The sequence below is a fragment of the Clarias gariepinus genome, chromosome 1, assembly GCF_024256425.1.
Source record: "Clarias gariepinus isolate MV-2021 ecotype Netherlands chromosome 1, CGAR_prim_01v2, whole genome shotgun sequence".
Classification (NCBI taxonomy): Eukaryota; Metazoa; Chordata; class Actinopteri; order Siluriformes; family Clariidae; genus Clarias; species Clarias gariepinus.
The window spans coordinates 5,948,585-6,020,673 of NC_071100.1; the positions used below are offsets into that span (position 1 = coordinate 5,948,585).

The window sequence follows — 72,089 nt, forward strand, 5'->3', positions numbered from 1 at the left end:
GGGGCACAAAGCTCCCATTCCACCACATCCCAAAGATGTTCTATTAGGTTGAGATCTGGTGACTGTGGGGGCCATTTTAGTACAGTGAACTCATTGTCATGTTCAAGAAACCAATTTGAAATGATTCGAGCTTTGTGACATGGTGCATTATCCTGCTGGAAGTAGCCATTAGAGGATGGGTACATGGTGGTCATAAAGGGATGGACATGGTCAGAAACAATGCTCAGGTAGCCCGTGGCATTTAAACGATGCCCAATTGGCACTAAGGGGCCTGAAGTGTGCCAAGAAAACATCCCCCACACCATTACACCACCACCACCAGCCTGCACAGTGGTAACAAGGCATGTTGAATCCATGTTCTCATTCTGTTTACGCCAAATTCTGACTCTACCATTTGAATGTCTCAGACCAGGCAACATTTTTCCAGTCTTCAACTGTCCAATTTTGGTGAGCTCGTGCAAATTGTAGCCTCTTTTTTCCTTATTGTAGTGGAGATGAGTGGTACCTGGTGGGGTCTTCTGCTGTTGTAGCCCATCCGCCTCAAGGTTGTGCGTGTTGTGGCTTCACAAATGCTTTGCTGCATACCTCGGTTGTAACGAGTGGTTATTCAGTCAAAGTTGCTCTTCTATCAGCTTGAATCAGTCGGCCCATTCTCCTTTGACCTCGGGCATCAACAAGGCATTTTCGCCCACAGGACTGCCGCATACTGGATGTTTTTCCCTTTTCACACCATTCTTTGTAAACCCTAGAAATGGTTGTTTGTGAACATCCCAGTAACTGAGCAGATTGTGAAATACTCAGACCGGCCCGTCTGGCACCAACAACCATGCCACGTTTTTGCTTAAATTGCTTAAATCACCTTTCTTTCCCATTCTGACATTCAGTTTGGAGTTCAAAAGATTGTCTTGACCAGGACCACAACCCTAGATGCATTGAAGCAACTGCCATGTGATTGGTTGATTAGATAATTGCATTAATGAGAAATTGAACAGGTGTTCCTAATAATCCTTTAGGTGAGCGTATATACAGTGTGTGTTGTAAGGATTAAAATGTGTACAGTTTTCTAAAATCCACTCTCATCATGTCTCCTGTGTCAGTCATGGCTTCCTCCAACAGTGTCCTGTGTGAAGATCAGCTCCAGTGCTCCATCTGTCTGAATGTTTTCACTGATCCAGTCTCTACTCCATGTGGACACAACTTCTGTATGATCTGTCTCAAAGAGTTCTGGGACAGCAGTTCACACTGTCAGTGTCCAGTGTGTAAAACATATTTTGCTAAAAGACCAGAGTTCTGTGTCAATACGTTTATCTCTGGACCGGCTGCTCCACTTAAGAAATCAGTTCAGGTGAAATCCAGCAGTACTTCAGAAAAACCCACCCAATGTTTGGTGCTCTGTGAGATCTGCTGTGAAAAGAAATGTGCAGCTGTGAAGTCCTGCCTGACCTGTATGACCTCTTACTGCAAGACTCACCTGGAACCTCATAAGAGAGTGTCTTCATTAAAGAAGCACAAACTAATGGAGCCGATGGAGAGCCTGGAGAACTACATCTGCCAGAAACATGAGAGACCCCTGGAGCTGTTCTGTAGAGACGACCAGACGTGTGTGTGTCAGTTCTGTACTGAGGGAGATCACAGAACTCACAACACTGTTCCTGTAGAGGAGGAGAGTGCAGAGATAAAGGTGAGAGACTGAAACTTAATAATGTATAGTAAAGGTTTGCAAACTAATGAAATGCCATGACCAAGGGTTGAACATCATCTATATTTTTCTCAGACTGAGATGGAAAAGACACAAGCAGAAGTTCAGCAGATGATCCAGGAGCGACTGAATAAGATTGAGGAAATCAAACACTCTGTAGAACTCAATAATGTGAATCTACCTACAAAATTAACCTACAAAATAACTCCTTCATAACAACCACATTAGTGTAGTCCTGATATAATCATATGAAATTAAAGTATTTAGCTTAATTTCTCTCCTGTTAGAAAACCACAGAAAAGGAGAAAGCAGATGTTGTGGAGATCTTCAGTGCTCTGATGAGCTGCATTGAGAAAAGCCAGGCTGAGCTGCTTAAGGTGATGGAGGAGAAGCAGAAAGCAGCAGAGAGGCAGGCTGAAGAATTCATTAAAGATCTGGAGCAGGAAATCACTGAGCTAAAGAGGAGAAACACTGAGCTGGAGCAGCTCTCACACACTGAGGATCACCTCCACCTCCTACAGGTCAGAGTCCCTCTGTTTCTCAATAGCAATGCAGCACATGACAGGACAGCAGTCCCCATGCTGAGGGATTTCTCCTCTCTCCTGCTGTACTGTAGATTTACCCGTCACTGTGCAGCCCTCCACACACCCAGGACTGGACTGATGTCACTATTAACTCTCGTCTGAGTGTGGAGACTGTGAGGAGAGCTCTGTCTCAGATCCAGGAGACTCTCAGTGAGGAAATGGAGAAGCTTGGTGAGACTAATCAGTACTACATTTGCTAAAATTTATAAAGATCCCGTTAACAAAAGTACCGTGCCTGTTTTCCTGAGAATTCTCTCATGTTATTATTATGGAACTCCAAAGTGTTCAAAATTAAATAAATAAACAGGACATGATGAATTAAATGACTCTATGAATAAATAAGACACAGATATGTAATATGAGAATGATATTGTGAAATAATGGAACACATTTTGAAAAAAAGCTTATTATTGTGAAATATATTGCTCTCTGCTATATAAATCTACTTATTATTATGAAATAATATTTCATGGTCATTATTTTTCCCAATAACAGAGATTATTGCAGAGGCATTTTATTTATTTAATTCCATTTTTTTTTATTTTAAAATGTAATTTATTTCAAAGTCAGTCTTTATGTCAAAATCCCGTTTTCCCTGATGGCCTATTTATTTTCATAATGAGACTTTTCAGCAGAATGACTTTGAAGAGCAATTATCATCCCAAGCATTTCAGAAACATTATCACGACTCAGTACAGTGCCTACTGGTAAATTATCTATTTAGCTAAAATGTGCAGAACTGACTGAAGTTCACACCAGTCTGCCATATTCCGTGACTTTTGACCTAGGACGTTGTTGCTACAGTAGCTGTAGCGGCGGTCCGCGGAGCAGATATCTAGGGAAACTAATCGATGTTAAAGGATCAGCCAATAGGCGCGCAGGTCCAACCCACTGGCGCTGATTGACAGAACGACTTATTCTGCTGAAAATTTATGAAATATATAGGCCATCGGGAAAAACAGGATTTTAAAATGAAGACTGACTTTGAAAAAAAGAACATTTTGGAATAAAAACAGCTGGAATAAATAAAATGCCTCTGCAATAATATTTCACAATAATAAGCTTTTTTTTCAAAATGTGTTTCATTATTTCACAATATCATTCACATAAAACATATCTGTGTCTTATGTATTCATAGAGTTATTTATTTCATCATGTCCTATTTATTTATTTAATTTTGAACACTTTGGAGTTCCATAAAAATAACTGCCGTGTACATTCCTCCATCCGCGAACTCCGCCGCAGTGTGTGACGTCATCCACTCGGTCACCGCCAAACTCCAGACCCGGCACCCAGATGCCTTTTTTCTGATCTCCAGTGATTTCAACCACGCATCCCTGACGAAGACTCTCCCCTTAAAAGTGCTTACAGTGCTGCAGCCTTGTTCCCTCTGCGGAAGTCAGATTACAACCTACTGTAGTTCATCTCCAGCCAATATACAAACCCCTGGTCCAGAGGCAGCCTGCTACAGTGAGAAATGTAAGAAGGTGGTCAGAAGGAGCCACTAATACCCAGCAGGATTGTATTGGAAAGAGGGCATTGATGGTATGACTGACTGCATTATAGAGTACATAAACTTCTGTGTGGACACCTGTATACCTATGAGAAAGATTTGATGTTTTCCCAACAATAAACACTGGTTTACCAAGGACATTAAAGCTTCTTTAAATGAGAAAGGGCTTTTAGGTCTGGTGATAAGGAAGCGGCGAAGAAGGCTCAAAGAATGTCGACTGTCAAAATCAGGAGGGGAAAGAGTCTTACCACAAAAAAACTGGAACAAAGGCTAAAGAAGAACAACATGAGAGAGGTGTGGAGAGGCATGAGGAGGATTACTGGCTACAAGACGAGTGGCCAAGCTATTTAGGGTGATGTGCAACGTGCTAACGATCTTATCACCTTCTTTAACAGATGTGATGTCCCTCTGTCTTACATCACCTCCAACCATAGCTTTAATATAGGTTCCCCTGCTCCCCCATTCACCCCCACACAGAAAATGGCCACTACTTCTTCTGCACTCCCATCAATCAACATCTCAGATGACCAGGTAAAACGCGGTCTGAGCAGGCTCTGCCCTACAAAAGCTGCATGTTGAGACAAAATCACCCCCAGAGTCCTGAAATCCTGTGCTCCTCAACTATGTGGAGTCCTACGGCACCTCTTTGGCCTGAGTTTGTCTCTACAGAAAGTGCCTGCCCTGTGGAAAACATTCTGCATTGATCCTGTCCCCAAGATACCACAACCATCTGCCCAGAACGTCTACTGGCCCGTCGCTCTAACATCACATATTACGAAGGTGTTTAAGAGACTTATCCTGAATACACTTCGTCCCAAGGTGAAGTCCTCTCTTGCCCCTTTTCCGTTTGCCATCATCAGCCATTCCTGGGAGTAGATGACGCCATTATACACCTGCTCCACTGAACCTAATCCAACCTCGACAAACTTGGGACCAGTGTTAGGATTATGTTCTTTGACTTCTTCAGTGCCTTTAACACCATACGACTGGCAGTAGTGGGGGAGAAACTAAGGATAATGCAAAAAAATCACACTGCCTTGGTCTCCTGGATTATGGACTATCTGACCTGCCTTCCCCTGTATGTCCGATTTCAAAACTGTGTGTTTGACACAGTGATTTGCAGCACTGGTGCTCCTCAGGGGACTGTTCTGTCTCCATTTCGATTCACCCTCTATACATCTGACTTTAAATATAATTCAGAATCATGCCATCTCCAGAAGTTATCTGGTGACTCTGTGGTTGTGGGATGTATTAAGGATGGTAACATCCCTGAGTACCAGTCTGTGGTGAATGACTTTGTTTTCTGGTGTGAGCGTAACCACCTACAACTCAACATCAAGAAAACAAAGGAGCTGTTGGTCGACTTTAGGCAAAGTAGAACCACTGTGACTCCTATATCCGTCCAGGGAGAGACAGTGGACATGGTCTTTGAGTATAAATACTTGGGAGTCCATCTGGATAACAAACTGAACTGGTCAGTTAACACAATGGCGCTCTACAAGAAAGGACAGAGCAGGTTGTACTTTCTGAGAAGACTCGGGTCTTTAAACATCTGTAATACCATTCTTCGGATGTTTTATGAATCTGTTGTGGCGAGTGTCGTTTTCTATACTGTGGTCTGTTGGGGCTGCAACATGAAAGCGGCAGACAAAAACAAACTGGACAAGGTCATTAAAAGGGCCGGATCTGTCCTGGGCTTGGACCTGACCTCTGTTGACATAGTGGCAAGGAGGATGATTCTGTCTAAAATACACACAATCTTAAACAATTCTTCTCACCCGCTATACATTCTTCTCACCCGTTCTCTCCGACCAGAGGAGCAATTTCAGAGACTGATCATTACAGAGCGCCACAGGAGATCTTTTCCCCCCTTGTTTTATATAGTTTTAAAACTATATAACTCATCTCTGTAACATTTTCACTACGGGATAGGGACTGTCAGTAGTTACTATTCCTGTTCCCCCATTGCGATCCGTTTCCTTTAGCCCCACCAAGCGAAAGGAGCGCGCATTCATAGCAACACACGCGAGTGAGAGGTTCGCGCACACCCCTGAGCTAAAACGTGTTCTAACATTGTTACAATTATTATTATTATTATTATTATTAATATTATTATATTTTTTGTATGTCCATTATCACTTTCTACCACGGCCAGTGTTTTTGCCGATTTTCACGGCATCTGTTTTTCTGTTTCTTGTATAAGCAAAACGCCTCTTGTTGAGGAAACCAACGTCAACACGACACCAGAAATGTTATTGAAGAAATTATAAAAAGAAGTGCCGTAATATGCATTTCAGAGAGAGCAGTGGGACTATTTCCTATTTCTGTAACTACTGTTTGGTTTATCATTTACTAACTGCTCAAAGTCCACTGGGTTTGTCACAGTTCAAGTGCTTTTACTTATGTGTTTACTCACACTGAGAGTGCACTTGCCTTAAACAACAGATTTTAGCACACATTACAATGTGTTTTTCTATGTTTTTATGTATGTATTTTTTATATTTGGGTTAAACTATAGTTTACTGTAAGACTTCCTGTTAATATATTTATCATTCATAATTAACTGAATAAATTTTGAATTATGATGATTAGTTACTTCTGTAACAGAAGCTTTTGATTTTCACCCACGAGTAAATGTGACAATAAACAGTAAAATCAGTGTCATTTTTAATTAACAAAATCTGTAAACTTTGACAAATCACTGTAGTATTTAGGTACATAAAAACATTAAAGCATGCTTGTATAGAAAGAAAACAACAACTAGGAACTATACTTTTTTTAATCACATACATCATCCTTAGTCAGTGTTGTGCTGTTATGGAAAAATGATTGTTTTATTCCCTGCTTGGATAATTAAAAATATATACAGTTTTTATCATAAGGATTGCAATGGGTAAAGTTCAGTAACATAAACTCTCATCATGTCTCCTGTGTCAGTCATGGCTTCCTCCAGCAGTGTCCTGTGTGAAGATCAGCTCCAGTGCTCCATCTGTCTGGATGTGTTCACTGATCCAGTCTCTACTCCATGTGGACACAACTACTGTATGATCTGTCTCAAAGAGTTCTGGGACAGCAGTTCACACTGTCAGTGTCCAGTGTGTAAGGAGGAATTCCCTAAACGCCCTAAACTACGTGTGAATACGTTCATCTCTGGACTGGCTGCTTCATTTAAGAAGTCAATTCAGGTGAAATCCAACAGTGCTGCAGAAAAACCCACCCAATCTCTGGTGCTCTGTGAGGCCTGCTGTGAAAAGAAATGTGCAGCTGTGAAGTCCTGCCTGACCTGTATGACCTCTTACTGTGAGACTCACCTGGAACTTCACAGAAAAGTTTTGTCATTAAAGAAGCACAAACTGATGGAGCCTGTGGAGAACCTGGGAGACTACATCTGCCAGAAACATGAAAGACCCCTGGAGCTGTTCTGTAGAGACGACCAGACGTGTGTGTGTCAGTTCTGTACGGAAACAGACCACAGAACTCACAATACTGTTCCTATAGAGGAGGAAAGTGCAGAGAAGAAGGTGAGAGACTGAAAATTATTAATGTATAGTAAAACCTTAAAAATTGTTTACATAAACGGTGTCCAAGGTTTATACAGGATCTTTATTTTTCTCAGACTGAGATGGAAAAGACACGAGCAGAAGTTCAGCAGATGATTCAGGAGCGTCTAAAGAAGATTGAGGAAATCAAACACTCTGTCGAACTCAATAATGTGAGTCTCTCCTTAATGTCCTGATACAATCATTTAAGATAAAATCTTTTAGCTAAATTTGTCTCCTGTTAGAAAAACACAGAGAAGGAGAAAGCAGATGTTGTGGAGATCTTCAGTGCTCTGATGCGCTGCATTGAGAGAAGCCAGGCTGAGCTGCTTAAGGTGATGGAGGAGAAGCATAAAGCAGCAGAGAGGCAGGCTGAAGAGTTCATTAAAGATCTGGAGCAGGAAATCACTGAGCTAAAGAGGAGAAACACTGAGCTGGAGCAGCTCTCACACACTGAGGATCACCTCCATCTCCTACAGGTCAGAGTCCCTCTGTTTCTCAATAGCAATGCAGCACATGACAGGACAGCAGTCCCCATGCTGAGGGATTTCTCCTCTCTCCTGCTGTACTGTAGATTTACCCGTCACTGTGCAGCCCTCCACACACCCAGGACTGGACCGATGTCACTATTAACTCTCGTCTGAGTGTGGAGACTGTGAGGAGAGCTCTGTCTCAGATTCAGGAGACTCTCAGTGAGGAAATGGAGAAGCTTGATGAGACTGGTCAGTATTTACTGATCTAAATGCTAAAATTCATAAAGATTCTGATAACAGAAATACCTGTTTTTATCACTGCTCGTGTGTGTTTTATTGTTAGGGCATTTTGTTGTAATTTACAATAATCATATATTTTATTTCACTTCATAAAAATATGACATCAATAATATTCTTATTTTCCGAACAGAACTCAAGAGAATTAAACAATATGCAGGTTTGTGAGCTCTTATTGATCACATGACTAAATATATATTTCTTTACTGTTACACACTGTACAATGATAAACCTGATGTTCGCTGTGTTTCTGTCTCTCAGTGGATGTGACTCTGGATCCTGATACAGCAAATCCTTATCTTATTCTGTCTTATGATGGGAAACAAGTTACATGTGGAGAGACAGAACAGAATCTCCCAGATAACCCAAAGAGGTTTAATTATTGTGCTGATGTCCTGGGAAAGGAGGGATTCTCCTCAGGGAGATTTTACTATGAGGTTCAGGTCAAAGGGAAGACTAAGTGGGAGTTAGGAGTGGCCAGAGAGTCCATTAACAGGAAAGGGGTGATTAAACTCAGTCCTGAAGATGGAGTCTGGTGTGTGTGGCTGAGAAATAAGACTGAATATGTGGCCCTGGACTCTCCTCGTGTCTCCCTCTCTTTAAAACAGGCTCCTCAGAAGGTGGGGGTGTTTGTGGATTATGAGGAGGGTCTGGTCTCCTTCTATGATGTTGATGCAAAGTCTCATATCTACTCTTTCACTGGTCAGACTTTCACTGAGAAACTTTATCCACACTTCAGCCCCTGTCTTAATGATGGAGGTAAAAATTCCTCACCACTGATTATCTGTCCTGTTAGTCAAATATAATATTAATTTATGTTAATGTAATTAATATTAAGTTTGTTTATTTGTATTGCATTTAGAATTTTGTGATCATCTACATTATCTAGTCCTGTTCATACTGTAGTGAAACAATCACAGAAACAGCACAGATAAACCTTAATTGACTTTTAAACAAGTAAGTCATAATTATATACACAGCTGCACAGGACAGTTAGATTAGATTGATGCACAACTTACAGCATGTATCATCTGTGAGAGAAATCTTAATACTTACATCTTATTTATTGAGATTATCAACAAGCATGTGGACATTAGTTTTGTTTTGTTTAAATTTAGATTTGTGTTGAGCTGGCTCTGAAGGCTTGTTTTCTATGTCAAATGTAGTTAAGTGTATCTTTAGTTTACATGTGTTTATGTGAGTAATGTGGAATGTTATTATAGTCTTCTTGTTCCCAGTCACTCCTGGTTTGTTTCAACCTTATGTCTAGTGTCTTTTTAAGTCGCGAGTTTCTTCCCTGTCTCTAGTGTCTCTCCCTGTGTCTTGTGTCTCTCCTTGTCTCTAGTGTCTCTCTTTGCCTTTCATCTAAGCTCAAAGCCTGTGTATGCTCTACGCGTGTGAGTGCGCGTCACTCGTACAGTAGGAGCGCGCGTGCGTCTCACTATTGCTTTGAATGGGAATCTGTCGCTGACAGACAATGATCACTAGATGGCGCTTCGATGGAAAGTGTACACAGTGTACTAAGTTGTTCATAAAATAGACACAGTTTTATTTTTTTCATTTTGTAATCTTTTTCGTGTTTACCTTGTACTGTACAATATATATTCATTTTTTATAAATTACTGTAAAAACCTACATATGCAGTTGATTTACCAGAAAGGACTTTTCAGTTTTTTGTGTGCTAAACTAAACTTCAGGGTCAAGTAATAGCGATGATCAATGGTTTAGGTTAGTGTTAATTAGTTTCAGCTATGACTATGGCACTCTCTTGAGAGGGGATTGGAATGTGTTATTCCTTTATTTATTTTCTACAAGGGCACTAACCAGGGGCGGACTGGGAGCAAAATGGGTTAAATATTCAACCCAAATGCTGGGTCATATTTAACTATAATGCTGGGTTAATTTTACCACATAAATTGGTCAAATGTTCTGTCCAGATGTTGGTTCATTTTAACTGGAATGTTGGGTTAATTATACCACACAAATAGGTTATTATTATTTTTATGTTTAACAGTGAATCTGTAAAAAAAAAAAAAACTACTTATGTCTATTAAACAGTTAAATTACTTTGATATACTGGTTTATTACAAAAAAAACTTAAAAGTTTTGCAAACCATACATATATGCAATAAACAACATCCTATTAAATGTTCATAAAAAACGTTTATTTTTCAAAAGCACAAGAACAGATAATCAACAGCGACATCATTACTATACTATTACTCACAAGGGCAGAATGGAGTAATAACACAAATAGGCTGAGGCAGCTTCTACAGAGCAGGATCTCTCTGTGACATTAGATATCTTTTCTGCAGAACAAAACTATTCAGCCCTGGTTCCGTTTTAACATACAAACACTGTCTATGACTTTTCAAGTAGGCCTCGCTATTTCATAACAACATTACAAAAAGTGCTATACAGGTGCACACTACTTTAAATAGTTAATGTCAAAAATATAAAATGCCTTGAAGCACACATCAACCGCCCCAAGTAGTGTGCATTGCTCCAGAGCCTGTCCCACCAAAATGACGAATGCCTGAGAGCAGCGCTGGTCATCATCTCCCAACGTCAGGATGTACAGTAGGGGTACGGCCTTGACACTTCAGCCTGCTGGAGGTATTCCACCATGTTGGTGCCAACCTTAGAAAGAAATGAAAGAAAGTTAAACATTTGTTGCATAACAAAGATTAAACTGAATAAGACTATCAATTTAATGTGTAATAGGATTTATACTAAATAAAAAAATGACAAAGCTAGGGTATAGGTAACATGAAACAAAAACATGGAGACAGCTACTACCAAAAATAAAATAAGCAAAATAAGCATAGCTTTTGGGATAAAGCTCATATATATATATATATATATATATATATATATATATATATATATATATATTAGTCAGACTAGTTGATCTTGTGGTCTGTGTTGATTTTAAGCTAATTACCGAGGAGATGCATTGTCATAGCTGGGGTCATACTGGCACATTACAATCACCCAAATATTAATGGATGGATGGGTGGGTCCATCCAGTAGTTATCTGTACAGCTGACTTAATTTAGTCACAAGCAACTTTGGTTAAAGAGGGCTACCTGGTTAGCTTTCATGCAGCAGTCATATTTGCATACTACTTGCCAAAGGGGGAAAGGTGTAAAATATTGTTATAACTCGGGAGAAACGCGGACGAATTTGGACCCCGGAGTAAATTACTAGCTAGTGAAAAACCTCAGACCAGCCTGAAAGTTTAAGTTTAAGTTTTTTTTTTCCCTTAAATGTGTTTGTTTATTTATTTATTTATTTTTTATTTATAAAAAATATTATATTATTTTTTACTCTCTCTTCTCTTTTTTTGGTCCCCGGTCTTGTCTGTTATAATATGGGAAACAAACAAAATAAATAAATAAATAAATAAATAAATATTTAAAAAAATAAATAAATAAATAAAATGGCTGTGAATGATGATAGAACAGCTACACATACTCTCTGCTATGTGTTATCTGTGATACTGACAGGCCGGGGGAAAAAAAAAAAAAAGAAATGCGAAAATTTCAGCGTATGTTTTTCAACAATTTATTTTATTTTATTTTGCCTTTTTCCGCATTTCCCTATAGCATGTAGGATCGTGGAATATATCCGGTCCTCCGAAGCATTAAATGAACATGAAGAAAATGCACTAGAAGCGGTTTCCTTGTGTTTGTCTAAGGCTGCAAGGGAAGGTCCGCTTCCTCTACTATGTCAGAAAATAAATGCTCATCTATGTCGTAATGTCGTATGTCGTATTCATATTGGTTTTAATAAAAGTGCGCTAGAACGCGTTCAACTTCATGACTAGCTCGTTCAGATTTAGGTATTTATTGTAGATTGTTTGACGCGATTTTCTTGTCATACATTTCCGTGCAGCACAGCGCATTAAACCCTCCTGTAGCCCAGCTTCACTGGAGCTCTATGGGCACAGAGCTGGACGGTAATTGGATAAATGCACCAAAATCGTCATTTCCAGGGAATTTCAGCTTCTCTGGGAGTGAATGGAGCAGTGGGCGGGCCAGGACGCTGGACTGCTGAATGATGATTAAAGGAGCTGTTTAATGGACGAAACCCCTTTTTTAATTGACAGCATGTCTTAAGTATACATCAGCGCTACAGAGATTCGAGTTTAGTCCCATGCGTATTTGCAGGTGAGGTGGTGTGATGAGCTGCTGCAGTCTGTATTGTTTGCTGGTGATATAAACCATTTTTTGTTTGTACAAATTATTCTTTAAATAATAATTAAAAAAAACATACAATAGCGTTCTTGACTGTGCTTCTTGTTTCAGCATTGTAAGGTTAGTTTGTTCATATAATTAAAGTAGCTTGTGGAAACTAAAAAGGAACGGAGGGCAGAATTTACGTACAAATAAGATAATTAATTTTATGATAAAGGTCTAATATGAGCTTCCCCTGTTTCAAAAGCTAGCAGCCACCACTGCTACTTATATACTTGTTGCCATAAAATAATGTAAATATACGCAGTGGACCGACCTGTGACACGCGGCTAAATCCGTTAGCTAACTTCAGTCTAAAACACTCGGACTCTCTAAAACTAGAGAAGCAGGCCAAAATTAAATACCATTTATATTATCACATATAAAAATATGTACTGGCGAAAAAAAACTAATATCTGGGGATAAATCTGCCCTTTTTCGGGTGTTGATCTCCCTCTGTCTAAACAAACAGAACTGCAGAGGGGTAACACGCACGCGCGCGGGTGGAGAGTCATTAACTTTCCGCAGATGCAATTTGATTCGTCTCGCTCTTCGGTTTCATTAGCGGTTCATGACGGCTGGGGTCTCGCTACTGCCCCCTGCTGTACTGTATGAAATGTTGACAACATGAATGGTTTGCGTTTAGACAAAGTATTACATTTACATTTAGGCATTTCGCAGACAGAGCGACTTACAAAAATGCTTTAAAGTTTACATCACTGGATAGATACTTACACTGGGTTAACTAGGTTAATAACTAGGTTAATAACCCCCCGGGGGCCAGGGGTAGCTCAGTGGTTAAGGCATTGGACTACGGTTCGAAAGATCCCAAGTTCAAACCCCACAACCACCAAATTGCCACTGTTGGGCCCTTGAGCAAGACCCTTAACCCTCAACTGTTCAGATGTGTAATGAGATAAAAATGTAAGTCGCTCTGGATAAGAGTGTCTGCCAAATGCCTAAATGTATGTAAATGTAAGTACCATTAGTCAAACACAACTGGAAAGATTTTTTTGAATTCTGTCTGTTTTAAACCATTATATTCTTTATAAGGAAAGGAGGATGATGGAGGATGATGAGATTATTATTATTATTATTATTATTATTGTTATTATTATTTATATTATTATTTATGTTGGTGTTTTTATTCCTGATTATGTTCCTGTTGGTCTCAGTCTGTACTTATGCCGTACCTGTGCTTCACATTAGTGGAGATTTTGTTTCCTCAGCCCATGAATACATGGACATTTTAATAAAGCCCATATACCTTTTTATACCATGCTATTTTTTTTTATTTAATAATGATAGCTGAACATAGCAAACATGAACACTTGGACTTGTTTTACATCCACAAGACCCTGCAGTCATTAAGTCATACTGGAGTACTCTAGAGGGTAATGTGAGGTTATCTGTCTGACAGCTGAAGCTTGGTCGAAAGTCAGTCATGCAACAGGACTATGATCCAAATCACACAAGTAAATCTACATCAGTATGGCCCAAAATAAAAGAATTAAGGATTTAGAATGCCCTAAACAAACTACAGTGAAGTAGTGACTGTTGTGTTAGAATTAAGATTAGATGATCAGAAGGCATTTAATACTGTAGTTGTTTATGTGTATAAATCAGTACTTGGTTAGAATTTGACAAAACAATCAATAGCATAAGACAAGGAGATATTTAATCATGTATATTTTAGAAAATAGAAAATGTTTAAAATTCTAGACAGACAGCAACATAGTCCAGCCCACATCTGGCCCACATCTATTCTACAATAGACGGAATCTGGACCAGATCCAGATATAGTGAAATATTAAAGTGTTTTGTTTATGATAAAAACAGAGAAATTACTCAGTAAGTGTTTTAGTGAACATTTAAAAAGGCTTATTGTATTAATGTGGACATACAAAATGTGTAATGTTTATCTGTAGTCTCTTTGGAGAATGGCTAAAATGTGTAACTGCACATTTCTTTATTAATTTATTTTTGTTGTAACATTTCTTTATCTATTTTAGATATTCCACATTTTTATATATATTTGTTTATATAAAAATTCATTTCCACATTTCTACATTTATTTGTCACTCAGGGAGATTTTACGTCTCCTTTCTCTTTCTGAGTGAGGATATGAAGTTGGCGGACAACTTCTTGGAAGACCGTCAAACACAGTTTGGTTAAGGTCAACATCCAGCTCAGCATCAAGCTGAACTAAATCGTCCATTAATCTTTCAACACGATATAAAACGTAGTCATTAGCTGCGAGGTTCCCAATTTCACCGGCTAATGATTTTAACTCAGAGAGCTTGTAAAAAAAAAAAATACGCCATATTTGCCAGACACAGGTGATTACAAGCTAAGGCATTACTAGTTGAGTCGAAACAATCTTACTTCATTTAACCAATCATGGTTTCCTACTTTATCAGCATACAGCGACAGATAAATACATGTAGAAATGTGGAAATGTAGAAATAAATATATGTAAAAATGTGGAAAATCTAAAATAGATAAATAAAGAAAAGAAGGAATACAAAAGAAGGAATACATTTAGCATTTTTCCAAGGTATATTGTATTTATGTATCAATTTATTTATATATTTACTTATTTATATATTTACTTATTTATTCACACATTTTTTATAATTGTCATGTTTTGTCCCCCATACAAAATGAGACAAAATTACGTTAACCTTAATTAAAGAAAAATAAATATTTAAATCAACAAACACGATTATTATGAGTATGCTGTAAGTAATTATACTATGTAAAGTGCACAAACTGCCATTTTTTTTTTTAGTGTAGTACTGCCTTTCAGTGTAGTACTGATTTTTTTTTAATCAAAAATACAGCAACATTTTTTTTGTTTTTGCAACATCAGCATGCAAATTGGAATCAATAATGATGTATATTTACATATATTTAAAACTATAGGTATTTAACACTCAAAATAAGTTAATTGTGCAGTTGAGTCTACACTCAAAAAAAATAACTCGTTGAATTAATATAATTAAATTATAGAAAGAATTTCCACCTGATTTAATGGCTTTCTTTCAGCGTTAAGCAATTTTGTTGGCCCAACTTAATGTTCTTAGGTTCAGTCAAATAAATTTTATTAGGTTCAATTAACTTATTTACTACAGCTGCATCCAACATAATTTAATACTGTTAACATTAATGAATAGCGTCGGTACAACATATTTTTCAGTTGTAAATTAAGTTGATCCAACTCAAGTAAATTTAAATTTCAAGCCCTGGTCAACAGAATTCTGTGAAGGAAGGAAGCATAAGACAAACGGGATAAAATGGAGATTTTTATTTTACACCAGCAGCAACTTACAAATGAAGTCTCAATTTAAAAAGATGTACAAAACATAAAACACCACAAATAAGTATTAATCATAGAAAAAAAAAATTATTTACCAACAGAAAGTTTTGTACTTTATAACTGTACGTTATGACTTTTAAATATGACGGTTAGAGACGGTTGGTCAGGAAACTCCTGAAGTCAGATGCAGACAGGACACTTTCACTCACAAACTCCTGTGAAAAAATACAGAGATAGATTCAATTAAAATTCATGATACTTAATTTATCAAATAAACAATATTTATACTTTCTTCCTCTCGCTTCACAACTCATGAGAACAGACCGAAACCAGAACCGAACCGCAGATTAAGCACGCGCATATAACCGTCGGTATTTTAAGTGTGATTAAAAATACAAGAAATAGCTTAAACCAAAAGAACGTGACTAAACATCGCTAAACAGCAAGTGACATTTATGTTCAGTATTTCGTTTCTATTTAGAAAGATGGGAATTACTTCCTGCTTACCTTTTCCACACGCGCGCCAAACGTTTAGGTGCGTTCGACTTCATGCGGCGCTGCACAGACCGATCGCCGGCTGACTTGAAGTAGTGCATGCCGGTTAGAAATTTTGTCCGACTTGAACCGGCGCCGACGCCACGTGACGTTCACGTGTGGCATTAAAGTAACGCGAGAGCGTTTCGAGAACAGCCGGCTTGCTCAGCCAGCGCAGCATTTCAGGAGCGACTGATAATCTCAATATTTGGAATACCTTAGATAAATGTAAGTCATATTTAAACTTGTGGTCTCAAAGAGACATTTCTATTATTGGCAGAATTTTACTTACAAAAATGGAATGCATCTCTAGACTCATTTACCCAGCCTACTCAATCTCTCTTCCTAAAAATGCAATAAAAGCTATAAACCAAGCTAACTTTAGTTTTATTTGGAAAAGAAAAACGCATTACATTAGAAAAGGAACGATGGTCAAAGAATATGAAGAAGGAGGTCTAAAAGCCCTTGACATTGAATGCATTAATGGTACAATAAAAATAAATTGGCTTAAATCCTTTATAAAAAATGAAAATAGTTTTTGGTTTCATATCCCCACCCAAATATTTATGAAATTAGGAGGTATACATTTTTTCCTTAGGTGTGATTATGACCTTAAAAAACTCCCTGTTAAGTTATCAGTGTTTCATCAACAGGTTTTACTTTATTGGAAAATGATCTTTAAGCATAATTTTAGTCCCCATAATGTTCCTTTATGGAACTGTAGATATGTTGTAATCAGGAACAAATCCTTATTTTATAAAAACTGGTGGGAGAAAGGATTATGGTCTGTCATGCAAATAATAGATAATACTGGAATAATGTCTTTTGAAAATTTTAGCGCTAAATTTAATTTATTTGACAGAAAGCAATATGATAAAATCATCAAAGCTATCCCACAATCTATATTTCAGATGTCTTGGAATTTATTGCAAAATAATATTACACCTTGTCTTCCTCAGCTTTTGGTGAATGGAGTTTCGATTACTAGTATAAGTTTATCCAATACTGTAATCCGGAATGTTTTTGTTAAAGAACTATATCTCTTTGTTTCAAATAAAAATTTTATATTTCAATATTTCTCAAAGGACAAAGTTAAATTATTAAGAACAAAATATTTGAAATTTCCAGTGGCACCAAAAGTAAAGGAAGTCCATTTTAAAATTCTCAATGGAGTGTATCCTTCCAGAGAATTTTTGAGATCCCGCTTTGGGTTTGATGCTAACAATTGTTCCTTTTGTGATGATCAAATTGAAACTACAGAGCATCTTTTTTATGATTGTAAATTTGCTTCTGCCTTTTGGGAAGATTTGCACTATTGGTTATTTTCTAAAATTGAAGATTTACATGCTTTAACAAAGGAAAATGTACTATTTGGCTTATTTTTGAAAGATGAAACATATGATTTAGCAGTTAACACAATTATTATTCTTGGGAAGTTCTTTTTGCACAAGAACAGATTTCTGAAAATGCTTCCAAATTTTTATATATTTCACAAGGAACTATGTCTTTATTTTCACTCACTTAAACGAATGAAGAAAAAGAATGCCTTAAGCCTCTGTAAATTAATAGAACATCTTGAACTTACTGAAAACCCCTAGTTATTTTTATTTTTATTTTATTTATCCATTCTGTTTTATTTATTTATTTTTCCTTTTTCATTCTTTTCTATGTTATGCTTGTCTGCTGTCTGATCAAGGAATTTTACATTTTGGTACCAGGCCATGTATGGTTGTAATGTTTATTTCAATAAAAAAAAAAAAAAAAAAAAAAAAAATTTCAGGAGCGACTGCGCCAGGCTGTGATGACGTCACAGCTTCTCATGATTGGCCACATTCACCACATGACGATGATCACGAGTCTTTCGTGCCTTAATCCATATAATTGCATAAGAAATCAATGTGCATGCCATTTCGTGATTTTTTTTCTTTAAATTCTTTATGTTGGATTTGTGCATAAGTTTATTGTACTTTTTTCATACAGACCACTTATAGTATTCAGCTGCATATTTAAGTAATATTTTTAATGGAATAACTAAAATGTCACAGAGATTTTAATGTAATGTGGTCAACATTGAATGATGCTGAAATCTGTAGTTGCTGCTTCACTTGCATGTGTTGCATTGTGCTAGTGTGCATTGTCCAGTGAAAAATACAACATTTAGATCCCTTTTATACACTGGTATAAATTATAATAAAGACAAATACATTGTGCTTGTGCATCTATGATTTTTCTCGGTAGCTTCACACACCTTGAGTATAGTCCCATGGTCTCTCACTTCGCATATATAAAGACCATGCATTACCAAGTGCAAGAAAAAACAAAATGAATAATATAACAATGAATGTGAAGGACAGCAAAGGAAGAACCTTTACGCTTAAGGTTTCCAAGGAAATTGCAGAAAGAATGAAAACTGGTAAGTAAATGGAAGAACTGGAATAAATACAAGTTAACAATGATTTGTGTGATTTTTATTAAATTTTTCAACAAAACAACAGCAGTGGTACAGGTATCTTAACAACAGGCAAAATTTTGTAACACATTCTAATGGCTATAAATTCTTAAACGCAAAGACAAAAACAAATCACAAAACAAGTTTAGAAAGACACAGTCAATGGAGACCTTCAAGAAAGTTCCAGAGAAAGGACTGTGTGATAGTTTTGAGTATTTCCCCAGATGTTCCTCTCTGATGTCATGGCAAAAGTTACAGCCGTTGACACAAAACAAGGTAAACACTTGTGATGAACAAACACATACTGGACACATAAGTGACAACTAAATTTTCAGCTTTCTCTCTAAATAGCTCCTACAGTATCAGCGATCTAGCTTGTGCTGCAGTGTTTCCCCACCTCCTTCTCTATGTCCCTCTACCTCCACTGAGTCACCTGTACCCCTAAATCTCAGTTTTGTGAAATCACCAACCAGCCAGTGCCCTGTGCAACAGACACCTATTAGCCAGGACCTACCGACCTTTTAGGTGTGTTCGAGCTCATGCTGCGCTGCACAGACCGATCGGCGAGATTAGCCGGAAGCAGTCGAGGAGGAGCTGAAAACGGAGCCGTCAAGTCGGACACGTTGGGAATCTCGTTGCTTCCTTAAACATGGCAGATCACGTGGCGTTTGCCTACTTTATTGCAGATGAACTGGAAGCTATAGAAATACCTTTTTTGTTGGAAGAAATGCAGCAGGATGAACAACGACGGTAAGTTTATAAACAATATATGTGCATGTGTAAATCATTTCATTTTAAAGTTACTGAACAAATACTGTTTTACAAATCAAGCTCATATATAATCAAATTATGTTTTGTTTAGTGGTGTTATGTTAGGTCTTATGTTGCAGTACCAACATGCAATAATTTCAGTGAAAGTTAAAAATTGTAGACAGTAAATATAATTTAGTCTGTAAGACTTACTAGTAAAATTGTATGAAAGTGCAACAAATGCAAGGCAAGAGCTCTGAAGTGTCACCTCAAAGTGCATTTTGAAATTGTAACTGAAAATAAGAGGCAATGTATAACATTGGAAAGATGACAATAAAAGTACATACATTGCTTGGAACAGAATAAGCTTTATTTGCCATGTTTTCAAGAAGGTTTTAGTAACTGTATAATTTGCTCTTGTTGTTTTCCGATTTTCTTTGGCTCCTCCACAACAGTTCCCAAACTGGTCAACATCTTTTTTTTTTTTTTTTCAAAAAATCATCTGCGCCTCTCTTTCAGTTGACGCCATCTCTCCAGGTCCAGCCTTACAAGAGACTCAAGCACAGCTGTTCTTCATTCTGCATGCGCTTCATATGTCTCAAAAAATTGTGAGGGTTGTGAGGATCTCTTCCTCCTGGACATGCTTGTACTGGCAGAGGTCCCCGGCTGCTCGTCTACAGAAGCACCTGCTGCCTGAGCTTGAGGAAGAGAGATTGATGGAGGCCTGTTTTGAGAAGGTGGATCTTCCACACATAGAGGAGTAGAGCAGATAGTTCCAGGTGGCGCAGTTCCTATCCCAGAGGACCCAAATAGCTCATCCATTTGCTGCAGAAAAAGCACAATGTAATACGAAAGTGACTTTGTAATAAGATGCAAAATTATCTTATACAGTGCAGTCTTAGACTTACTGTGTAGTACTCCCAGGTTTGCTTTCCCTCCCCAGTTGCATGGCGGCGATCCTTAACTCTTTTGTGAGAAGTTAACATGTTGGTTAACTTTTTTCTAATTTTTTCACTTGACAAGGTGTATCCTTTTTGTGAAAAAGTAGTTTGTAGCTTTTTATAAAAAGCAGTTTTTGATAAGTTTTTGTAAGGTCCAAAAGTAGCAATGACATTTTTTGTGTGATTTCTGAAAAAAAGTTTTTTACCACTGCAAACATATGCATCTTTTTTCCAGTCTTAGGTGCCATACCTTGTGATTCAGGGGGGTCTATCTGGACAGAGGATGGGTTTCTGGCTCCTGAAGGGTTACCACCCACTACATCGGTTTTTAGGGTGGTAGTCGGTAGGTCCTGGCTAATGGGTGTCTGTTGCACAGAGCACTGGCTGGTTGGTGGTTTCACAAAACTGAGATTAGGGGGACAGGTGACTCAGTGGAGGTAGAGGGACATAGAGAAGAAGGTGGGGGAAACACTGCAGCACAAGCTAGATTGCTGATACTGTAGGAGCTGTTTAGAGAGAAAGCTGAAAATTTAGTTATCACTTATGTGTCCAGTATGTGTTTGTTCATCACAAGTGTTTACCTTGTTTTGTGTCAACGGCTGTAACTTTTGCCATGACATCAGAGAGGAACATCTGGGGAAATACTCAAAACTATCACACAGTCCTTTCTCTGGAACTTTCTTGAAGGTCTCCATTGACTGTGTCTTTCTAAACTTGTTTTGTGATTTGTTTTTGTCTTTGCGTTTAAGAATTTATAGCCATTAGAATGTGTTACAAAATTTTGCCTGTTGTTAAGATACCTGTACCACTGCTGTTGTTTTGTTGAAAAATTTAATAAAAGAACTATCACACAAATCATTGTTAACTTGTATTTATTCCAGTTCTTCCATTTACTTACCAGTTTTCATTCTTTCTGCAATTTCCTTGATACCTTAAGCGTAAAGGTTCTTCCTTAGCTGTTCTTCATATTTATTGTTATATTATTCATTTTGTTTTTTCTTGCACTTGGTAATGCATGGTCTTTATATATGCGAAGTGAGAGACCATGGGACTATACTCAAGGTGTGTGAAGCTACCGAGAAAAATCATAGATGCACAAGCACAATGTATTTGTCTTTATTATAATTTATACCAGTGTATAAAAGGGATCTAAATGTTGTATTTTTCACTGGACAATGCACACTAGCACAATGCAACACATGCAAGTGAAGCAGCAACTACAGATTTCAGCATCATTCAATGTTGACCACATTACATTAAAATCTCTGTGACATTTTAGTTATTCCATAAAAAATATTACTTAAATATGCAGCTGAATACTATAAGTGGTCTGTATGAAAAAAGTACAATAAACTTATGCACAAATCCAATATAAAGAATTTAAAGGAAAACATTTACGAAATGGCATGCACATTGATTTATTGTGCAATTATATGGATTAAGGCACGAAAGACTCGTGATCATCGTCATGTGGTGAATGTGGCCAATCATGAGAAGCTGTGACGTCATCACAGCCTGGTGCAGTCGCTCCTGAAATGCTGCGCTGGCTGAGCAAGCCGGCTGTTCTCGAAACGCTCTCGCGTTACTTTGATGCCACACGTGAACGTCACGTGGCGTCGGCGCCGGTTCAAGTCGGACAAAATTTCTAACCGGCATGCACTACTTCAAGTCAGCCGCCGATCGGTCTGCGCAGCGCCGCATGAAGTCGAACGCACCTTTTGTCTTCTCAACACGCTGTGTTCTCTTCTCGCGATATTTCCGGTTTTGCTATTTCCGGTTTTCATAGTGACAAGATCTCTTTGGTTTATCTCAACATGATTAAATCTAATACATGTTAAGTTGTTAAATTTCATGCAAATACAACATAATTTATTCATGTTTATCTTGGAAACATGAAATTATTGTGTACAAAACACATATTACATTTTAGTACATGTAACAGGTAGCCAGGTTCATTTTTTTAAATGTATTAAAATGAACTATTTAAAAGTTTAAACATTTTCTCTATGTTTATCTACATTTAGTAAAATTCATAAAGCTCCTGTTAACAAAAGTACCATAGCTGTTTTTTAACTGCTAGTGTGTTTAGATTTTTACACATTTTTTTTATGATTTATAATAATTAAATATTTGATTGATGCACAAGTCACCAAATGTATCATCTGTGAGAGAGATCTTAACACATTTTATTGAGATTATCAAGCATTATGTTTGATGATCTTTTAGTGTTTAAGGGGAGCTGTCTGAAAAGCCATGACCATGTAAAATGAACCCAAAACTGTGCATCAAAGCTTAGATTTATCCCTCTGAGGATCATTTACCAAAACAAAACATGGGCAAGCATGCTAACTTTATAGTTTCTGTATCAGTAACCTGCATGTGAAACGCTCATCTACATCAGTAAACACCTCATATCAGATCTCTGTGGTGCTGAATAACAACTGTTTTATGTTTTTATTATTAATTTCATTTTTGGTAAAATCCTTGATCATCAGTTATGAAGTAAATATTTGCTATTTAAACCCCTTAAAATGGGAGATATGTCTAGAATTAAATTATATTTTTCATATATGAACCACATTGTCATTTATTTCTGACACGTTACTAATTAAATGATCCACTTATCTTTGTGTGAGCGTGTGTATTTTGACTTTCTGTATGCATACTTTAACTGTATCTTATATAGATTTGCAACAATACACTACTGTGCAGGTATTAATGTTTGAAATTCTAGACAGACAGCAACATAGTCCAGCCCACATCTGGCCCACATCTATTCCACAATAGACGGAATCTGGACCAGATCCAGATATAGTAAAATATTGAAGTGTTTTGTTTATGATAAAAACAGAGAAATGACTCAGTAAGTGTTTTAGTGAACATTTAAAAAGGCTTATTGTATTAATGTGGACATACAAGATGTGTAATGTTTATCTGTAGTCTCTTTGGAGAACGGCTGCCATCTAGTGGCCAAAATGTGTAACTGAGTAATAAATAAATATTCTAGAATGCGGGGGGCGTGGCCTAATGATGTCACTCCGGTGAAACGAAGGTGAAGTGTGAATCCGTTATCTCATCAGGATTCATCAGGTTTCAGCAGGACACAATCTCCAGTTTGAAGTTTCTCAGTCTTTCTTCAAGGAACTAAAATCACAGAAGCTAAACTGTAAGTGAGCAGGAAAAGTCTAATATATATATATATATATATATGTGTATGTGTGTGTGTGTGTGTGTGTGTGTGTTACAGTGTGATTTTCTCTATAATACATTTTTATTAATAATTTAAAACTAATTAAAATTAGTTAATTTAACTGCTTTTGATTTAAACACACAAATGAAACCAAAGACTAAATTCTTTGTCATTTATTACAATCTGTAATCATTGATACTGTAGCGTTTTAATCATTAATACATTTCTGTAGTATGAAGGGAAATAAACACTTTAACACATGTTTGTATAGAAAAGAAATAATCAACTAGTAACTATACTTTTATAATCACATACACCATCCTTGATTATATTCCCATAAAAGCACAACACTGATTATTTTATTCCTTGTTTGTAATCAATATTATATATATGCAGTGTCAGTGTGTGTTGTAAGGATTAAAATGTGTAAAGTTTTCTAAAATCCACTCTCATCATGTCTTCTGTGTCAGTCATGGCTTCCTCCAGCAGTGTCCTGTGTGAAGATCAGCTCCAGTGCTCCATCTGTCTGGATGTGTTCACTGATCCAGTCTCTACTCCATGTGGACACAACTACTGTATGATCTGTCTCAAAGAGTTCTGGGACAGCAGTTCACACTGTCAGTGTCCAGTGTGTAAAACATCTTTTGCTAAAAGACCAGAGTTATGTGTGAATACGTTCATCTCTGGACTGGCTGCTCCATTTAAGAAGTCAGTTCAGGTGAAATCCAGCAGTGCTGCAGAAAAACCCACCCAATCTCTGGTGCTCTGTGAGATCTGCTGTGAAAAGAAATGTGCAGCTGTGAAGTCCTGCCTGATCTGTATGACCTCTTACTGCAAGACTCACCTGGAACCTCATGAGAGAGTGTCTTCATTAAAGAAACACAAACTGATGGAGCCTGTGGAGAACCTAGAGAACTACATCTGCCAGAAACATGAGAGACCCCTGGAGCTGTTCTGTAGAGACGACCAGACGTGTGTGTGTCAGTTCTGTACTGAGGGAGACCACAGAACTCACAACACTGTTCCTATAGAGGAGGAGAGTGCAGAGAAGAAGGTGAGAGACTGAAAATTATTAATGGATAGTAAAAGTTTGCAAACTAATGTAATGAACAAGGGTTGAACATCATCTATATTTTTCTCAGACTGAGATGGAAAAGACAGGAGCAGAAGTTCAGCAGATGATCCATGAGCGACTGAAGAAGATTGAAGAAATAAAACACTCTGTAGAACTCAATAATGTGAGTCTCTTCTTAATATCCTGATACAATCATATGAAATAAAATTATTTATCTTAATTTAATCACCTGTTAGAAAAACACAGAAAAGGAGAAAGCAGATGTTGTGGAGATCTTAAGTGCTCTGATGCGCTGCATTGAGATAAGACAGGCTGAGCTGCTTAAGGTGATGGAGGAGAAGCAGAAAGCAGCAGAGAGGCAGGCTGAAGAGTTCATTAAAGATCTGGAGCAGGAAATCACTGAGCTAAAGAGGAGAAACACTGAGCTGGAGCAGCTCTCACACACTGAGGATCACCTCCACCTCCTACAGGTCAGAGTCCCTCTGTTTCTCAATAGCAATGCAGCACATGACAGGACAGCAGTCCCCATGCTGAGGGATTTCTCCTCTCTCCTGCTGTACTGTAGATTTACCCGTCACTGTGCAGCCCTCCACACACCCAGGACTGGACTGATGTCACTATTAACTCTCGTCTGAGTGTGGAGACTGTAAGGAGAGCTCTGTCTCAGATCCAGGAGACTCTCAGTGAGGAAATGGAGAAGCTTGGTGAGACTAATCAGTACTACATTTGTTAAAATTCATAAACATCCTGTTAATAAAAGTACTGTACCTGCTTGTGTTTAGGTTTTATTGTTACAGCATTCATTTGTGATTTATAATAAATGTATTTAATTTTACCTCGTAAAAAGTAAGACGTCCAATATATTGTCTTATTTTCCAAACAGAACTGAAGAGAATTAAACAATATGCAGGTTTGTGAACTCTTATTGATCACATGACTAAATATATATTTCTTCACTGTTACACACTGTACAATGATAAACCTGATGTTCGCTGTGTTTCTGTCTCTCAGTGGATGTGACTCTGGATCCTGATACAGCGAATCCTTATCTCATCCTGTCTGATGATGGGAAACAAGTTACACATGGAGACAAGAAACAGAATCTCCCTGATAATCCAGAGAGGTTTGATCGTTGTGCCTGTGTGTTGGGAAAGGAGGGATTCTCCTCAGGGAGATTTTACTATGAGGTTCAGGTCAGAGGGAAGACTAAGTGGGGTTTAGGAGTGGTCAGAGAGTCCATTAACAGGAAAGGGAAGATTACAGTCAGTCCTGAAGATGAAGTCTGGTGTGTGTGGCTGAGAAATGATACTGAATATGTGGCTCTGGACTCTCCATCTGTCTCCCTCTCTTTAAAACAGGCTCCTCAGAAGGTGGGGGTGTTTGTGGATTATGAGGAGGGTCTGATCTCCTTCTATGATGTTGATGCAAAGTCTCATATCTACTCTTTCACTGGTCAGACTTTCACTGAGAAACTTTATCCAGACTTCAGCCCCTGTTGTAATGATGGAGGTAAAAATTCCGCACCACTGATTATCTGTCCTGTTAGTCAAATATAATATTAATTTTTTTGTTTGTTTATTTGTATTGTATTTAGAATTTTGTGATCATCTGTTGTACATTATCTAGTCCTGTTTATACTGTAGTGAAACAATCACAGAAACAGCAACATTAGTTACGTTTTAACTCTGTAAACTAATGAGGTGTTCAAATACGAGCAGTATTGTGGATAATCGTCTCTCATGCTCGGTCTCACTGCGTGTGCGTCACTCATATAGTCAACATCTGTGTACGCTTATACTGTTTACTATAACACTGTTACCATGTGTGTGCGCATAAAGCATTTTTTCTTCTATGAATGAGAGTCTCTGTCGGCAAACTGGTTTTTGTGTCCATGTGTGTGTGTGTGTGTGTGTGTGTGTGTGTGCGCCCATGTTCATGCGAGTGAGAGTTAAGATTCAAGAAAGGCGCTTTTTTGTCATGACAAATATAAAATATAAAGCATCAATCTCTGTAGAATACTGGTATGTGTGTGTGTGTGTGTGTGTGTGTGTGTACACACTATAAACCCTGCTAAGATGATTGTACTTAAACCATTTAAGGCAAATGATTTAACTAATTGACAGTAAAAAAAAATACATTCACCCTAAAAAATGCTGGGTTAAAAACAACCCAATCTGGGTTGTTTTTAACCCAGCTGCTGGGTAAATATTGGACAAACTACATGCTGGGTTAATTTAACCCAGCAAAATGGGTTATTTTTTTAACCCAGCAAAATGGGTTAAATATTCAACCCAAATGCTGGGTCATATTTAACTATAATGCTAGGTTAATTCTACCACATAAATTGTTATTTTCATGTTGTACAGTGAATCTGTAAAAAAAAAAAAAAAAAAAACTACCCATGTCTATTAAACAGTTAAATTACTTTGATATACTGGTTTATTACAAAAAAACTTAAGTTTTGCAAACCATACATATATGCAATAAACAACATCCTATTAAATGTTCATAGAAAAACATTAATTTTTCAAAAGCACAAGAACAGATAATCAACAACGACATCATTACTATACTATTACTCACAAGGGCAGAATGGAGTAATAACACAAATAGGCTGAGGCAGCTTCTACAGAGCAGGATCTCTCTGTGACATTAGATATCTTTTCTGCAGAACAAAACTATCCAGCCATGGTCTCATTTTAACATACAAACACTGTCTATGACTTTTCAAGTAGGCCTCGCTATTTCATATCAACATTACAGAAAGTCCTATACAGGAGCACACTGCTTTGGATAGTTAATGTCAAAAATATAAAATGCCTTGAAGCACACATCAACCTCCCCAAGTAGTGTGCATTGCTCCACAGCCTGTCCCACCAGAATGACGAATGCCTGAGAGCAGCGCTGGTCATTATCTGCCAACGTCAGGATGTAGGGGTACGGCCTTGACACTTCAGCCTGCTGGAGGTATTCCACCATGTTGGTGCCAACCTTAAAGAAATAAAAGAAAGTTAAAAATTTGTTGAATAACAAAGATTAAACTGAATAAGACTATCAATTTAATGTGTAATAGGATTTATACTAAATAAAAAATTTACAAAGGTTTAGGTATAGGTAACCTGAAACAAAAACATGGAGACAGCTACTATCAAAAATAAAATAAGCAAAATAAGCATGGCTTTTGGGATAAAGCTCATATATATATTTTTTTTAGTCAGACTAGTTGATCTTGTGGTCTGCGTTGATTTTAAGCTAATTACCGAGGAAATGCATTGTCATAGCTGGGGTCATACTGGCACATTACAATCACCCAAATATTAATACTTCCATCTAGTAGTTATCTGTACAGCTTACTTAATTTAGCCTGAGTCACAAGCAACTTTGGTTAAAGAGGACTACCTGGTTAGCTTACATGCAGCAGTCATACTTGCATACTTGCCAAAGGGGGAAAGGTGTAAAATATTGTTATAACTCGGGAGAAACGCGAGCGAATTTTGACCGCGGAGTAAATTACTTGCTAGTGAAAAACGGGAGGGTTAGCAGGTGTGTATATTTGTGAGAGGGTCAGTGTTTTCTAAAACCCCAGCATTTTATTCTCTCAAGCAGTGAGATTAATAAAGTTCTAATGTTAATGTGTTTGCTAACGCTACCGACCTAACTAAATGCTAGCGTCATGCTAAGACTACAGTTACAGTTTCGTCACCCTGCAAACATTCTACAAAAAAAAGACAAAAAAGCTCAGACATCTTATCCGTTTCTTTCACAAATGGGTGGGGGTTCTTTGGCTAACTATAGCAGCTATTGTCAGCTAAATTATCTTACCTCAGACCAGCCTGAAAGTTTGAGTGTATCCTTAACACAGTAACAGTAATAAATCTTACATAGAGTAATAATTTTTCAGTCATATGTGACTTAGGTGAGTGAACATGTGAATACAGACCTTGTATTTAACGTCATTTTCCCTAAAATGAACCGTCATCAGCGGTGTGGGAGCTCAAGAGAGACACGAAGCTCTGACTGACAGCCGCTGAATACACCGGTGAACTTTGGGGGAGGAGCCAAGCAAACTTCAACCCAGCAGCTGGGTTACACAAAAACTACCCAACTCTCTGTAAATAACCCAGAAAAATGACCCAACAGAGGCAACCCAGCGCTTGGGTAGAAAAACAACCCAGCGTTTTTTAGTGTGTTTGGTTAATTAGAGTCAACTTAAATGTAAAACAGTCAAAATGCAATATTTAAACTCATACACACTTAATTTATTTATTTTTGGCTAAGTAGAGTCAACTTAAATACAAAATACTCAGAACTTAATATTTTACTTCAAATACACTTAATATCATATTTGTACTAAAATAATTGGGATAGGAAAATTCCAGATCAGTTTGCATTTTCTTTTGTCAATGAACACACAATGCAGCTTTTATTTTTATTTTATTAAAACACAGTGCAGGGTCACCGCCCTATAAAATTAGTAGCTCACTTTGATCCGAGTTTTACCAAGTTCCTGAATGAAGATAAAAGTGTTTATCATGGACTTTGGGTACTCCAAGTGGATTGCATAGGTAAAGTCAATCAAGAGACACATAGCTTGAGGCAGGTTGGTGAGTGAATCCATTACAAGGCTGCCCTCTAGGATGATCCTCACTCTTGTGGGCTTCAGTTGTGGTGATGTAGGGCTTGTGGCTCTGTTGTTCTCATAGCAGAGAATTCCCACTGGAATATCCAAGGATTCTCCATCATTAAGATTCTTCATTGTGTGACAGACAAGACAATAAAGAAGAAATTCTGGTAAACTGCAATCTGTCAATATATGACTATATGATCTTATGTCTTTTAGTTTGCTTTTTATAATTCACTGTAGTTTTTCTGTTGTAATGTTGTGTAAAACAGGCATTTTGAATTTTTCCATAATTTATGCAGTAATGTATTACCTCTTGATAACAGGAAAGGCACATTATCAGACAAATCAAGTTAAAATCAACTTAAATTTAAAGCATACAGTAAAATGGCAATGATACGTAAAATATTAAGTAACTAACAATAATAATTAAAATAAAATTACTCACAGAGCTGCTCTTAAAGATCATAAATGCATCATTGCCAAAAATGACTTGAAGTCCCCTCAGGACAAAACATCTAATACTAATGATTTCCATCAAGTACACCAAAAAATTATTCTTTAAGATTTTTTATAACAAATGAAAAATACAAAACAAGTCACATTTTTGCATACAGGAAAAGTTACTCATAACACAAATGAACCTTTTTTTAACTTGTTGTACAATTATGTATTTTATGTAAGACAAGAAAAAAAAGACATTTTCAGAGGAAACATCCACAAGACTGGCTTTCTGTGAAGAGGGCTGGGGGGTGTTGGACTATCTGGCTAATTTTAAGGATTATTTTCAAAGTTAAATCAGTTGTTTAATTCTATAAATTACATTAGCTTCATGGTTTAAAAAAGTTCAATAAAAAGTACATTTATTTAAACTACTGTTGCTAACAGTTTTTGTATTAAAACCAACCTCAAATTTACACATTCAGATGTGCACAGATTTCTAACTAGAAAAGTGTAAACTGTTTTTACAGTTTTTCTCGATTGGTTTGGCTCATTTCTTGAAACCGAGATGACATTCTCAAAACCATAAGGTCATTTGGCCAAACAGTCTTACAGTTCTGCTCAACATTATAGCTTACTAGCAAAATCAAATATCTTTCTCCAAACTTTTCATCCATGCTTCAAAAGCAGATTCCTTTCCCATATAAAAGGTCAGTACAGTCAAAATAGCACAAATCCTTCTCAATTGCCTTGGCAAACGTGCATTCATTTAGTGCTTTTGTCAAAATAACCTGGATGGTTTAGCACAACACCATGGATCCCCTGCAAAAGCTCATATCTCTCTCAAAACAGTTTATCCATGTGTCAAAACTAAATATCCTTCTCATATAAATAGTCAATGCCCCCAAAATGCATTGTACCTTTGGCATTGTTTAAGCACTGCAAGTCAAAATGCTTGGACGTTTTGTCACTGAGGCACAGGTCTAGCAACAGAATACAACTATGAATAAAACAAAAAAATTTTACAGTAAAAGCAGCCTCCAATAAACCACTCATACTCAAGGACACTGTAAACATTTTTTTTGTACAAAGAAATGTTAACATTAGAGAACATACTGTGAAAAGAAAACGTATACAGGATTCTGTAAATGTGAACAGTCATAAACACAAACAAAAAAACAAAAAAAACAAAAAAAACTCTAGCCTACCATACTGTAAATAAAGTTTCAGAACTATAGTACAGTAATATTTTCAGTGGTCGCCATTGTCACCCTCTCTTTCCTGGCCACCATCCTCATCCTCCTGGCCATCGACGCGAGGCTCTCTGTTAGGCCATAAATTCTCATCCACATCGCAACCGATATTTTCTCTTGCGATGCAGCGAGGAAAGAAGCGGCGTGAATGTCTCAACCATCCCCTACATTGATCCCTTGTGATGTCCTCACATGCAGCATCCATTGCATGCAGCAGGGCCCTCTGGTCTTGAGCCTGATGATCATACATGTACACCCTCCACCTCCAAGCTGAAAAAAACTTCTCAATTGGATTTAGGTAAGGAGAGTAAGGTGGAAGAAACTCCATTAGCATCCAGGGATGGGTGGTGAACCAGGATCTGATGCGTGGGCCACGGTGGAAGTTCACATTATCCCACACAATGACATAATGTGGTAGCTGAGGTCCTTCTTCACCTCTCTCATTTTCCGGGATCAGATCAGTATAAAGGTGGTCCAAAAAATTGAGGAGCTTTTGTGTATTGTAGGGCCCTAAACTGGGAATGTGTGTGGCCACACCTCTTTCTGATATAGCGGCACACATTGTTATATTTGCTCCTCGCTGGCCTGGGACATCCACAGTGGCTCGGTGGCCAATGATGTTACGGCCACGCCTTCGACCTTTGGCCAGGTTGAAGCCAGCTTCATCAACGAACACTAGGATGTGAAGGGTTTCATTGCCTTCTAATGCCATTATTCTCTACAATAGAATAAAAATAAATCTAATCAGTCAAGTAGAGACAGATACTGCAAAAAGAGTACTACTGTAAAAAGAGGGAGTGAAAAACTGAAGACAATTTCTAGGCAAAATGCTCTAGTCACACAAAGCTGGATTCTGAAGGTAAAAAGGATAAAGCAAAACAAAAAAAAGTGGTAACCATGTCTTACTGTAATAGTGTTACAATGATAGACAACCTGATTGATTGTCAATTACTGTCATAAATTTATCAAATGTTCCAAGAAATTCTTTCATGGTATTATATCCTTGACTAATTTTGACAGTTGAACAGACAATTGTGCATATGATGACTTACACAATGAAACCATGCTGATATGTTTTGGAGAGAGTAACCATTTCACTGAAAAATCAACTAATCAGTTTAGATCAGCAAGATCTATTTATTTGGAAAATGTGCTAAATGTGGGCTCATTGTGCTAACTGTAGCTACTTGTACATAATCATTTGAAAAAAAGCACAGAGTCACTTGAGACATGTACTAAAGCATTTGCAATTTGATAAAACCAATGAGAAATGACATTCTGTTGTGAACAATTGCAAGGTGGTTTGGAGATTTGTCCATGTTATTTTGAGAATGTCATCTCGGTTTTAAGAAATGAGCCAAACCAATCGAGAAAAACTGTAATTTGGAGTAATTGAACATAGAAAACAACTCACCAAGTTCACCAAAAAAAAAAAAAAACTTCTTCTTTAATGCATTCAACTGTCATTTAAAATAGTCCAAACTTGTGAATAACAGAAAAGCAAATGTATTTTTTTTTAACTTCATGCTACAGATAAGTTCCAGAAAACATATTTCTTTAAAGAGAGGGTAAATTCCACAAAAGACCAGATTTACTCTGTGATATTAGGAATAAGGTGCAATTTCCTCAATATCCTCTAACAAAGAAGCCCAGACTAGTTTTGAATCTTGTGTAAAGATTGTCAATGTGTGTGAGAGTGTATTTCTTTGTCCCAGACACTTGCAGCTGAGGCCACACACACTTCAACATCAGCATAAAAGATCTAACACAAAGTTAATATTCAAAATTCTAATTCTATTATTTGATGGCTGGATGGATTGATGGCTGGATGGATTGATGAATTGATTGATGGATGGATTGATGGATTGATTGATGGATGGATTGATGGATGGATTGATGGATGGATGGATTGATGAATTGATTGATGAATGGATGGATGGATGGATGGATGGCTTGATGGATTGATGAATTGATTGATGGATGGATTGATGGATTGATTGATGGATGGATTGATGGATGGATTGATGGATGGATGGATTGATGAATTGATTGATGGATGGATGGATGGATGGATGGATGGATGGATGGATTGGTGGATGGATTGATTGATTGATTGATTGGTTGATTGATTTTAATGATCCAGAAGAAAATCTGCCCACTTCTGCCCACACTGTCGACACTCTGCAAAAACTTGGTTTTGCTTCCCTTTAGTCCTGATCTCGCTCGACTGGACTTTCACCTGTTTGGTCCCCTGAAAGCAGCCCTACAAGGACGAAGATTTACTTCTGAAGAAATTATATTATATAATATTTTAATATTAATAATATATTTTTATTTACGTCTATATATTTTTTTCTTAAAGAGTATGTAAAATAATATAGATATATTTGTTTTATATTAAAATTCTATATAAAATATATGTATTATTTAAATTTATAAAATAATTGTATAGAAGCAGTGAATAATAATTTACAATTCCCAGTAAACATGATACAATTCACCACAATGCTGAGTAAAAAAAACACTCACCATATTAAATAAAAATAGTAACTTATATAATTATAGATTATACAGTACATGTATAATTAATGCATGGCAAATTGCTGAAAACAATAATAAGTTACAAAACCGCAGTATACATAAAAGAATTAAAACATACACAGAAGCACCACATACGGATTTACATAACACTTCCTGTGATATGGGAAAATTAGAGTGCCGTAATGACCATAGTATTTGTGCACATGGGTTCCATTAGATCTCTTCAAATTGCTAAAATTAAAAATGTCCTAAAAATGGCTCTTTTAGTGACATTTATATATATGGTAGGTCCTGACCACTGCAGTCCAGGAAAGGACCAGACAAGAAGTTTTGGAGTTGATCTGACCCAATAATTTAACTGTCACAGTCCGGCCCTTGTTACAAGTTCAAGTTCAAGTAGGCATTATTGTCGCTTCAACCATATACAGTTAGTACACAGTGAAACGAAACAACGTTCCTCCAGGACCAAGGTGCTACATGCAACATAAATTTACAACATAAATTAACAAAAAAAAAATAGACTAGCTAACTGGCCTAGTTAGCTGGCTAGCAAAGACAACACAGATTGATCTAACATAAATTACAAAATAAATTAACAAAAACTTACTAACTAAGGAAGACTATCTACACGGTTTTTACAGACAACCAACAGACAACATAAAGTGCACGTGCAAATGTGCAAACAAAAGCAACAAAGTGACAGTGCGCACATAACATAACATAATAATAAGGTGTTGAGTTGATGAGTTGAGGTAGTGACAAGACGTTAAGAAGTTAGTGCAAAAGTAGTCCAGTAATGAATATTGTGCAAAAGAGCATTTACAGGTTGGTGTGTACGATAGTTTGGTGGTGTAGGTCAGTGTGTCTGCGCTTGCGTTGGATAGTCAGTCCAATCTCAATGTTTTGAGGTAGTTGAGTTAAGCTGAGTGATAATGTTTGTGTGTGTGTGTGTTTGTGTGTGCGTGCGTGTGTGTGTTTGTCCGGTCCCTTTTTTTGAGAAGAAGGATAGCTTGTGGAAAAAAGCTGTTGCACAGTCTGGATGTGTGTGCCCGAATGCTTCGGTACCTTTTTCCAGATGGCAAGAGTGTGAAGTGTGAGTGATGGGTGTGTCCGATCAGCCACAATGCTGGGGGCTTTGCCGATGCAGCGTGTGGTGTAGATGTCCTCAATAGAGGGGAGAGAGACCCTGATTATCTTCTCTGCTGTCCTCACTATCCGCTGTAGGGTCTTGCGGTTCGATATGGCACAATTCCCAAACCAGACAGTGATGCAGCTTTTCAGGATGCTCTCGATAGTTCCTCTAAGGTGGTCAGGATCGGTGGTGGAAGCTGGGCTATCTCAGTCTTCTCAGAAAGAAGAGACGCTGTTGGGCTTTCTTGTGTAGGGAGCTGGTGTTGAGGGACCAGCTGAGGTCCTTCTCTAGGTGGACACCCAGGAATTTAGTGCTTTCGACGACCTCCACAGAGGAGCCGTTGATGCTCAGCGGAGAATGGTCGCCTCATGTCCTCCTAAAGTCAACAACCATCTCCTTTGTCTTGTCAACATTCAGAGACAGGTTGTTGTCTTTACACCAGTCTGTTAGGCTCTGCACTTCCTCTCTGTATGCTGACTCGTCGTTCTTGCTAATGAGACCCACCACGGTCGTGTCATCAGCGAACTTAATAATTTGATTTAAACTGTGAGTTGCTACACAGTCGTGAGCTAGCAGTGTGAACAGCAGGGGACTGAGCACACAGCCTTGTGGGGCCCCAGTGCTCAGTGTGGTGGTGCTGGAGGTGCAGTTCCCCATCCGTACTGACTGAGGCCTTCAGGTCAGACAGTCCAGGATCCAGTTGCAGAGGGAGGTGTTCCGGCCCAACACGCTCAGCTTCCCGATCAATTGTTGGGGGATGTACAATAGCTACAGTTACAATAATCCTGTACTAATGGCGGATGGAAGTGGGTGGGGTATATTAGGCAGCAAGTGAACATGTTCTTCCTGAAGTGGATGTGTGGGAAACAGAAAGAATGGGAAAACGTAAGGATTTGTGTGACTTTGATGTGGGCCAGATTGTGATGGCTAGAGGAGTGGGTCGGAGCAACTTCAAAACTGATGGCGATGTAGGATGTTCCTGGCCTGCAATGACCACACATGGTGAGAACAATGTTAAGAATCGACCAAAAGTGGTGCAAAGAATTAAAACTGGTGAACCGACGAGAGGATCAATAGCAGCCAAAGTTCACTGTTGCACAGGCTGCTCCATTTACTCTGAGCCATTTACTCTGTACCGGTACTCGTTCAGTTTCTTATCCAGAGCGACTTACAAAAAGTGCTTTAAAGTTTACATCATTGGAAACATACTTACACTGGGTTAACTAGGTTAATAACTAAGTGTCATTAGTCCAACACGACTGGGAAGAGGTTTTTTTTTTTTTTTTTTGGGAGGAGGGGGGCGGGGGAGGGGGTTAGTTCAAGTACTGGAGAAACAGATGCGTCTTGAGTCGTCGTTTAAAGATAGTCAAAGTCTCATGTGTACGGACATCTAGAGAAAGTTCATTCCACCACCTAGGTGCCTGAACAGTAAAGAGCCTGGATGAATGCCGCCCTCGATCCCTGTGAGATGGTGGGATGAGTCGAGCAGTGCTGGAGGATCGGAGGGAACGTGGTGCATTGCGTGGTGTGATTAGAGCAGAGAGTGTTCAGGAAATGTGCAGAACATATAGCATTTTCAACATTTTCCTGAGCAGTGCTGTTATTTATACTGTACATGCTTCAAGATAATGTCTGTTGTCCCCACGCTGAAGAAGTCTACAGTTTCCTGCCTCAATTGCGAACGTCCCTCACACCCATTGTGAATAAGTGCTTTGAGAGGCTCTTCATGAGACACATCAAAACATAGCTAGCATGCTCACTTAAACCCTTTGCAGTTTGCGTATCGTCCTAACTGCTCCACAGATGATGCCACAACCTTCCATCTGGCCCTTACACACCTGCACATACATACAAAAGTTCAGCATCCAGTTTAGCATTCAGTACAATCATTCCTCAGCACCTGATTGGGACATTGAGCCTACTGGGCCTGAACACCTCCCTCTTCAACTGGATCCTGGACCTGAGTTATGTTGTCTACGTCCTGGAGAAATGTTTCATTTCACTGTGTACTGCAAAAGCTATACGTGGTTGAAATGACATTAAAAGCTTCTTGACTTTACTAATCTCTCGCTCTACTTTTGTAGTCAAAGAGGGTCCTCACCGTAAAACGGCCTCTGAAATATGCATTATATTCTCTCCTCTCATCAAAAATAACAAATTGTATATAATGTATTTTTGTCTTTTTTAGATATCTCCTCTGGGTGCTGTTGGAGGACAAAACACCAAAAGAGTCACATGAAACATACTTTCAAGGTTTTACTCAGATGCAGTAGCCAGACAAATAAACTGAAAATGAGTCAATGGAAAGAAGTGCTTTAAAGAAATGCTCACAAGAAGTTTGTTGATCGGTAAGTATGGAGTAATACCAAAAAGTTACAGTAAGTATTACAGTGGATACCTCACTTAAACCTATTCACCCTAAATGAAAGATCTGGCCAAGCTATTACTCAAAGGGATAGTAAAAATTCTGTGATTAATTTTTCACCCTTGTGTTACATACCCATAAAATATTTTTGATGAAATCCTAAATCTTTCTGAACCTCCATAGATAGCTTTGATCAAGTCACAGAAACATTGTAAGGACATTGGTTAAACAGTCCATGTAATATCATTGGTGCAACCTGAATTTCATAGAGCTATGAGAATGTGCCATTATTATGGAGCTTATTATTCTGTGTAAGTTAAAGATTCTTTTATTTATTTATTTATTTTTTACAGGGGCTGTAAGAAAAAAACAGTCTTCGACCAATGCAGCTGTCACGGAACGCCAGCAGAGGGCGCCATGCGCAGAGCTGCCATTTTGTTTTCCTTTGGGTTTTCTTTCAGTTTGAACTCTATTTCCCAATGTGCACCTCGGTCAGGTGATTGAAGCGCTCACCTGAACCGAGGCAGATAATTAAAAGTACCTGATTAGTTTCTGTTAAATAGTCTTGTCTGTAGTTTTTCCTGTTGCGTCTGTTGAGTTACCTAGTTATGAATTCTGTGTCTCTGCGTCATGCAATGTTCCTGGTCTGTGGTTTTCCCTGTTTTGCTTAAATGATGTTTAGTTTAAATGGTGTTTAGGTAAATTACTGTTTAGCTCCATATCTTCTTTAGCACCGAGTCTCACTTAGCCCCTTGACAGGTTTAGCTCTGTCTGTGTAGCTCTCTGTTTTGGTTAACTCCTTGTTTGGTTTAGCTTCGGTTACGTTTAGTTAGTTATAGATATCTCCTAGCCATGTTTGCTTCACCCTTGGTAGCTTAGCTCCTGTTCACGGTAGCCCTAGGTTATGTTTAGCTCAAGCCACATTTAGCTCATTGTGTAGCTCATGTTGTGTTCAGTGGTTTATGATGATCCACTAGCCAGGTTAGCCTTTGTGTTTAGTTCTGTTTGTCCCTTTATCTCCTAGCCTATGTAATCTCCTAGTTCCCAAGTCGCAGACCTTTAGTTTCCTGGTGTGTCTGTTTATGTTCTGTTGGTGTAAATAAAGACTCATTCCAAGTTCTCACGCTTTCCACTATGCCTAATGTCAAGTCCACACCCCAGTTCCGTAACAGCAGCAGACAATAAGAGATTCTTATGCCATCTGTTGGTTCAGTCTTGCCCCTGACTGTGGCGGTGGCCGGAAAGAGCGTTAAAGAGTCAAAGAGGCATTAACTGAGGTAAATTCAGATACAAGAAACATGGTGGCAGTTTCTTTATTACCATACCATTATTAGTGAGAAATGGTGCTTGACCATGATAAACGTTAATCAAACTTTTATTTAATTATAAAAAACGCAAAAAAAAAACTTGATATAAGTTTCAAACATTATTAATGTCAAATAAATAGTAATGAAGTAACAAATTAGCATTAGTACATGAACAAAGATGCAAGTGAAATAAACAGTTTTTAGGTTTAGGATTCAGGTTTGAATGACTAAACATAAGATATTTCTGAAGCCTATGAACACACATGGCGTAACGATGTAACCATGATCAGAAAGGAAAAAGCGAACTAGAATTAGGAACACAGGTGAACTGGGGGAAAAAAAAAGAGTCTGTTACAATCCAAATGTGTGCCCTTGGTCAGCTAAATCAAATCATTTATATATTTGCCATATTTAGCAACTAAAAAATTATTTATTTTTTGGTCAATAAATCTTTCGGAAAAAAATACTTTTGTGTGATTTTATTTATGTTTTATTTTTTATAACTTTACTTTGAAACAGAAAAACAATACATAAACACTAGACCAAGAACTGCTAGTGACCACTGACCCGGGACATTTATTGGATGTTATTCCCTATCCTGTCACTCCCCTACCGTCTTTGTTAGTAAAAGTATAACAACAAAACATGGAGAAATGTTTGTGACTAAATAGTTAAACTAAAATTAGATCTTATTTGACTTATTAAGATTTTTGAAATTTCAAGAAGTGAGGCATTTCAACTATGTGGTAATAATTCGTCTTTTTCTTATTGTGTAGCACTGATTTAAGCTTGGTGAATATTATGTAAGCACAGTAAGTATAAAACTTATAGTATAAAGTAAGGTCAAATCTGCTCTGTGTAATTGTGTTTTGCATGTTACCAGTGAAGTAGTGGCTGTTGTGTTGGATATATATATATATATATATATATATATATATTGTTATGATTCTAGACAGACAGCAACATAGTCCGAATCTGGCCCACATCTATTCCTCCAAATCCACATCTGGCCCGGAGCAGGCTCAGTGTTGGTCCGGATAAGGTAAATTGTATATGTGCCGGTAGTGGCCCATTGTGCCAAAAGACACCGGCCCAAGTCAGTTGTGCGGATCAGGACCACATGATTTTTACTATCCAGGATTTTGTTTTGTTTTGTTTTTAAATAAATAAGTATTGACAGAGTGAAAAAAAAAGAAAAAAAGTTATTTGTTATTGTTGTTTATCTGAGATGTATTTGCCTAATATTAAGGCACGCTATGATCAGATATTTTTTGTTTTTACACAAAAGCACAGGAATTAAGGGGGGGGGGGTAAAAACTTTTGCACATGACTTTACAAAGCTTATGCACATTTAATACAAAGTGGGACCATAACCATTTTAACTGTTAATTAATATAAGCGAGAAATATTAAAGTGTTTTGTTTATGATAAAAACAGAGAAATGACTCAGTAAGTGTTTTAGTGAACATTTAAAAAGGCTTATTGTATTAATGTAGACATACAAGATGTGTAATGTTTATCTGTAATTTCTTTGGAGAATGGCTGCCATCTAGTGGCCAAAATGTGTAACTGAGTAATAAATGAATATTCTAGAATGCGGGGGCGTGGCCTAATGATGTCACTCGGGTGAAACGAAAGTGAAGTGTGAATCCGTTATCTCATCAGTATTCATCAGGTTTCAGCAGGACACAATCTCCAGTTTAAAGCTTCTCAGTCTTTCTTCAAGGAACTAAAATCACAGCAGCTAAACTGTAAGTGAGCAGGAAAAGTCATATGTGTGTGTGTGTGTTTGTGTGTGTGTGTGTGTGTGTGTGTGTGTGTGTGTGTTACAGTGAGATATTTCCTATAATGCATTTATCATTAATAATTTTAAACAAAATGAACTTTAAATAATTATAATTAGTTAATTTATCTGCTTTTGATTTAAACACACATTTAAATGAAACTAAAGATTAAATTCTTTGTCATTTATTACAATCTGTAATCATTGATACATTTCTGTAGTATGAAGGGAAATAAACACTTTAACACATGCTTGTATAGAAAAGAAAGAATCAACTAGTAACTATACTTTTATAATCACATACACCATCCTTGATTATATTCCCATAAAAGCACATCACTGATTATTTTATTCCTGTTTGTAATCAATATTATATATATGCAGTGTCAGTGTGTGTTGTAAGGATTACACTGTGGAACGTTTTCTAAAATCCACTCTCATCATGTCTCCTGTGTCAGTCATGGCTTCCTCCAGCAGTGTCCTGTGTGAAGATCAGCTCCAGTGCTCCATCTGTCTGGATGTGTTCACTGATCCAGTCTCTACTCCATGTGGACACAACTACTGTATGATCTGTCTCAAAGAGTTCTGGGACAGCAGTTCACACTGTCAGTGTCCAGTGTGTAAGGAGGAATTCCCTAAACGCCCTGAACTACGTGTCAATACGTTCATCTCTGGACTGGCTGCTCCATTTAAGAAGTCAGTTCAGGTGAAATCCAGCAGTGCTGCAGAAAAACCCACCCAATCTCTGGTGCTCTGTGAGCTCTGCTGTGAAAAGAAATGTCCAGCTGTGAAGTCCTGCCTGACCTGTATGACCTCTTACTGTGGGACTCACCTGGAACCTCACAGGACAGTTTTGTCATTAATGAAGCACAAGCTGATGGAGCCTGTGGAGAACCTGGAGGACTACATCTGCCAGAAACATGAGAGACCCCTGGAGCTGTTCTGTAGAGACGACCAGATATGTGTCTGTCGGTTCTGTACTGAAGGAGACCACAGAACTCACAACACTGTTCCTATAGAGGAGGAGATTAAAAAGAAGAAGGTGAGAGACTGAAACTTATTAATGGAGAGTAAAACCTTGAAAATTGTTTACATTAACAGGTTTATACAGGATCTATATTTTTCTCAGACTGAGATGGAAAAGACACGAGCAGAAGTTCAGCAGATGATCCAGGAGCGACTGATGAAGATTGAAGAAATCAAACACTCTGTACACTGTAAAAAATGATTTTGGTGGGTGGTAAATACTACCCTTGCAAATAGTCTACCATTTACCTATTATTTTTGTCATCAAGTTTAATTATATAATAATGAGTAAAATTTACCCACATTACCTAATTATTTATAGTAATAACTGCAACCTAAAAAAACATTGTAATATATACCCCAAAACATTGGATCTGTTGTAAGCATGAGCTATTTGAGGCACATGTTCATTTGTCAAGCTTCTGGGCTGAAGGTAAGATATGTTTGTAACATGCTGTCTATTTATCATATCATGAAAGCAAAGGGTAACATTTATTCTTATCTCTCATAAGATTTGTGGTCATTGTTGTATGTTTGATGAGGAGTTCACATTTGTAGCTTTCTTTAGGCAAACATTTGTCATAACAAGCTAGCTTAGCTAATGGTAATGTACAGGAGAAAAAGTATTTTCCCCCGCATTAGTTAGGTATAAGTGGTACGGAAAAAAAAAAAAACACGTTTTCAAACGTTTTACCGGGAATAAAATATTGTCTCGTATTTTATGCCTGTAAAGTAATAAAGCACAAACTGTTTTAAATTACCGAAACATTAGCTAGTAAGATAGTCAACTCTTATAACTAACTAGTGATTGCCTTAGCCAAAGTCTAACAGATAAAGTTAACGAAAAAGATAGAAATAACTTTAATTACAGAAAGCTAACGTTTAAATATAAGTATTTGTGTTTTTTGCTGGTAAAACAAGAAGTTTGGAGTTAAGCTTTAGCTACAGCATTTAAAATATGCATTTGCCTGATATTAAAGATGTGTTTAAGAATTGTTTGTCGCTCAAACAAATGTTATTTTTGTGTTGAAAAAAATTATAGACATATTAACTTAATTGTAGTTAAATTTTTACTTTAGCAAGCTTGCATAAATGAAAACTACAATTGTCCAGTATATGATGCTAACAGTGGTGTTGTTGATATTGAGTTTAACATAGTGTTGAAATCTAGAACACTTGTTTTCTAAATTATGTTTTTAATCCATTTCCTTATTAAAATTAAAAAGTTTAATTTAAACTACTTAAAATTAGGACAGTCACACAACATTTTCCTTTTGTAACATGAATATAACTGACTTTTAGATGTGCTTTTATGAGCTATGATTAGGTCAATGCCATATATGTGTTAATAATAAAGAATCGTTATAATCCTATGTTAAATGAAATATTACAATTTGAAATGTTTATACAAGTGTGCATGTGTCTGTCTGTAGGATTTGGACTTTCCTGTCTTTACGAATTGGACTCATTTGTCTGCATGAGGTGCATTTGTCTGCCTTTGACTGGTAAACTTAAACTCCACACTGAATGGGATAGAGTGCTTCCTTGCTTTATGTTGGGGACAGTTACACAAGTCTAAGTATGGTTATTCAGTGTTATTCTCTTGTTCTGCTATTTTTATAAAAGATAGTTTTGTACCTCGTTTCTTTGTTATTTGATTAGTTAATAAAATATATATATATAATCATGATACTGTGTCGGGTGAACTTTTTTAAATGAAGTTAAACTTTGGCTAGTTAGTCATAAACTACCTATAGAATCTACCCAAAAAATGTGAGGTAACAATTTGCATTAACTTTGTTTGGGTACATTTCACCCCATATTTTTTATAAAAAGTACCAAAATAAATTAGCTATAACATGTCAATTTAGAATAGGTAAAGCCTACTCATTGCATAAACATAATGTTACTTAATTTTAATAAGTAATTTATTATGTGATGCAATGAGTAGACTTTACCTAATTTCAATTGGCATGTTATAGCTAATTTATTTAGGTACTTTGTATGAAAAATATGGGGTGAAATGTACCCAAACAAAGTTAATGCAAATTGTTACCTCACATTTTTTGGGTAGATTCTATAGGTAGTTTTTTACAGTGTAGAACTCAATAATGTGAGTCTCTTAAATATCCTCCAAAATAACTCCTTCATAACAAACACATTAGTGGAGTCCTGATACAATCATATGAAATTAAATATTTTATCTTGATATCTTGAATCTCCTGTTAGAAAACCACAGAGAAGGAGAAAGCAGATGTTGTGGAGATCTTCAGTGCTCTGATGAGCTGCATTGAGAGAAGACAGGCTGAACTGCTTGGGGCGATGGAGGAGAAACAGAAAGCAGCAGAGAGGCAGGCTGAAGAGTTCATTAAAGATCTGGAGCAGGAAATCACTGAGCTAAAGAGGAGAAACACTGAGCTGGAGCAGCTCTCACACACTGAGGATCACCTCCACCTCCTACAGGTCAGAGTCCCTCTGTTTCTCAATAGCAATGCAGCACATGACAGGACAGCAGTCCCCATGCTGAGGGATTTCTCCTCTCTCCTGCTGTACTGTAGATTTACACTGTGCAGCCCTCCACACACCCAGCACTGGACTGATGTCACTATTAACTTTCGTCTGAGTGTGGAGACTGTGAGGAGAGCTCTGTCTCAGATTCAGGAGACTCTCAGTGAGGAAATGGAGAAGCTTGATGAGACTGGTCAGTATTTACTGATCTAAATTCTAAAATTCATAAAGACTCTGATAACAAAAGTACCTGTTTTTATCACTGCTTGTGTGTGTTTTATTGTTACAGCATCAGCAATTTACAATAATCATATATTTTTTCACATGTATATATTTTTTCTCACACATACACAATTTATTATTATTATTATTATTATTATTTATTATTTTTATTATTATTATTTTAAATGAATTTCTTTCAATTTTGTGAAGCTGCTTTAAGACGATGACCACTGTTTAAAGCGCTATATAAATAAAATTGAATTGAATTTATTGAATATATTTTATTTTAAAATATGACATCAATAATATTCTTATTTTTCAAACAGAACTGAAGAGAATTCAACAATATGCAGGTTTGTGAGCTCTTATTGATCACATGACTAACTATATATTTCTTCACTGTTACACACTGTACAATGATAAACCTGATGTTCGCTGTGTTTCTGTCTCTCAGTGGATGTGACTCTGGATCCTGATACAGCGAATCTTTATCTCATCCTGTCTGATGATGGGAAACAAGTTACAGATGGAGAGACAGAACAGAATCTCCCTGATAACCCAAAGAGGTTTGATTTTTGTGCCTGTGTGATGGGAAAGGAGGGATTCTCCTCAGGGAGATTTTACTATGAGGTTCAGGTCAGTAGGAAGACTAAGTGGGAGTTAGGAGTGGCCAGAGAGTCCATTAATACAGAAAAGGAGATTACAACCAGTCCTGAAGATGGATATTGGTGTATTTCCTTGGAAAAAAAAAAAAAAGTATTTTGCCTACGACTCTCCTCCTGTCTCCCTTTCTTTAAAACAGGCTCCTCAGAAGGTGGGGGTGTTTGTGGATTATGAGGAGGGTCTGATCTCCTTCTATGATGTTGATGCAAAGTCTCATATCTACTCTTTCACTGGTCAGACTTTCACAGGGAAACTATATCCAATATTCAGCCCCTGTACTGATGATGAGGGTAAAAATTCAGCACCACTGTTTATCTGTCCCGTATATAAATAGTTCTGAATTTGAAATTTTATTTTCATTCAGTCTTGTTAGCATCATAAAACAATTGTCTCTTGCTTCAAAGGAAGTTTAATCTCACCTGATTTACTATTTCAATATATTCTGTTATTCAAATCTAATATTTAGATATAATTGTTAGTCAAACATTAGTTTGTGAATATGAATATTTCTTTATTTTTTTTCTTAATCAGCATTAAGGAAATGGTCCATATCGGTAAATGTAAATATATGCAAGAAAATATACACAAGCAGATATTATTACTAAATGATGGACTCCCATTACTCTGAACAGTATAACATAAAAACAAGTGGAATATCACACTGTAACATTCAGCATGTGTCATAATTACACACTAACCTCATCACTCACTAGCTTTAAACATGATTATAGCTTAATTGTTTTTTTAATGAATCATTGTTATTTTGGTGTAAAATAACATTGTTAAGTAGACCTTTAATCGACAATTTCCCAAGTTTTTTGGGTGAGCTGATGCTTAAAAATCTAAAATAAGAAAAGTAAAACTAAATAAATATGAAACTGTACAAAAGGTGAGCAGGGCTTTTCAATAATATGAGCATTTTAGTGGTAGTTTACATATATTACATATATTTTTAAACCTGTTGGCATCTCTCTTATTCCTGTTCCCGATTTGCACACAGCACTACATGTAGCTGACCTAATATTGTGTTTCAAGGTGATTGCCTGTGATGATAATCTTGTGAAAGAGAAATGATTTTCATATATGAACTGAACACTACAGAGGTTTGACCTTAACCCCTGTCAAAGTCTTCCCAAGGATGGGATGGAGAAGACTTACAGAGCAGCTCAACTCTTTATTCTAGTTATTGACTATACGATAATAAGATAATGCAGTGCACGTCCTTGAGTAACTTTTTAGTAGTTTTACTGCACCATACTTTTTATTTTTACTTGAGTAGATTTGTGAAGAAGAAACACTACTCATATATAACTAGTGTTGCTGTTGTAGGCAGGGGCACTCTGGAAAGGTAAAGCTTTGTGTAATAAAAGCATTTGCAAATGCAACATACGGCTTGAGGAAGACGTACATAAAAACTGTTATCAAAGACTCTGTGCACTCTGTGGTCTGTCTCATTTGAGATGGACAGTGGGACATTGAAAACATATTTTGTCAGGAAGACATTTTTAGGACTGAATGTATTTGAGATATTGTGGGGTAAAGGACCTGTCAAGGGTCCAATAGTGGCAGCCTGGAGCCATCAGTACTTGACCCAGGAACCTCCTGACCAGCAATCTAATGCCTTACCACCAAGCCACCCCTGCCCCCATTGTTGAATTATAAACTGCAAATAATGGCCTCAAAGACCCTGTATAATAGAGCAGCTGAAACCTTGCAAAACGGAAAAATGGAGGAAACTCCCACTAGATAAAAGTGACCACTTGTCTCAGTGCCCAAATGGTTAAAAATATAAAAAATTAATTGTGATGCTACACTCATTGGTAGTCCTTCAACTGTCCCAACTTTTTCGAAGGATATTGTAACCAGCAGAATTGAATTGAGTGTATATTTTCAACAACCAATTATTTTTAACAAGTTTTTAATATTGTATATAATTAAGAGACTTTACAGATTACTTCTTTTTGGTTGAATTCTCCCATACTTTCCCAGCTTTTTTTTTTTGGATGTTGGATATCTGATTGAATACTGCAAACCTCCTCATAAGGTAAAAGTTAACACAAGTAGTCTCTAATAAAGTCAAAATGTTGCTAATACAAACTATCTGGAATAAAAAAAAATAAACAGATAGAATATTATTTTAAAAAGGTAAAGATAAGGATTTGTCAGTGGAATGTTTTGGAGATTGTGGCTTTTATGAAAACTCACGTCTGCAGTGGGAGAAATAAAAGTGTTTGCTATTAGAGTGAGTTTTATCCCATCATGGTGACTTGCAGATTGAAACATCAAAACATTTCATTTTAGATCACTAATAAACATTTTGGTGTGTATTGTTGAGAGAAGACTTTAGATATGTTTTATATTAACTAACCTCTGTTTATTTGTTTTGCTTTCATTTTTGTAGTTACACATCGGACTAAATTACCTGAAATTTTATTTTAAAACATGGCTTTAAAAATATATGTTTAATTGTGGTCTTACAGAAAAGTTAGGATGGGAAAACATAAAAGATATCATCAGATTGTAGGTCTAAGTATTAAGCAAAACCAACTTCAGACAAACAACATTTCTTTTTTTTTTCTACGCCATTGTTTATTTAATAATTAGAGCTGTGCTTAAGCAAACTGTTGTCCAGGGGTGTTGATTTATGATTGTTTAACATCCACAGGACCTGGACACCTTACAGTTACTGAGCTGACCTTAAGCTCCTTTGTATACCAGAGTATTCTTAAGATTTGTTTCAGTGTTGGACACACACACACACACACACACACACATTTTAAAGGCTTATAAGTCTGTACTGAAACAGAAGATGAAAATAAAAAATTAACACGTGCCTGAGCCTGTGTTCTTTCACTTGGTGTGCAATTTTAAACAATATTATGTATTAATTCCAGGTTATATAAAATAGTGTGAAGTGTGACAATATGCCCCAGTCTCCTGTAACTGCTTAAAGTGCACTGAGTTTGTCACCGATCACGTGCTCTGTGTTTACTCACACTGCTAGTGCATTCACTTTAAACAACAGATATTAGCACACATTAAAATGTTTTTATATGTGTCTTTGTATGATCTTTTATAATATGTTATGCATAGAGCTGTGCATAAGCTCTATGCATTTAGCATCAATAATTCTAAACAAATTAAACTTTAAATTGCGAAATATTAGTGACTTCTATAACAACTGGTTTTACAGATTAAAAACGCACGTTTCGAGAGAAGGGATCCTGCGACTTGTCGTGGTGCTGTAAGTGAATACCAGCATCGGATAAATAGCAGACATGTAAAGGAAAAGTATATATATATATATATATATATACACACACACACACACACACACTGTATGTTATGTAAATTTAAAAGTTTTTTAATTATCTTACTTCACACTAAAACTTTCTTTTGAACCTTATTTTGTAATATTGCAGTTAGTTGTCAGCAGCAGTCGTATAAGCATTTCACTTGATATACTGTGTATGACTGTGTATGTGACGAATAAAATTTGATTTGAATTTTGATGATGAGGCATTTGAGGAATGGCTTAAAGACTCAAGAAATTTAAGAGCTAAACAGAACATGGTATGTTTTTTTTTTGTCTAAAGCTACTTTATGGTTGCTGTACCTAAATTATCCCAAGTGGTTCTGTGCCACTGTGATACTGTTATAGTGATACTGGGCTCAAATTTACCATTTTAGGTGAGAGTGTTAGATTCAGGGCACCAATTAATGTAAGGATTGGTACTTGTTCGGTTCATGGTAGAGAACAACATGATGAAGACCATCCCTCCTCCCAATGATCAGGTGCTCTGTCTGTCCATGGCTGACGTTAAGAAAACTCTATGAAGGTTTTATTCATGGAAGTCTGCACAGCATTCCTGGCAGAGCATTAAGGGAATGTGCAGAACAGCTAGAATCTTCAACATTTCCCTGAGCAGTGCTGTTGTTCCTACGTGCCTCAAGATAATGACCGTTGTTGCTGTGCTGAAGAAGTCTACAGTCAATTACTAACGTCCCATTGCCCTCACACCGATTGTGATTAAGTGCTTTGAGAGGCTCGTCATGAGACACATCAAAACATAGCTAGCATGCTCACTTGGACCCTTTGCAGTTTGTGTATTGTCCTAACCGCTCCACAGATGATGCCACAACCTTCCACCTGGCCCTTACACACCTGGACATACATACGAATGTTCAGCATCCAGTTCAGCATACAGTACAATCATTCCTCAGCACCTGATTGGAACATTGAGCCTGTTGGGCCTAAACACTTCCTTTTCAACTGGATCCTGGACCTGAGTTATGTTGTCTACGTCCTTGAGAAACGTGTCATTTCACTGTGTACTGCGTCAGCTATATGTGGTTGAAATGACATTAAAAGCTTCTTGACTTTACTAATCTCTCGCTTTACTTTTGTAGTCAGAGAGGGTCCTCACCGTAAAACGGCCCCTGAAATATGCATTATATTCTCTGCTCTCATCAAAAAGAACTAATTGTATATAATGTATTTTTGTCTTTTCAGATATCTACTCTGGGTGCTGTTGGAGGACAAAACACCAAAAGAGTCACATGAAACATACTTTCAAGGTTTTCCTCAGAAGACAAATAAACTGGAAAGAAGTCAATAAAAGAAGTGCTTTAAAGAAATGCTCATAAGAAGTTTGTTAATCAGTAAGTATGGAGTAATACCAAAAAGTTGAGTATTAGATACCTCTCTTAAACCTATTCACCCTGAATGAAATGCTTGGCCAAGTTATTACTTAAAGGCATAGTAACAATTCAGTCATTAATTTCTCACCCTTGTGTTACATACCTGTAAAATCTTTGTTTATCTTCTCCATACATGTTAAGTAATTTTTGATGAAATCCTAAAGTTTTCTGAACCTCCATAAACAGCACAGGTCCTACCATGATCAAGTCACAGAAACATTGTAAGGACATTTGTTAAACAGTCAATCTAATATCAGTGGTGCAACCTGAATTTCACGATGCTACTGTATGAGAATGTGCTATTATTATAAAACTTCTGTGTGTAACAAAGACAGACACTCACACGATAGTAAATTGAATGATGAGTGTTTTTTATTGTTAGAGAGAGAGTTAGTGGCAGTGTTTTAGATGAGTAAGTGTTATATACTGCAAGTCTTTCTTAGAGGGTTACTTGTGCTGATTCTCGGATGTCGGCTGAGATTTCCTTCCATGTTTCCTTTCGTGGAGACGAGGAGTATCGAGTTCTTTAATGGACTGTAACCCTCCCAGTCTACTAGATACTCCAGGCGACCACCATGGCGGTGGGAGTTCAGGATGTTTTGGACCTGATAGATGGTACCTTCGTCCACGATGATCGGAGGAGGGGGCGTTTCCTCTTCTGGGCCAGGCCCTGTGGAAGACAAAACAGGGTCATGATATTTCTTCAATGAAGAGACATGAAAGGTTGGGTGAATGCGATATTGTGGTGGTAGTTAGAGCCTATATGTTACCGGGGTTATCTGTTCTTGGATTGTGAAGGGACCGATGTACCTGGGATTTAGCTTTTTACAGGACTGACATAGGCGCATGTCTCGGGTCGAGAGCCATACCTTGTCTCCTGGTTTATAGGTTGGAGCGATAAATCGACGTCTATTGGCATTGCCCTTATGCCTGCGTACCGCTCTCTGTAAATGGTGGTGAGCCTCCTCCCAGACTCTCTCACTCTCCCGGAACCAGAAATCTACCGCCGGGAGATCTGATGGTTCTCCGTTCCAAGGGAACAATGGGGGTTAGTAGCCTAGGATACACTGGAAGGGCGTGAGGTCAGTTGTAGGTTAACGGAGTGAGTTTTGGGCATATTCAGCCCAACCAAGGAACTGGTTCCAGGAGTTCTGGTGGCCATGGCAGAAAGTGCAAAGGATGCGGCCGATTTCTTGAATTTTGCACTTGGTCTGTCCATTTGTCTGCGGGTGATATCCAGAGGACAGGCTCACGGTCACACCTAGGAGTCGGAAGAAACCTCGCCAGACCCTTGATATGAATTGGGGACCACGATCAGATACGATATCTTCCGGGATGCCAAAGCAACGGAAGACCTTATTGAAAAGGAGTTCTGCAGTCTCCATTGCAGTTGGTAATCCTTGAAGAGAGATCAGTTGACATCCCGTTTTAAAAATCGGTCTACAATGATTAGTATGCAAGTATGCCCGTTTGATCTCGGCAGATCAGTGATGAAGTCGACCCCCAAGTGTGACCATGGGCGCTGAGGAATGGGCAGTGGCATGATCTTTCCGGCTGGTAAGTGTCGTGGTGTCTTTCACATTGCACATTCCTGACATCCCTCTACGTACCTTCTCACATCCCTTTCCATGTTTGGCCACCAGAAGCGATCCTGTAGCAGTGAGAGAGTGCGTCTGATCCCTGGATGCCCAGTACCTAATGACGAGTGTGCGGAGTGGATGAGGGAGTAGCGGTCCTTTTCCAGCACAAATCTGCGATGTGGCGGGCAATCGGGTGGAGTAGTTGGGGTCGGTTCTGAAATGGAAGTGGGATGTTCCCACTGGATGGGGTTGATGAAAAGTGTTTCGGGGAGAATGGATGCTGGTTCTTCAATGGTTTCATCAGATTTGTGTAGCCGTGAAAGGGCGTCGGCTTTGGTGTTCTTTGTACTGGGAATGTAGGATATCTTAAAGTCGAATCGGGAGAAGAACATGGCCCATCTTGCCTGTCTCGGGTTGAGCCTCTTTGCCTTCCTCAGGTACTGTAGGTTCTTATGATCCGTCAGGACCGTGAACTGGTGTGCTGCCCCCTCCAGCCAGTGTCTCCACTTGTCGAGGGCCATCTTAATAGCTAACAACTTACGATCCCCGATGTCATAGTTGTTTTCCGCTGGGTTAAATTTCCTTGAAAAGAAGGCACATGGATGGAGCTTTGGTGGCCTCCCCTGCATTTGGGAGAGAATTGCCCCTACTCCTGTTGTTGAGGCGTCAACCTCCACCACGAATGGGAGCTCGGGATTGGGATGAACAATGATGGGTGCCGATATGAAGGAGTGTTTGAGTTGTTGGAAGGCACAGGTGGCCTCCGGGGTCCATTTTAACGATCTTGGTTTGCCACGTAACAGGGAGGTCAATGGACTGGTGGTGGTACTGTAATTCGCAATGAACCTTTTATAAAAATTCGCAAATCCCAGAAATCGATGTAGTTCCTTTATGGTTGTGGGTTCGGGCCAGGTGAAAATGGTGGATACCTTCTCCTTGTCCATCCTTACTCTCCTTTGGTCTATGATGTATCCAAGAAACTTGACTGATGTTTTGTGGAACGTGCATTTTTCAGCTTTGAGAAAGAGTTTAAATTTCCATAGACGTTGGAGTACCCTAGTGACATGTTGATTGTGCTAGGGTTAGACTTGGATTCAGACTTGGAGAAGATGAGGATGTCATCAATGTAAACTATGATGAACTGATGGAGAAAGTCCTGGAGGATCTCGTGCATAAAGTTCTGGAAGACGGCAGGGGTGTTGACCAGGCCGTAGGGCATCACCAGATATTCGTAATGCCCTGTAGGTGTTACGAACGCCATCTTCCACTCATTCCGCCTCCGCGATGTACTCCTCCATGGCCCTTCTTTCGGGCAGTGAGAGCGGATAAATGCGTCCGTGGGGTAGTGGTTCTCCTGGACGTAGGGCGATAGCACAATCCCATGGTCGATGTGGTGGTAATAGTGTGGCTCTTTTTGGGCAGAAGACGTCAGCAAAGGGAAGTATTGAGGGGGGATTTCCACTGACTGTCTCTCCAAGGGACTCGACTGATGTTGAATGTAGATCTATCACCTGGGGTTTTAACGGAAGACGAGGAAAACAGTTTGGAAGGCAGGTCTTGCCCCACTCAAGAACTTTCCCTGTAGCCCAAGAGAGGACAGAATCATGCTTTATAAGCCAAGGGCGTCCTAAGATGACGTCGGCCGTGGACTCTTCCAATACCACAAATGTTACCTCCTCCTGATGAAATACCCCTACTTGAAGCGTGACAGGACCGGCATATAGACGTACGGATTTTCTGGACAGGGGTTTCCCAGTTATGGATTGTATTTGGAATAGTTTTTTTGTCTGAGTGGTCTTGATCTTGAGCTGTCTACACAGCTCCCTGGAGATGAAGTTTCCGGCTGATCCAGAGTCGAGGAGGGCAGCTACAGAGACAGTAACATGAGAAGCAGTAAGGTTCACACATGTAGTGAGGGGTTGCAATTTTTCGACATGAGAGGACATAGCACTCACCACTTGACGAGGGGGACGAATGGGACATTCCAGCCTAAGGTGCCCTGCGCTACCACAGTACAAGCACAGATTCTGGGTCAGCCGTCTTTGTCTCTCTGCCGGTGAAATCCTACCCCTGTCCGGTTGCATGGGTTCCTCTTCGGGTTCAGGGAAACCGGGATTCACATGTCGTCCAAAGAGAGGGGATGTAGGGTTTCTCAGACAGGTGTGACAGGAAGTGATGCGTGTGGCACAACGGATGGAGAGTTGTATAAACTGCTCAATACCGATGGAATCATCATGAGTTGCCAGCGAAAGCCGCAGATTGGGCTCCAAACCGTGACGGTAGGTGGTGATGAAGGCCTGTTCATTCCACCCGCTGGCTGCTGCAAGGGTACGTAAACGTAAGGCATAGTCTTGAATAGAAAGATTACTTGGGTTAGGTGATATGGTTGTTCTCCTGCTGATTCTTCATTGTCTGTGCGCTCAAACACCTCCCTAAAGTGTGCCTAAAAGAGTTCATACGATTTAGTCAGAGGTCCTGCTGCCGACCAGATTGCCTCCGCCCACTGCAATGCCTGTCCGGATAAAAGTGAAATCACATACGCCATCTTGGCTTGGTCATTTGGATAGCTGGCCGGTTGCATAGTGAAAGTCAGTGAGCACTGCAGTAAAAAAAACCCTTGCAGTTCCCCGCCAATCCAAAGAAGGGCGCTGGTCGCGCCAGAGGACTAGGAACCTTGGGCGTCGAGGAAGCACTGGAACCGAAAAACAATACCTAAGGGGTCATCTAGTCCCATTTTTCATAATTTAATATGACTCTTTAGGGTCCTAATGAAAATTTTGTAATATACTTTAATTAAATATTCTCAATGGTTGTGTAAAAAAAAAACACTACTTTTGTTTGCAACTAGACAATCACCTTAATGCATTGTTTATTATAAACGACATTGTTTATACACTCCGCATTCATCGTGATTATTAGAAAAGGCGATCTGCAAAGATTCATGGAAAAAGAAATGACACTCACCGAGCCTGGTGAAGATGAAGTAGGAACACGAAGCGTTGGTACAGATCTATTTTTCAGGAGCAGCTTCCTAGCAAAACCTGCTTTATATTGACCTTTGTTTATAAGGCAGTCTGGTGAAAAATGATTAGGGCAAACATGAACGCATTTAGGTAGATCGGCGGGGACGTTAGCTTCAAAAACAAAATTCAGCCACTGCGTCCCCAGCGGCTCAGAAATCAGTAGCGAATGACGACTGCTGTGTTCGCTATTACACCCAACAACTGTACACCACACTCGCTTAGGCGACATCTTGCTCTAGCGTCGAAACAATGGCCGACAGCTTTCTCCTCACTCGGGGCGGGTCTTTGCTAAAACACCAGTGTCAATCAACTATAGTGGGAGCGGCCTCTGTCGGTGTGACGTCACACCGACAGGCATTTGAGATTGGCCTAATTTCAGATGGGGCATCTTTTTTTAATAAATTAAAGGAAAATCACTGGGCGGCTCTTTATCATTGTAGAGTGGTTGTGTACACACTCTCCTAACACACATTTCAGTCCAAAAAGCTTGAAAAAGTGCATGTAGGACCTTATGACCCCTTTAAACACTAGACCAAGAACTGCTAGTGACCACTGACCCAGGACATTTATTGGATGTTATTCCCTATCCTGTCACTCCCCTAACGTCTCTGTTAGTAAAAGCATAACAACAAAACATGAAAAAATGTTTGTGACTTACTAGTTAAATTCAAATTAGATCTTATTTGACTTATTTAGATTTTTGAAATTTCAAGAAGAGAGGCATTTCAACTATGTGGTAATATTTTTTTTTCTTATTGTGTAGCACTTATTTAAGCTTCGTGAATATTATGTAAGCACAGTAAGTATAAAACTGTGTTAAGTAGAAATTAAGTTCAAATCTGTTCTGTGTAATTGTTTTTGTATGTTTACAGTGAAGTAGTGGCTGTTGTGTTAACATTAGATGATATGTATATGTCAGTACTTGGTTAGAATTTGACCAAAAAAAACAAAAAACAAAAACAAAAAACAATATAAGATAATAAGATATTTAATCATGTATATTTTAGAAAATAGAAAATGTTTGAAATTCTTGACAGACAGCAACATATTCCAGCCCACATCTGGCCCACATCTATTCCACAATAGATGGAATCTGGACCAGATCCAAAAGAGCGCTGGACCAGATCTGGTCCACATCTGGCCCACATCTATTCCTTCAAATCCACATCTGGCCCGGAGCTGGCTCAGTGCTGGTCCGGATAAGGTAAATTGGATCTGTGCCGGTAGTGGCCCATTGTGCCAAAAGACACCGGCCCAAGTCAGTTGTGCGGATCAGGACCACATGATTTTTGCTATCTGGGATTTTGTTTTGTTTTGTTTTCAAATAAATAAATATTAACACAGTGAAAAAAAAAGAGAAAAATTTATTTGTTATTGTTGTTTATCTGAGATGTACTGGCCTAATATTAAGGCACGCGCTATGATCAGATATTTTTTATGTTTTTACACAAAAACACATAGGATTCAAAGGGGAGTAATAACTTTTGCACATGACTTTACAAAGCTTATGCACATTTAATACAAAGTGGGACCATAAAGATTTTAACTGTTAATTAATATAAGTGAGAAATATTGAAGTGTTTTGTTTATGATAAAAACAGAGAAATGACTCAGTAAGTGTTTTAGTGAACATTTAAAAAGGCTTATTGTATTAATGTGGACATACAAGATGTGTAATGTTTATCTGTAGTTTCTTTGGAGAATGGCTGCCATCTAGTGGCCAAAATGTGTAACTGGGTAATAAATAAATATTCTAGAATGCGGGGGCGTGGCCTAATGATGTCACTCGGGTGAAACGAAAGTGAAGTGTGAATCCGTTATCTCATCAGTATTCATCAGGTTTCAGCAGGACACAATCTCCAGTTTGAAGCTTCTCAGTCTTTCTTCAAGGAACTAAAATCACAGAAGCTAAACTGTAAGTGAGCAGGAAAAGTCATATATATATATATATATATATATATATATATATATATATATATATATATATATATATATATATATTTGTGTGTGTGTGTGTGTGTGTGTGTGTGTGTGTGTGTGTGTGTGTGTGTGTTACAGTGAGATATTTCCTATAATACATTTATCATTAATAATTTTAAACAAAATAAACTTTAAATAATTAAAATTAGTTAATTTAACTGCTTTTGATTTAAACACAATTAAATGAAACTAAAGATTAAATTCTTTGTCATTTATTACAATCTGTAATCATTGATACATTTTTGTAGTATGAAGGGAAATAAACACTTTACCACAGGCTTGTATAGAAAAGAAAGAATCAACTAGTAACTATACTTTAATAATCACATACACCATCCTTGATTATATTCCCATAAAAGCACGACACTGATTATTTTATTCCTTGTTTGTAATCAATATTATATATATGCAGTGTCAGTGTGTGTTGTAAGGATTAGAATGTGTAAAGTTTTCTAAAATCCACTCTCATCATGTCTCCTGTGTCAGTCATGGCTTCCTCCAGCAGTGTCCTGTGTGAAGATCAGCTCCAGTGCTCCATTTGTCTGGATGTGTTCACTGATCCAGTCTCTACTCCATGTGGACACAACTACTGTATGATCTGTCTCAAAGAGTTCTGGGACAGCAGTTCACACTGTCAGTGTCCAGTGTGTAAAACATCTTTTGCTAAAAGACCAGAGTTATGTGTGAATACATTCATCTCTGGACTGGCTGCTCCATTTAAGAAGTCAGTTCAGGTGAAATCCAGCAGTGCTGCAGAAAAACCCACCCAATCTCTGGTGCTCTGTGAAGCCTGCTGTGAAAAGAAATGTGCAGCTGTGAAGTCCTGCCTGATCTGTATGACCTCTTACTGCAAGACTCACCTGGAACCTCATGAGAGAGTGTCTTCATTAAAGAAACACAAACTGATGGAGCCTGTGGAGAACCTGGAGGACTACATCTGCCAGAAACATGAGAGACCCCTGGAGCTGTTCTGTAGAGACGACCAGACGTGTGTGTGTCAGTTCTGTACTGAAACATACCACAAAACTCACAACACTGTTTCTATAGAGGAGGAGAGTGCAGAGAAGAAGGTGAGAGACTGAAACTTATTAATGGATAGTAAAAGTTTGCAAACTAATGAAATGCCATGACCAAGGGTTGAACATCATCTATATTTTTCTCAGACTGAGATGGAAAAAACAGGAGCAGAAGTTCAGCAGATGATCCAGGAGCGACTGAAGAAGATTGAAGAAATAAAACACTCTGTAGAACTTAATAATGTGAGTCTCTCCTTCAAAACAAATACATTAGTGGAGTCCTGATACAATCATATGAAATAAAATATTTAATCTTGATTTAATCTCCTGTTAGAAAAACACAGAGAAGGAGAAAGCAGATGTTGTGGAGAACTTCAGTGCTCTGATGAGCTGCATTGAGAGAAGCCAGGCTGAGCTGCTTAAGGTGATGGAGGAGAAGCAGAAAGCAGCAGAGAGGCAGGCTGAAGAGTTCATTAAAGATCTGGAGCAGGAAATCACTGAGCTAAAGAGGAGAAACACTGAGCTGGAGCAGCTCTCACACACTGAGGATCACCTCCACCTCCTACAGGTCAGAGTCCCTCTGTTTCTCAATAGCAATGCAGCACATGACAGGACAGCAGTCCCCATGCTAAGGGATTTCACCTCTCTCCTGCTGTACTGTAGATTTACCCGTCACTGTGCAGCCCTCCACACACCCAGGACTGGACTGATGTCACTATTAACTCTCGTCTGAGTGTGGAGACTGTGAGGAGAGCTCTGTCTCAGATCCAGGAGACTCTCAGTGAGGAAATGGAGAAGCTTGATGAGACTGGTCAGTATTTACTGATCTAAATGCTAAAATTCATAAAGATTCTGATAACAAAAGTACCTGTTTTTATCACTGCTCGTGTGTGTTTTATTGTTATGGCATTTTGTTGTAATTTACAATAATCATATATTTTATTTCACTTCATAAAAATATGACATCAATAATATTCTTATTCTCCGAACAGAACTCAAGAGAATTAAACAATATGCAGGTTTGTGATCTCCTATTGATCACATGACTAAATATATATTTCTTCACTGTTACACACTGTACAATGATAAACCTGATGTACCCTGTGTTTCTGTCTCTCAGTGGATGTGACTCTGGATCCTGATACAGCGAATCCCTATCTCATTCTGTCTGATGATGGGAAACAAGTTACATTTAAGGACAAGAGACAAAATCTCCCTGATAACCCAAAGAGGTTTGGAATGTCTGGGATTGTGTTGGGAAAAGAGGGATTCTCCTCAGGGAAATTTTACTATGAGGTGCAGGTCAGTGGGAAGACTAAGTGGCAGTTAGGAGTGGCCAGAGAGTCCATTAACAGAAAAGGGAAGATTACACTCAGTCCTGAAGATGGACTCTGGTGTGTGTGGCTGAGAAATGAGACTGAATATGTGGCTCTGGACTCTCCCTCTACCTCCCTGTCCTTACAACAGGCTTCTCAGAAGGTGGGGGTGTTTGTCGATTATGAGGAGGGTCTGATCTCCCTCCATGATGTTGATGCAAAGTCTCATATCTACTCTTTCACTGGTCAGACTTTCACTGAGAAACTTTATCCATTCTTCAGCCCCTGTTGTAATGATGGAGGTAAAAATTCAGCACCACTGATTATCTGTCCTGTTAGTCAAATATAATATTAATTTTTGAATTTGAATTTCATTTTCTTTAAATAGTTTCAGCATTGTGTAAAGTTGGTTCAGGCTTTAAAGCAATTGATTCATTGAGTTAATAAATATTTACATTTTGCAATATATTCCTTTGAGCATTATTTTATTGTCATAAATTGCAAAGAAAAACAGTTTATTTGTATTGTATTTAGAATTTTGTGATCATCTTTTGTACATTATCTAGTCCTGTTTATACTGTAGTGAAACAGTCAAAGAAACAGCACAGATAAAAATGCATTGACTTTAAAACAAGTAAGTCATAATTATATACACAGCTGCACAGGACAGTTGGTTTAGATTGATGCACAACTCACAGCGTGTATCATCTGTGAGAGAAATCTTAACACTTTGTCATGTCTGTCTGAGAAGGAAGCGAACACAGATGCAGGATGAAGTATTAAAGGGTTTATTTCTTGGTTCCAAGTTAACATACACAAAAGAAAACCAAAAGAAAACAAAACTACTGAAACTTGGGTCTGCAGGCGGGTAGGGTTGGACACTGTTAAGCAACATAAACATAGAACAGAACTAATAGCTCTGGTGGGGCTGAAACCCTGCGAACTCAGCCTTGACCTTGACCATAAAGACGGTTCCTTTTAACCCCTGCGCTGTACCTATTCCTGCAGACACCGCTCAGTCCCAGGAGAACACACACACACAGACACATAAGATCAGTAACCAACGAAACACAATGGTGCACGGCAGTGAACAGACAACAGGATAGTGATTCGGGTGGGCTATATATAGAGACACACACAGGGATAGACAGGTGATCTTAATTTCATGCTGATATACAGGGAGACATGCACACACAGACACACTAGGGGGAGACAAAGCGGCGGCTCAGTAATGCGGTGACCCAGATCTTAACCTCCCGGACTGAGGTGGCAGAGATGTTACAGTAATCACCCCCCCACACACACACACCCTTAGGACCGGCATTCCGAGGGGGGTGCGAGCACTCACTCCGCGTAACTGGAGGGAGTTAGACCTACCGGCCTGATGGAATTGCCGGTGGGCGGGTCGCCCCGGTGGTCATGGTGCTGGGCGATCCAGCCAAGCTTGATGGAATTTTGTTATGAGTTCCTTACTCACAATGTCTCAGGCCGGGACCCAGCTCCGTATCTCTGGGCCGTACCCCTCCCAATCCACCAAGTACTGGAGGGAGCCCCCTCTCCTCCGGAAGTCCAGCAACTCCTTTACCCTGTATGCAGGGGCGCCCGCTATCTCCACAGCCCCCGGGATCGAAGGCTCTGCGACGGCTCCATCCAGGGGTCCCGGAATCACTGGCCCGAAGAGGGAAATGTGAAAAACAGGGTGAATTCTCATGTGGCATGGAAGCTGTAACTTAAATGTGACTGGGTTTACTTGTGTAAGAATGGGAAATGGACCAATGTATTTGGGGGTGAGTTTTCGACAGGGGAGGTTCAGGTGGAGGTCCCGTGTCGAGAGCCATACTCGATCCCCTACCTGGAGCGGCAGACTTTCCCTCCGCCGTCTATCGGCGGCTTTCTTAAATCTACGAACTGCTTGGGAGATTTTGATGTGCTCTTCCTTCCATACTTTTTCCGCTCTTTGAAACCACTGATCCACCATGGGGATATCGGTGGGAGTGGCATCCCAGGGACAGAGCGGTCGCTGATGCCCTAGCACAGACTGAAACGGTGTCATGCCAGTCGCGGAGTGACGTAACGAATTTTGCGCATATTCTGCCCAGATTAAACAGTCTGCCCATTCATGTTGTCGGCTACTACAATATGCTCGGAGAAACCTTCCGAGCTCTTGGACAGTCCGCTCTGCTTGCCCATTTGACTCGGGGTGGTAGCCTGACGTCAGGCTAACAGTGGTTCCCAATTTCTGGAAAAAAGATTTTTAGACTTGCGCGATGAATTGGGGACCACGATTTGAAACAATATCCTCCGGGATACCGTAGTAGCAGGCGCTGTGGTTTTCCCTTTAACAAAGTCGAGTTTGGTAAAGATAGAGGCGCCTCGGAGTTGGTTGATAGCAGCCGGAACCAGGGGCAGTGGGTGCTTATACTTTACGGTGATAGCATTAAGACCACGATAATTAATACAGGGCCTAAGGCCCCCACCTTTTTTTTTCAAAAATGCGCAAGCAAGGCTGTGTTTTCCCCGGTACTCAGATGGTATAGTGATTGATAGTTGGGTGCTTGGACTCTCAATGGTTGTTGTTTGGACCATCAATGTGGATGGTTTACAGAATTTAGCGGATCTAGGCGCCCATGATGTGATGCGAGATTGTGCCCAATTAAAATTCAGATTGTGATAGCTGAGCCAGGGAAGACCTAGCATGACAGGCTGGTCGACCTGAGGGAGCACAAAAAATTTCAGCTCCTCGGTATGACCTGGGAAAGTTAATCGTAGCAGCATGGAGAGCTGTTCAAGAGACGATTGTTTTAAAGTTTGACCATCTAGAGCTTTAACTGGAATCGGGTATGGAAGCTTCGATACGGGAGCTCGCAGCTTGGAAAGAAAAGTAGATGAGATGAAGTTGCCAGCCGAACCGGAATCTATGAGGGGAAAGACAGACACAGTACAAACACAACCCCGACGATAGTCTTCGTCGCCGCTCCTGGGCCGAAAGGCGGGACATGCCGTCCTTCATCGGTTCAGTCTGGTTGCTTTCGTGCGGGTCGTTGGGGGGTTTGCTGAAGCTTTCACGGTGGCTTTGACCCGATCTTCCCGCGGCGCCCCGGGTTGGGAGGTGCCTTCGTTGACCGCGGAGGTGCTGATCCAGCTTGATGGCCAGGTCGATACTGTCGTCCAGCGACAGGCCGGCATCACGACACGCCAGTTCAAGCTGTAGTTCAGGTTGTAAGCCGTCGCGGAACCTGGCCAGCAAGCTTTTGTCGCACCAGCCACTCTCCGCGGCTAAAATGCGAAATTTCACCGCATAGTCAGAAACCGTCTGGTTTCCCTGCTTCAGCCTCAGCAGTCGTTGCTCCCTCAATTTCCCGTGCTCTTAAAACCGCATATTGCAAATGTCACAAACGGCCGGTCTGCGCTTAGAAAACATTCTGTATAGCACTTCGTTTTTTTGAGTCAGGGCATTTTTTGCACAACGTGGGCGATGCAGAGCATGTGGGAAAGGCAACTGTATGCCTGGCACTTCTTACACACATGTGTACAGTTCCCTGGCCATAAACCTCTGTTTGTTATTAAAGAGGAATTCCACAGAGTGGCAGGTTTGTCCTTTATAGTAAAATCGATGACGCATATTTATTATGTAGTCATACTATTTATATCTACTGTATACATGTATTTATCCTGCACACACACACACACACACTTAATCCTTCCATATATGACTTTCTATTTCAGGGTTTCCCAATGTAATTGGGTGCATTGATGACAAACACATTCCTATTAAAGCTTTTTCAATAAATGAGGTAGACGATGTTAATAGGAAATTTATTCATAGTAGCAATGTACAGGTAACAACTTAATTTTGTGTGCTTAATTTTTTCCCTTGTTAAAATCATTAAACTCATTACTTTTTTAATATGTGAGGCAACTCACATCATTACTAATGATGATGCAAAATGGCCAGGACCTGTGCATGATGCCAGAATTCTCCACAAGTCATAAATATGCCAGACATTTCAGCAGGGTATGTTTTGCTCTATTCAGGGTATGTTTTGCTCTATTCACTGTCCTGTAAGGATTCAAGTGTACAATACTGATACTGTGTATATATATATATATATATATATATACCCTACCCTGAACCTGATCCTGGACCACAGACATGCTTTAACCAGGCTCACAGCCGAACACAGGCCGAGGTGGAGATGACCATAGGGATCCTCAAGTCTAGGTTTCAGTGTCTGCGTGGGCTCCGGGTCAGTCCAGAGAGGGCATGCGACATCATAGTGGCTTGTGTTGTGTTTCACAACATTGCCACTATAAGAGGAGAGAGTCACCCTCCTTGTATTGAAGAAGAGGCCCAGAGGAACCTCTACAGATTTTTGCACACAACAGAGACGGAAGACAGGATTTGTCAAAAATACTTTTATTAAATTGTTTGCACTGGTCTGCTGTGCAGTTCATTTCTTTATTTCCTGAAAAACAATGAAAGTAAAATGAAATAAAATGTGTTTTTTTTTTAATGACATTGCTTTATATACACAACACTTTTAACATGCAACAGATTAATATACGCACAAGTTCTCACCTTAAGGTGACACTCTGTTACGGATCTTCAGTCGGCGTGTGTGTGTGCGTGGCATAATTGCAGGAGGCGAGCTGGCGGTTCAATATCGGCTTTTATTATTAAAGCAACACATAAAGAAAACACCGACTTAAATCATACACTAAATAACGACAACAAAAGCTAGACGCCTGACTGCGCTCCAGTCAGGCTATTTATAACTAACTTAATTATCTTACCTCGGTTCAGGTGAACTCCCACGTCACCTGACCGAGGTGCAGTCTGGGACTTAAACTTAAACTCCAAACTAAAACAAACAAACCCAACTCTAGGGGTTTACCGTTACAGTACCCCCCCCTAAAAAATGCTCCTCCGGAGCGTTACCGGAGGACCCGGACTCCCTCCCCAGCGGTCCCAGTCTGGACCCCCAACACCGAGGCGGTCGAGCAGGGTTGGCAAGCCTGCGTAATCCACGCCCGCATGCGAGGCTTAAGAGCTAGGGCGACGCTCGGCGGCGGCTGAGGAGCTGGGGTGACGCTCGGCGGCTGAGGAGCTGGGGCGACGCTCGGCGGCGGCTGAGGAGCTGGAGCGACGTTCGGCGGCGGCTGAGGAGCTGGAGCGACGTTCGGCGGCGGCTGAGGAGCTGGAGCGACGTTCGGCGGCGGCTGAGGAGCTGGAGCGACGTTCGGCGGCGGCTGAGGAGCTGGAGCGACGCTCGGCGTCGGCTGAGGAGCTGCGGCGGCGGCGGCGCTGGAGCGACGTGCGCTGAGCTGGGCGGCGGCGGAGCTGGAGCGACGTGCGTTGAGCTGGGCGGCGGCGGTGGAGCTGGAGCGACGTCCTCAAAGCCGGGAGGCGGAGGAAGCAGCGGGCCGTCCTCAAAGCCCAGCTGAGGAGCCGGAGCGTTGTTCGCTGCGTCCGTCGGCGGCAGAGGAGCTGGAGCGACGTCCTCAAAGCCGGGAGGCGGAGGAAGAAGCGCGACGTCCTCAAAGCCGGGAGGCGGAGGAAGAAGCGTGCCGTCCTCGCAGCCGGGCTGCGGAGCTGGAGCGACCTGCGCTACACAGGGCGGCTGTGGAGCGGGAGCGACGTCCCCCATATCGGGCAGAGGCGGCGGAGGTGGAGGAAACGCGTCCTAGTCGCCGTACTGTAGCGGCGCGTAGTCCTCCGCGTCGTGCTGAGGTGGCGGAGGTGGAGGAAACGCGTCTTCACCGAGGAAGAGAGGCGGAGGTGGCGGAAGCCCGTCGTCCTCTGTTTCGAGCAGAGGCTGAGAAGGAGGAGGCTCAGAGCCTGTTGCTTGGCTCTCGTGGAGTCGGATGAGCAGGTGTTGGAGCTGTTCCACCTGCTCTTGCAGGCCCCGAATGCGCTCCCCATTCACCTCTGCCCAGAACTTGAGCAGTTCCCGGGTCCCATCCTCCTTTTTACCTCGCTCCTCCTCAGGCTCTTGTTCCCGTTCGCCTCCGATGTACCCGACCTCCCTGGCCCGTACTTCCTCGTCGGAGCGTGGGAACCTGTTTCCCTCAGCTGCCTCACCTCTAAACGGCGTCCGCCGAATGGCGAGCCTGCAGCCTTCCCAGCTTTGCCGCGCCTCTGTCTCTCGCTGCTCCTCGCTGTCTCCCAGCCAGTCCGCCGATTCGGCGAGCTTGCAGCCCTCCCAGCTCTGCAACAGCTCCCTCTCTCCTTGCTCCTCGCTGTCCTGTATCCATTCCGCCAGCTCGGACGAGATGGTAATAGCGCCCCCCCAAAAAACATCTGGGGGAGCGTCGCCCCAGCTCTTAAGCCTCGCATGCGGGCGTGGATTACGCAGGCTTGCCAACCCTGCTCGACCGCCTCGGTGTTGGGGGTCCAGACTGGGACCGCTGGGGAGGGAGTCCGGGTCCTCCGGTAACGCTCCGGAGGAGCGTTTTTTAGGGGGGGGTACTGTAACGGTAAACCCCTAGAGTTGGGTTTGTTTGTTTTAGAACCCAAATATAGTAAAAAACGAACAAAAATTTTTTTGACCTCTCAGATATTGTTTTAGGAGGCCTCTGATGTAGGAATTAAAGATTTTTCACATTTTTTATTTTCTAGTAAGTTTTTAGGGAAATGTTGTAATATTGCAACGTTGGGCCTAGTTGTGAGCAGAATGTCTGTATTTGTACTCACTTTGCCTGAACTGGTATACAGAACATTTAAGCATTTATTTGCAGGGTTGTTCACTTATTTAGCCCCATAGCAGTATATATCATAAGTAATAATCACACAACAATCATATTTTTTATGAATAAGCATTTATTAATAACATTTTTGGAAATAATTATTTGGTCACATTCAGTGTGGTTTGAATAAATGTGTTTATTTGCAGTGATAATCCCTAAGACAGTTCTTTTCATCTGAGAAGCACAGACGAACATTGCACTTGCTACACAGTGTGTTTGTGTATCCATTGTTGCAGTGTCTGCAGCGACCTCTCTTTGTCTTTACTGGGAAATGTGCAATCATGTCTTTGCGTACATCCAGTGGGGGGTGGTCCGATGACCTCTTGGCTGGGGGACTCACATCTGATGAGGATGGTCTCTTCTGAGGATCCAAAGGGCTCCCTGATGCCACTGTCTTCCTTGAAGATGGTCGCCCTCTCTTGGGTGATGTGTTGTGCGTGTTCACCAGGATGAGAGAGGATGCAAGTTGTGCCTGAAACTGACGCCTGTTCAGTATCTCTTTCTTAGTCATCTTCAGAGCTTTACAGTCCCGCTTGTAAAGGAGCCAGCCGTTAATTACAGCAAGGATGATGGTGTGCCAGAAGATGTAAATGTACCAGCGGTGAGATTTCATGGGAAACTTGTACTTGGCAGCAAATGAGTCCAACAAATCCACACCCCCCATGTGTTTGTTGTAGGTACCAACAATGTAAGGCCTCTCAACATCAATGATGGTTTTAGTGGCTTTGTCCCACCGCTGAATTTTCTGCACAGGTTCTGGTCCAGCAAAGGATGACACAAGTGTGACCGCTCTGTTGTCATACCATTTGACAGCACAAATGTTGTGGTTCCCCTCCACTCTGACATCAAAGCTTCCTCTCCCCTTTTTCTTCAAGCTCTTTTCATCTTCAAGGTTGCAGTTGGGTAGACGTACCTGCCTCGCTGTTCCCACATAATGAATTCCATGCTCAAGAAGCTTGACCACGAGTGGGACACAGGTGAAGTAGTTGTCTGCGTAGATCTTGTAGTTTTGACCCTTTGGAAGTGTGGAGGCGAGCTTTATCACAACATCACCTGACAGTCCAAGTTCAGATTTCGCTTGTCGTTTTCCATCTACACTCCCTTGGTAAACATCAAAATCACAGAGCATGCCAGAGATTCCAGTTCTCACCCACAGTTTAAACCCCCATGGGTATTGTTTGATGTTACTGAATCTCCCCTTGAAAGGAATCATCATTTCATCCACAGAGTTGTGTTCTTCAGGTACCACCTGCAGGCATCTTTCCCTAAATGAATTTAGCCATGGTCTGAGTTTCCAGAGTTTGTCCTTCTTTTCCATCTCTGACACAGTTAAATTGTTTATAAAGTGTAATGAAGTCAACAGAGATTGGAATCTGTTCCGGGACATCATATCAGAAACAGGGGTGTACCGTGTGTCTGTCTCCCAATACATACGGACTCCAGACATTTGCATTAGGCCCATCTTCAGGTACATGCCAAGCATCATCTCAATTTCCTTATTATTGGTGTTTACAGATGTTCCATTTTTTTGCAAGCTGTACTCATTTGTGTTTCTTGTCAGAGTCTCAATCATATCTTCCGTCACAAACTTTTGGAAGTACTCCAGTGGGGTCAGAAGGGAGGTGGCATCATTGGTGATTTCTGAACCAGAAAAATCTGTATTAGGACTGATAAACTCCTTTTTCAACCAACGAAACCTGTCACGGGGCACTGTGTGTTTTTTTGGTTGGGGCGTGATGTCCACATCATCATTAGCTGGGCAGTCAATGGGTTGGTGGTTTTCTTTGTCCATTTCACCTACATCCTCATTCTCTAAATCACTTGCATCAGTGTCATCCAAGTCCATTTCAAAATCACTCTCTCCATTTTGGACTGCAGCAATCACATCCTGCACACTGAATAGATGACCTTTCTGTATTGGTGGCATTCTGAAACTGAAAAGGTTTGGAAAAATGTAATTAAATATGTGAATAACACATATAGGTCTTTTATTGTAGCAGATAAACAAAGAATAGACAGGGTGGTAGACCATGTATCAAGGGTAGAGAGCTAAGTATTATCCATCAAAGTATAACCATTTCAATGCAAATGCTGATCAAAATTCCACTACATTCGAACAATGCTGTCTAATTGGCCTATTATAGTCTACTTATCATACTAAAAGGGACACATGCATCCCCCCAGAGCACTAACAGGTTCACATTCAAGACCATTCACACCTGTCCCTAAACAATGCAACAGGCTACCACTCTGACCCAACGTTGTAGAATTACAACATAGACATAATAACCTCTAAATCAAATTTTATCAATGTTTTCTAAAATAACTAAATATGTATATGTTCTAGACATTGTATGAAACATAGAAAAAAATATTTTAGAGATTTTACTTACTTAAATCTTGACAAATCCAGGCGTGCAAAAACAGGAGATCAGCTCAATGCGAAGTTTGCAAGTAGAGTAAGTTCACGGCAAGATGACCAGACCTATAAACACTTTTTCCATCCAATAGCATCATGAGTACAAACAATAGGACCCATTAAATATGTAAATGTGGTTTTGAGGAAAAAAAAAAAAATTGCTGGCCTTTTTTTAGAATTGTTAAAAGTGATGTTGTAATTCTGCAACAGTGGGCTTTACAGGGTTAATAGATAGCCTTTTCTCTTCCATTTAAGGTCCATCTCCATGTCACTTTTTCTTATTTGTTTTTGAAGATGGACCTTATACAGCTCCTTTGCTGGCAACTAGGAATAAAAACTAGAATTTATTATTAAAAATAATTAAATAAATAAAATTCTGTCAGACAATAAAATTAAAATATGGACAAGTGCACACAAATTCTTACATTGATTAGATTGTGCATTGAGGTTAAAGGACCTTCATCCGTGGGTAAATCCCCAGGTATGTACCGTGAAAGCACAATGACAGTTTATTACTCTAATGTAAAAAGGGGGCGCTGCATTACAATAGTATGCATCCTACCTCAGTGTATCTACCAGCATTGTCCACTTCTGTCACAGCAGATGTAGTCTCTACATCCTTATCCTTCAGTGAAATTATGCAAGTATACGTTATCTGGCAAAAAATAAAATAAAAGCAACTAAAGGTACCTGACAACAAAACACTTACAACTGTAACAGACTGTGTTCTTTCTGTAGGGTCCGATAATACAATCCCTCTATCAGTATCTATAAGAAAATACAACCCATAGAATTCTCAATATTATCAAAGAGAAAAACTAATTTGCAGGAAAAAACATGTCCAGGTAATACAACTAAGATAACAGTAGCCTACACATCATATGCAGTTAAATAAAGTAAGCCTGTGTAAAAACATAAAGCATGTTTAAAAGCCTTTAAGTGACAGAAATTTATTAAGTCGTATAATGGAAATAAATCATAGTGGTAAACTTACATTTCACCATGTTAGTGTCACTGGTGGCCCTTTATTAAGAGATGGGGGGAGGGGAGGTGGTGATGGGCCCCCGCCAGTTAGATGGGCTTCAACCTTCTTCCTATTAGCTCCATGACAGAAAGAATATACTAAATCATGTTCAATAAATAGTTCAGTGATCGTGTGATCAAATATTACCTTTTTGCAGAACATTTTTGTGTTTCATTTTCACTTGTCTTCTGGCTCCAGAAGGATTACACCTTATTAAATAAGAAACCATAAATTCCTAGTCAATATACATTGGTATTTTAACCTAAAGAAATGAATGGCAGGAAAAGTAAATGCTTTCATTTAACAGTCAAAAAGATGCGGAAGGGATGTTTAATTTTTTTGTATTATCATAAAAGGGGAGGCGATGTTAAATTTGCTATTTAATACACTCACGCATTTACTCTGTCTTTTATTTTTGCCATGCCGGCTCTCTTTCTTTAGCGATGCATCATTTTATCATTAATATTGGCTTGAATTCCTCATATGCGTGCATTAAAACCTCTGTGAAATACGCCGCTCTCTTTTTTTCACTTTGATTTTCTATTTTGACTCGTGAAATCGGTGATCTATTGAAAATGTCTTTATAAATGCACCGTGCACTCGCACTACCTCTGGGTAACCAGCAGAGGATTGATTAAACCTACTCTTATCAGGTGTTTTGGAACCGACATACTCGCGGTATGCGGGTTTGGGGTTAATCAACCCAGAGGTTAAGATTAACCAAATGGTAAGTTAACCAAGCTTTCTGGAATACCCCCCAGAGCTTATGTGTACAACGTCTTAGAGCCTGTGTTTCACTATAGAGCCTACGCCTTGTATGGACCGCCGTCTCGTCATAGCACCTGTTTCACAATATGCTTTGTGTAATAGTTTAAGTTTGTTTGTTTGTTTTTGGTTTTGTCTCATTGTGCTTGGTTAGTTATTGTTTCGTTAAAGACATTGTTATTGTTTCGTTAAACTCCCCTCTGCGCCTATGCCCCTGCCCCTTACTGCCCACGGCAACACCATCAGCCATAACACCCGTTTCATGACACAATGATGTTAATTTGCAGTTTATCCATTGTCTGTCTCATAACACTACTTTAGTGGAAAAATAACAGCTTTTTTTTTTTTTTTTGCGGATGACCCATGGAAATTAAATCGTTTGACTGCTCTATCTGATTGGGTGTGTTTACAGTTTGTTTGGATAAATTTGTTATTAGTATTTGCTTTTTTCTGACCACATTGTTTGGACTCAGGGGATCAACTCCAGTAGTTGCATAGTTAAAAAAAAATATAAATAAAAAAATGAAATGACTTACAATGTTCTTATTCTGTTTTTAGATACGTTTTTCTTTCATTAGTATAAAATATACTGGCAATTCACTTTCATTTGAAACAGAAAAACAATACTTAAGCACCAGACCAAGAACTGCTAGTGACCACTGACCCAGGACATTTATTGGATGTTATTCCCTATCCTGTCAATCCCCTACCATCTTTGTTAGTAAAAGCATAACAACAAACATGGAAAAATGTTTGTGACTAACTAGTTAAATTAAAATTAGATCTTATTTGACTTATTTAGATTTTTTGAAATTTCAAGAAGTGTTGCATTACGACTATGTGGTAATAATTCGTCTTTTTCTTATTGTGTAGCACTGATTTAAGCTTGGTGAATATTATGTAAGCACAGTAAGTATAAAACTGTGTTTAGTAGAAAGTAAGGTCAAATCTGCTCTGTGTAATTGTGTTTTGTATGTTTACAGTGAAGTAGTGGCTAGTGGTTTACAGAGGTTGTGTTAGAATTAACATTAGATGATCAGAAGGCATTTTAATACAGTAGTTGTTTATGTGTATAAATCAGTACACTTTAATTTAAATTATGGAAAGAATTTCCACCTGATTCAATGGCTCTCTTTCAGCATTAAGCAATTTTGTTGGCCCAACTTAATGTTCTTAGGTTCAGTCAAATAAATTTTATTAGGTTCAATTAACTTATTTACTACAGCTGCGTCCAACATAATTTAATACTGTTAACATAAATGAATAGCGTTGGTACAACACATTTTTCAGTTGTAAATTAAGTTGATCCAACTCAAGTAAATTTAAATTTCAAGACCTGGTCAACAGAATTCTGTGAAGGAAGGAAGCATAAGACAAACGGGATAAAACAGAGATTTTTATTTTACACCAGCAGCAACTTACAAATGAGGTCTCAATTTAAAAAGATGTACAAAACATAAAACACCACACATAAGTATTAATCATAGAAAAACAATTAAACACCAACAGAAACGTTTTGTAATTTATAACTGTCCATTATGACTTTTAAATATGACCGTTAGAGACGGTTGGTCAGGAAACTCCTGAAGTCAGATGCAGACAGGACACTTTCACTCACAAACTCCTGTGAAAAAAATACAGAGATAGATTTAATTAAAATTCATGACACTTAATTTATCAAATGAACAATATTTATACTTTGTTCCTCTCGCTTCACAACTCATGAGAACAGACCGAAACCAGTACCGAACCGCAGATTAAGCACGCGCATATAACCGTCGGTATTTTAAGTGTGATTAAAAATACAAGAAATAGCTTAAACCAAAATAACGTGACTAAACATCGCTAATCAGCAGGTAACATTTATGTTCAGTATTTCGTTTCTATTTGGAAAGATGGGAATTAATTCCTGCTTACCTTTTCCACACGCCCGCCAAACGTTTGTCTTCTCAACACGCTGTGTTCTCTTCTCGCGATATTTCCGGTTTTGCTATTTCCGGTTTTCATAGTGACAAGATCTCTTTGGTTTATCTCAACATGATTAAATCTAATACATGTTAAGTTGTTGAATTTCATGTAAATACAACATAATTTATTCATGTTCATCTTGGAAACATGAAATTATTATGTACAAATCACATATTACATTTTAGTACATGTAACAGGTAGCCAGGTTCATTTTTTTCAGTTGGTTAGAATTAGAAGAAAAAAAGACAATATAAGACTAAGATATTTAATCATGTATATTTTAGAAAATAAATGTTTGAAATTCTAGACATACAGCAACATAGTCCAGCCCACATCTATTCCACAATAGATGGAATCTGGACCAGATCCAGAACAGAGCTGGACCAGAACTGGTCCACATTTGGGCCAAATCATCATAAAAGAATCCACATCAGGCCCGGAGCTGCCTCAGTGCTGGTCCGGATAAGGTAAATTGTATCTGTGCCTGTAGTGGCCTGTGGTGCCAAAAAACACCGGCCCAAGTCAGTTACACGGATCTGGCCCACGTGATTTTTACTATCTGGGTTTTCTTTTTTGTGTTCAAATAAATAAATATTTACACAGTAAAAAAAATAAATAAAAAAAGGTATTTGTTGTTTATCTGAGATGTATTGGCCTAATATTAAGGCACGCTATGATCAGATATTTTTTTTTATGTTTTTACACAAAAACACAGGATTCAAAGGGGAGTAATAACTTTTGCACATGACTTTACAAAGCTTATGCACATTTAATACAAAGTGGGACCATAACGATTTTAACTGTAAATTAATATAAGTGAGAAATATTGAAGTGTTTTGTTCATGATAAAAACAGAGAAATGACTCAGTAAGTGTTTTAGTGAACATTTAAAAAGGCTTATTGTATTAATGACCTTGTGATATCCCTGACAACCTAGGGGTGATATCCCTGTCCCTAAAAGACCTTGTGATATCCCTGGACAACAACCAAATCACTCCTTCAGTCACCGCCCGCAATCTTGGGGTAACCGTGGACAATCATCTGTCATTTTCCCCACACATCGCTAACCTTACTTGCTCTTGTCGAT

The 72,089-nt window shown here is 39.1% G+C and overlaps 5 protein-coding genes across 5 annotated transcripts; all 5 read left to right on the forward strand.

The window, feature by feature from the left end:
- The first annotated feature begins 1,099 nt into the window (after positions 1–1,099).
- On the forward strand, positions 1,100–10,842 carry LOC128519465 (nuclear factor 7, brain-like). Its single transcript, XM_053493202.1, has 6 exons — positions 1,100–1,681; positions 1,775–1,870; positions 1,987–2,220; positions 7,910–8,057; positions 8,239–8,265; positions 8,367–10,842. Exons 1-6 carry the CDS (start codon positions 1,100–1,102, stop codon positions 8,909–8,911), a joined length of 1,632 nt encoding a protein of 543 aa, XP_053349177.1. The 3' UTR covers positions 8,912–10,842.
- LOC128519533 (E3 ubiquitin-protein ligase TRIM47-like) lies at positions 6,736–7,541 on the forward strand. Its single transcript, XM_053493296.1, has 2 exons — positions 6,736–7,317; positions 7,413–7,541. The coding sequence occupies exons 1-2, from the start codon at positions 6,736–6,738 to the stop codon at positions 7,530–7,532; spliced, it is 702 nt and encodes a 233-aa protein (XP_053349271.1). The 3' UTR covers positions 7,533–7,541.
- A 13,135-nt stretch (positions 10,843–23,977) lies between the features above and the next one.
- LOC128519585 (nuclear factor 7, brain-like) lies at positions 23,978–26,447 on the forward strand. The gene is made up of 6 exons (XM_053493360.1): positions 23,978–24,580; positions 24,669–24,764; positions 24,838–25,071; positions 25,167–25,305; positions 25,485–25,511; positions 25,613–26,447. Exons 1-6 carry the CDS (start codon positions 23,981–23,983, stop codon positions 26,155–26,157), a joined length of 1,641 nt encoding a protein of 546 aa, XP_053349335.1. The 5' UTR covers positions 23,978–23,980; the 3' UTR covers positions 26,158–26,447.
- Positions 26,448–39,899: 13,452 nt separating this feature from the next.
- LOC128519575 (E3 ubiquitin-protein ligase TRIM39-like) lies at positions 39,900–47,231 on the forward strand. The gene is given in 8 exon segments (XM_053493349.1): positions 39,900–40,012; positions 40,503–41,086; positions 41,174–41,281; positions 43,300–43,547; positions 43,629–43,771; positions 44,127–44,153; positions 44,255–44,541; positions 44,543–47,231. Coding segments are annotated over 7 exon segments (1,650 nt in total). The 5' UTR covers positions 39,900–40,012; positions 40,503–40,504; the 3' UTR covers positions 44,798–47,231.
- An 8,927-nt stretch (positions 47,232–56,158) lies between these two features.
- On the forward strand, positions 56,159–58,536 carry LOC128519550 (E3 ubiquitin-protein ligase TRIM39-like). Its single transcript, XM_053493321.1, has 6 exons — positions 56,159–56,817; positions 56,911–57,006; positions 57,098–57,331; positions 57,427–57,574; positions 57,756–57,782; positions 57,884–58,536. The coding sequence occupies exons 1-6, from the start codon at positions 56,218–56,220 to the stop codon at positions 58,426–58,428; spliced, it is 1,650 nt and encodes a 549-aa protein (XP_053349296.1). The 5' UTR covers positions 56,159–56,217; the 3' UTR covers positions 58,429–58,536.
- The last annotated feature ends 13,553 nt before the right edge of the window (positions 58,537–72,089 follow it).

Coding starts and splice junctions, on each gene's coding strand:
- LOC128519533 (XM_053493296.1), top strand. CDS start 6,736: ATGGCTTCCTCCAGCAGTGTCCTGTGTGAAGATCAGCTCCAGTGCTCC. Junction 7,318..7,412: donor AGGAAAGTGCAGAGAAGAAG/GTGAGAGACTGA, acceptor TATTTTTCTCAG/ACTGAGATGGAAAAGACACG.
- LOC128519585 (XM_053493360.1), top strand. CDS start 23,981: ATGTCTTCTGTGTCAGTCATGGCTTCCTCCAGCAGTGTCCTGTGTGAA. Junction 24,765..24,837: donor ACTCTGTAGAACTCAATAAT/GTGAGTCTCTTC, acceptor ATCACCTGTTAG/AAAAACACAGAAAAGGAGAA. Junction 25,072..25,166: donor ATCACCTCCACCTCCTACAG/GTCAGAGTCCCT, acceptor GCTGTACTGTAG/ATTTACCCGTCACTGTGCAG.
- LOC128519550 (XM_053493321.1), top strand. CDS start 56,218: ATGTCTCCTGTGTCAGTCATGGCTTCCTCCAGCAGTGTCCTGTGTGAA. Junction 57,007..57,097: donor ACTCTGTAGAACTTAATAAT/GTGAGTCTCTCC, acceptor ATCTCCTGTTAG/AAAAACACAGAGAAGGAGAA. Junction 57,332..57,426: donor ATCACCTCCACCTCCTACAG/GTCAGAGTCCCT, acceptor GCTGTACTGTAG/ATTTACCCGTCACTGTGCAG.
- LOC128519465 (XM_053493202.1), top strand. CDS start 1,100: ATGGCTTCCTCCAACAGTGTCCTGTGTGAAGATCAGCTCCAGTGCTCC. Junction 1,871..1,986: donor ACTCTGTAGAACTCAATAAT/GTGAATCTACCT, acceptor CTCTCCTGTTAG/AAAACCACAGAAAAGGAGAA. Junction 2,221..7,909: donor ATCACCTCCACCTCCTACAG/GTCAGAGTCCCT, acceptor GCTGTACTGTAG/ATTTACCCGTCACTGTGCAG.